The sequence below is a fragment of the Carassius gibelio genome, chromosome B21 (genome assembly GCF_023724105.1).
Source record: "Carassius gibelio isolate Cgi1373 ecotype wild population from Czech Republic chromosome B21, carGib1.2-hapl.c, whole genome shotgun sequence".
Taxonomy (NCBI): Eukaryota; Metazoa; Chordata; class Actinopteri; order Cypriniformes; family Cyprinidae; genus Carassius; species Carassius gibelio.
Genome location: NC_068416.1, coordinates 24,215,888 through 24,287,976, shown reverse-complemented (window position 1 = coordinate 24,287,976; position 72,089 = coordinate 24,215,888). Strand labels below are relative to the sequence as shown.

The following is a 72,089-nucleotide window of genomic DNA, read 5'->3' as shown; positions in this document are numbered from 1 at the left end:
CATCCGGATTGCTCATGCGGAAAGTGTAACACAGGCGTTACAATCGCAACTTCTTTGTGTTACTCCTTTCAAGCTGAATCTCACAAAATTGGTCAGCTCCCGACAGCATCAGGTGTTTTATTTATGGGGAGTAGAATTGTTTATTTCAATGAATGTAATAGATTATATATCATAATAGTTAGGCTATAATATTATAAATCAGGTTGGTTTGTATTGCTGACTAGTATTGCACGGTGGACCGATACTTCAAGAGTATCGCGATTCTCAGAAATTAAAAATGTCACGATTCCTAAATTTATTAGTATCGATACTTCAAATAATGACGCGTTCCAGATTAGTAAGAGACGTATTTCATGTTGGTGTGTGCAACGCACGCTTCCAGTGCCTCCCTATGGACGTCTGTGTTTTTTCTCCTTATACACGCATTCTTATACATTCAACAAATCACATGCTCGGTTAAATCTTGAGTAACTTTGACAGGATGAAACAGTTCACAGAGCTGTTCACGAGCTGTGCATGCGCTGCTAATAGCGCCGAGCTCGCGCGCTGCTGGTGAGGGAGGAACTTCAGTGAACAAGAAATATGAGTCTAGTAGCAACGTATCTTCCGTGATGTCCCAGATGCACGGGTCGGGGTCGGTAATTTTTTTTTACTTTATTTGCAGGCTGGGGCGGGCCAAATAATTTCATAAAAGCGGGACCTGCGGGTTGAAAAAAAAAAAAAACACAACCCGTGCATCACTAGGCTTTATGTGCGAGCACAAGTGATACTGTGGCCGCCGGTCCACGACTGGTAGAAAAAGATGACGCTCACTAAAGATTACACTTATTAAAGCTCACTGGCTGAGTTTTCTCCTCTGAAAGAAAAGGTTGCACAACTGACAGAATAAGTTACAATATCTGAGATATCGCTGCTAAATTTTATTTTATTATTTTTTTTAATGGAATGCCATTGCATAAATTGATATTATTTATCTTTTGACATTTAATCTTCTGAGTTCAGAAACATTGTTTAATATAATCGCTGTTCATATTTTTATATAAGTTCATAAGTTCAGAATAAGATAAATGTATTTCTCTCGTTTCTTATGATAGCTGAGATAATGCTGCTAAATTTATTCTTTACCTTGAATGTCATTGATCTATTTTTTTTTTTTTAATTTTGATATTTTATATTTTGTTCAAATGTTTAATATATCTGCTGTTCATATGTTCATTTATTAGTGTGTTATGTGATTAGAATGTTGTCCCGGTTTTAAAATAAAGCACATCAATGATATTTGAGTGTATTTTCCCTTTTCAGGAAAAGTATCAAAAAAGTATCGAAATCGCAATTCTTGACTAGGTATCGGTATCGAAACAATAATTTTGGTATCGTGACAACACTATTGCTGACGTAATATGTAAATTATATGCGACTTGCACTTGCTGTCCCATTTTATACAGAAATTGTTCATTTTAAAAAATCTAATTATATTGTTAGTTCTAATTATATTGTTAACACAAGTTCATTTAGAACTTTTTTTTACTTATAAACTCCTTGAGAATTTAAAGTTAGTTTAATAGTATTTAAATTCAAGTTTAAAAAAAGGTTTTAATTGCTTAAATTATTTTTATTAATTAATATATTATCATGTTTATTCTTGTAAAAAATATGTGTTTATTCTTTAGTTTCTCTCTCTCTCTCTCTCTAACAGCATTAGCTCAATGAAATACTTCTTCCTTCCGTTAGAATGAATGTTTTCCTGCCTTGCTAAATGTTGGTCTCATAATCAATAAGTTGTATTCGCCTCAATCTGATTCAGTAAAGTCAAACAGCATACATTGAAGCTGCATCACTTTGTTTGGCATGTGATATAGGGAAAAAAAGTTTACACAAAATAGCTTAAGCCACTTTGAAACTCCTGTTATTTTATTTTAATTATTATTATTATTTTATATGCTATGTTATGAACATAACATTTCAAACATACTGAAATACTTTATTCACAGAGTGAAGGCGGAGCGTGTTTCTGGTATCAGTGCGCGTGAAGCGGAAGTTGTTGCTGCTCACAGACTCTGCTGCGAGTGAGAGAGACGTATCAACCGACGAAATGAAGAGGACCGCGCAAACTCAAGCATGGCACATCTGCCAAAAATCAACCTGCAGCAATGCTCGTTGATCGACTCGCCAAGCTTTACTCTTAAAGCTGAGTGGATGGTTAGATGCATAATGGGCTAGTCTTTCCAGCATTAAGGTAATAACAGTACTGTTTTTTTTAAATCATCTTGTTGCATATGGAAGTAAAATAATGACTTATGTCTTTGAAACAAAAAAGCATGCTGAATAGTACTATCTGAAAAAATAATGCATTGAATTAACAGTACTTGCATTTTAATGCCTTGTATTTCCAGGGCTTGCATATTTAGGTCCTGAAATTTAATATAGTTGTTTAAGCTGTGAATAATTCAATTAAAAATATTTCACAAACTTTTTCATAATTGAAAAATCAATAATTCATATTCACGTTCCAAAATATTTCACACACTTTTTCATAATTGAAAAATCGGTCCCACTTTATATTAGGTGGCCTTAACTACTATGTACTTACATAAAAAATAAGTACAATGTACTTATTGTGTTCATATTGTATTGTAAAACACTTTTGCTGCTATTGAGGTGGGATAGGGGTAAGGTTAGGGAGAGGGTTGGAGGTATGGGTAAGTTTAAGGGTGGGTTAAGGTGTAAAGTATGGGTCAACAGTGTAATTATAAATGTAATTACAGAAATTAAATACAGATGTAATTACATGTAGTTTTTTTTAAAAATATAAGTACAATGTAAAAACATGTATGTACACAAGTACATTGTACTAAATTATTAATTAAAATGTAAGTACATAGTAGTTAAGGCCACTTAATATAAAGTGGGTCTGAAAAATCAATAATTCATATTCACGTTCCAGAATTCACTTCCAAAATATTAAATCAGTTAAAAATAAGATGTATAATATTCGACAGACACATTTTGGCCCATTTTATTTCACTTTCCAAATTCGCTTCCACAAATTCAGTGGTAAAAATTCGGCAGATAATTCGCCCTTTCACACCCGGGAGCTGCTGGAATAGCAGTAAAGGGAAGGGAAGTCGTGGCCTAATGGTTAGAGGGTTGGACTCCCAATCGAAGGGTTGTGAGTTCTAGTCTCGGGCCGGACGGAATCGGGGGTGGGGGTAGTGCATGAACAGTTCTCTCTCCACCTTCAATACCACGACTTAGGTGCCCTTGAGCAAGGCATCGAACCCCCAACTGCTCCCCGGGCGCCGCAGCATAAATGGCTGCCCACTGCTCCGGGTGTGTGCTCACAGTGTGTGTGTGTGTGTGTGTTCACTGCTCTGTGTGTGTGCATTTCGGATGGGTTAAATGCAGAGCACAAATTCTGAGTATGGGTCACCATACTTGGCTGAATGTCACTTCACTTAATTAATTTTAACGTAAAGCACAGAGGCATGATCTTCATCTGCTGTCAGTCGCTCACCAGCAGGTGGTGGAAGCGGCTGTTAAATAAGGCCAAAGCAACAGGTGATCTGCAGAAATTAAGCAAACGCTAAGAAGTAGTTTGATTATCGTGGCATGTGGAAAAGCTGATTGTGCGTATGTTTATTTTAAAATCTTTGCGGTTACCAAGTAAGCAGCATTCAAAGGAGATTATAATGGTGTTTTACCCAACCCTGAATTACAGAACTAACATTAAATCTAAGGAAGACATATTGCTTTCGGTTGTTTAGTTTCCGCAACTTTGTGTCATGGCTTGTGCCTCTGCTGTAATACTGGGGATCCCCTCATGTCACACTCCAGGATTCCCCAATGACGAGTAACGCTCCTAAATCAATTAATACTTTGATATAAGACCTCAGATCTCAGAATACATTTTATTGATGATTATGCAAACTATATACAGGCAAGCAAATGGGGTCAAAAAGAATCCAATGCACTGCATTTTCTTTATAATTGATTTCCATTACCACTGATCTATAAAGTCGACAGTCCCACAAAGATATCAATACCATGATTAATTTGAACAATATGCAACCAATTTATATTAACATAAAAAAATGAGTTAAAAACAATCTAGGTATATTAATTCTGAAAATTTAAACTGAAGAAATTATTGACGTGCTACCACACAGCACTGCCTTATTACAGCACAGCGACGCACAAACCATGACACAAAGTTACGGAAACTAAACAACCAAAAGCAATATATGTCTTCCTTAGATGTAATATTAGTTCTGTACTTCAGTATTGAGTAAAACACCATTATATTCTCCTTTGAATGCTGCTTACTTGGTAACAGCAAAGATGTTGAAGCGTACGCACAATCAGCTTTTCCACATGGCCAGATAATCAAAACTTCTGCTTAACGCTTGCTTAAAGGTCATGTTGCAGGCTAACCACCACTTTCGATTAATGGGTACATAAATCACTAAAGATATGTATATCATTTTTAAAATGTCTCAAAAATGGTCTTAAAGACCAGTTTTTTAAGTTTTTGGTATTAACGTTTTTTTTACGCAACTCGGTGATGACATCACATTGGGGAGAAGTGGAGGAAAAGTAGCCTCAGCCTAGTATGATGCCTCATTCCAGGCAACCTGTAACCCGTGTTTTTCCAACCTTAAACCCGTGAAAGTGCACTCGAACGTCAGTCAAACCCATGACTTCCCACCAGTGAACTCGTACTAGATCGATACTCTGAGTTCCGAGGTCACACAGCACGCTAAACAATGATGGTACTGCCTAAGGACACAGTGTTTATGCGTACACGTTGAAAAAATGATTTTAGGTCAATGTAACGTTGCAATAAGTTAAATAATCTAGCTACAATTCCTTGCGCTCAGAAAGTTTGGCGTAACTTACCTAGAACGGTACAAAGTCGTTAGTCATGGTATGAAAGAGTGATTACGAGCTTAAAAACCTACCTGGAACGCAGCATCAGAACTAACTTATAGCGACTGACTGGGATGAGGAAGAGGTGGCAAGAGCCAACATGTATGATGGCCAGCAGCCGTGTAATTTTGAACCAGCCAGACGTGAGAGGGCAAATGAGGAATTGCCAAGAACTGATGTCCGTCAAAGCTTATTAAATGCATGGTCCGAGGAGAATGAGTGGAGAGTTGGTGAAGTGTCCTGGTGAGTTGCTATCATTTAGCATCGCAGCAATGAGCACTGGAGCTAGTCTACGAGCAGCAGTGTATAACAATAACAACACATATATTTTTTACCATTTAATTTATATTTTATTTTATTTGTCATTGAATAGCACAGAGTGAAAAATCAACATTTTCTTTATATCTAGTGGCAGTGATCATGACGTTAGTTCAGATAAGTACCGGTAACCTTTGTCATAGTGTCGTAGAACTGGTAAACTTTGTCTTTGTCTTCTAGAAATAGAAGGCATCATGGGCATTTCTAAGCGTTTATCTCATCCTCTGGTGAAAATGTTGTTGCAAACGTAGCTGTGTGTCTGTCGCTGTGTTTGGCAGGTGCTTGTGTGGGCAGTGCCATCCCATGGAAACTGCGTTGGAAAGCTTGTGCTGTAGGGAAGTGAGTGCGTTTTGGTCGCTGTTGCTCAATATCTATCTGTCTGTCTGTCTGTTTATCTATCTATATTTATGTATTTATCTATATATCTATAATCTGCGCTATCTGAATACTCTCGTCTACTACTCGTCTCTCTAGTTACTCTCAATGCTCTCAAGGCGGCTTTGGTAAATTCTCTCCCCAACGTGACGTGATGCAATGCATTGTGGGGGAAAGGAGACCGCTTTAAGATAGTACCTACTTTTTCGTATTATATTCCGTTTTGTGATACCCAACAACATAAAATACAATGGATAACAGTTTAAATGTTTATTACCAACAAGCAAATTGCACAAATTCGTTAAAAAATAAACCCTGCAAGACGGCCTTTAATTTTCTGCAGATCAGCTTTTGTAACTGTATTACTTAATCCACCTGTTGCTTTGGCCTTATTTAACAGCCGCTTCCACCACCTGCTGGTGAGCGACTGACAGCAGATGAAGATCATGCCTCTGTGCTCTACTGCTATTCCTGCAGCTCCCGGATGTGAAAGGGCGAATTATCTGCTGAATTTTAACCACTGAATTTGTAGAAGCGAATTTGGAAAGTGAAATTATATGGACCGAAATTTGCCTGTCGAATATTATACATCGTATTTTTTAACCGATTTAATATTTTGGAAGTGAATTCTGGAACGTGAATATGAATTATTGATTTTTTAATTATGAAAAGGTGCATGAAATATTTTGAATTGAAATATTCACAGCTTAAATGAACAATTATATAAAATTTCAGGACCTAACAATGCAAGCCCTGGAAATTCAAAGCATTAAAATGCAATTACTGTTAATGCAATGCATGTTTTTTCAGTTAGTGCTATTCGGCATGCTTTCTTTGTTTCAAAGACATAAGTCATTGTTTTACTTCCATAGTTGCCGTTATAAATTTGACTGCTAAATGAATGATAAAGAACTATATTAAAACTTGTTTTGTAAAATTTCTTCGTCATTTGAACATTGATTTAAAAATCGGTTTAAATCATAAATCAGATTTTTTTTTCTAAAATAAAAAAACTGGGATTTTTTTTTAGGCCATATGATATTTCCCTACTTTGAAATCAAGTAAAGAAGGTTCCCTTTAAAATCACTTAAGTTGTCAATTACTTAAGCTTTTTTTTACATCGTGTGAATGTTGTTGATTATAATGAGAGAATTTGAGTTTAATCGTGAGGACGTTTTATGAATTCTTTAGAATTTCAAAGATTTAAATCGTGCTGGTTTAATTTTATTCGTTTATTGTTTTAGGCAAATTAGGCCTAAATAATGGAAAAAATATAATTTATATTTAAAATATAAATTAAAATATAGGCATAATATATTAAAATATTGACATTTTGCATATTAATCCATGTAGCCTACCCCCTAAAATAGGCTACCACTTTTAATGCTCCGATGCAAAGTAAACCACAATTTATTTTGAATAATATAACTCATAATATAATATAAATAATACTGCACACCTTTTAAATGTGTCAAATCTAAAAAATGGTGTAATATCATATAGCTTAGAAAATATAAGCACAGACTCAGGCACAGGCTTGACATTTATCCTGCTTGAATTCGTTCTTAGAAATGCACATAACTTCATAAATACCAAACTTTCATCTGTGAATATTAAATAATAAATATTCAGCGGTCAAAAAGCTACAAACGCCGCAGCGGCGGTACCCGTGGTGGTAAAAGAGGCGTTTTTGATGTCTACTTAGTGTATATATTAGGGGTGTAACGGTACGTGTATTCATACCGGACCGTCTCGGTACAGGGCTTTCGGTACGGTGCACGTGTGTACCGAAGGACCGAATGCGTGTATACAAATGACTGTGAGTACGTGTTTCTAAACAAACATATTAAGTGGTGGAAGTCTTCGCGTTCTGCGCAAATCCCACCCTGCAGCTGATTCTAAGGCCAGTGACACACTGGCTGCGTGGCGTGAATGTGGTGTTTCTGCTGCAAGGCATCACGCGAGTGTGAACATCACTACAACTAGGGAAAAAAAAAACTATTGTAATTCAAATGCCGCTCCCGTCGGCATTTAAACAGACCTTTGCTCTTAATTCCAATCGGGCCAACACAATAACGAAATCTGAGCAGGTCTAAAAACCGAAACTGTTGATGCTTTACACTTTGGAAAGTGTAAAGTCTCATATTATATATTTTTCAAATAAGAGCAGGCCTACAAGCTGGGATTGGTAATGCTGCACTGTAATCATAGTAATTTATTTATATTTTCCAATATATTATAGTATGTAATATTGGTTTGAGATGAGATTGGTTGAGAGTATTTTATTTAGTGGAGAACTTTTCAGCAGTATTTAAGTTCATATTCTTTTTTAATTTAATATAAATTTAATTAAAAAGTATTTAAAAAAAAAACAAATAAGTAATAAACAACCTGCAGTTTAACGTTTCCATTTCTTTCCCTTACTGTACCGAAAAATGAACCGAACTGTGACTTCAAAACCAAGGTACGTACCGAACCGTGATTTTTGCATACCGTTACACCCCATTATATATATATATATATATATATATATACACACACACACACACACACACACACACACACGCACATATGTGTGTGTGTGTGTGTGTGTGTGTGTGTATATATATATATATATATATATATATATATATATATATATATATATATATATATATATATATATTTATTAGGGACTTTTTTTTTCGGACTATAAGTCGCACCTGAGTATAAGTCGCATCAGTCCAAAAATACGTCATGATGAGGAAAAAAACATGTATAAGTAGCATTTATTTAGAACCAAGAAAAAATATTACCATCTACAGCCACGAGGGGGCGCTCTATGCTGCTCAGTGCCCTCTCGCGGCTGTAGACGGTAATGTTTTCTCTTGGTTCATTTCTCTTGGTTCATTTCTCTTGGGACGCAGGACCAGACAAACTATGAAAAAAAGTGCGACTTATAGTCTGGAAAATACGGTATATATATATATATATATATATATATATATATGATACAATACAAGTGTACGGTTTCCTTTTATTGCTTATTGAATAAATATTTCTTTGTTCTGTATCAATCTGTGTTTTGTTGTATTTATGAGCTGCTTATTAATGACTATTACTGTTGGGACAAGACTTTATAAAGCATGAACTGACTATTTAATAATGAGTGCAGCTATTATAAATTGTTCCCAATGCATTTACTAATGTTAACAAATTAGACATTATTCTACAATGTTATCAAATCCTTAAAGGGGGGGTGAAATGCTCGTTTTCACTCAATATCCTGTTAATCTTGAGGACCTATAGAGTAGTACTGCATCCTTCATAACTCCAAAAAGTCTTTAGTTTTATTATATTCATAAGAGAAAGATAGTCTGTACCGATTTTTCCCGGAAAAACACGACCGCCTGGAGGCGTGACGTGTGGGCGGAGCTAAAGAATCACGAGCGCGAGTAGGCTTTTGCGTTGATAGCGCTTGGAAGCTGTGACATTACCGTGAGGAAAAAAAACATCCAAAACAAACCATGGCTAACAGTCAGATTCAGCGTATATTTATGATCCAGAATCAGATCCAGAGGCTGAAATTTAACAAGAGCAGCATCAGCAACGATGTCTCTATGTGGTATGTACTGAAACTGTATATATTTGCTTAGCGGTTTTGGAAAATTACTAAGTTCCACTTTATTTCGTCTTTTATTTTTTTTGTTTTTTTTTAAGCTGTACATGTGGAAAGTGCAGTTTGTTAACAACACAGAGATATTTGAAGCAGTTTTACTCACCGCATGCGGTTCCCACACACGATCGTGACCCTTTTTCGTTGGGACTGCATTATCCTTAAGAAATAAACGATGTTCAAATCCGGCGTCAAACTGGGCCTTGTTTGTAAAACAAGCATCTTCGAAATACAGGGAACAAACAAAAACACTTGCACAACTCCGTTGATGCTCTGTAAAAATAAACTCCATCCACTGGTCCCTTAATGCTGTTTTTTTTTTGGTAATCTGTGCAGGGTTGTCTTGCCCTGGCAACCAAAAACACACTTCTTTTGTGACATTTTGCGATGCTCTCGCTCTGATCAGTGAATGTCTGTGCTCTCAGTGCTCTGCTATACGGGAGCGCGCGCTCTTCCGGCAGAAGTGCCCTTAGGACCCATATAAGGAAATTCCACTCCATCTAACGTCACACAGAGCCATACTCGAAAAAAACTTTCCGAAACTTGTGACAAACCGGAAGAGGTTTTTTTGGAACAAAAATACTCCTTCAAACGTACAACTTAATTTTTGAAACTTTGTCCATGTTTAGCATGGGAATCCAACTCTTTAACAGTGAAAAAACTCAGTATGCATGAAATAGCATTTCACCCCCCCCCCCTCCTTTAAATGATTTATAAGTGTTTTGTAATGATTTTATTGACCTATAAGCATTTGTGAAAGTTCTGCTTGCATTACAGCTTAGTCTTCATCTGTGAGCTGAACAGTTTTAATGTTACATCCATGAGATCATGTAAATTAAGATAAATGTCATGTCACAGGGTGGAATAGGTCAGTATCAAATGAGTTTGAAATTATTATTTGCAGCACAAATAAGTATTTTTAGAATTTTGTTTTTAATTCCTGAAACTGTCAGAAAAGGATACGGCCTGAGAGATTTCTTAAGCTGTAATGAAAACAGCAATGTTAGCAACAGCAACAAAAAATAACAATTTAAAATACTTTTTTTTTTTCTGGTGATTAAAGAGATGATTAAGTCTCTCTCTCTCTCTTTCTCTCTCTCTCTCTTTCTCTCTCTCATTGTGTCTGCCACTCAGCTCATGCCCATCCCCCACTCACACACACACACACACACACACTCAGTCAGCACACATACATTCCTCAAACAGAGGGACAGAGTGAGTTGAGATGTCTGACAGTTTTTAAATTTTCTTTTAATCATACAGTGTTGTAAAGTCATGAAACTATGCATATGTCCTCAGAATGATTTGATCTCTGTATGAAATTTTTTTTAAGTGTTTGGAAGCTGCAATTTAAAAATACAAGACAATTAATGATTCCCTTTTTACTGTCATTTCAAAAAATCACCACGACAAAACCGTTCAAGCTAACCAAAATCCGTTCGCAATTTAAGTTCCTCAATGTTTTTTCAACATGTAGACAAAGTTTGGTGAGTATAGTGAACATTTCCTGTGAGGAGTATGCATTAAATCAGAGCTCCATTTAAATATTCAAATCAAAATAGCCGACTTCCTGTTTGTCGTAGCTGATGACTGTGAATTAGAAAGTTGTCCGTCTTGAAAAGAACAATTTATGTACCAAGTTTGGTGTCTGTAGCTAAAACTAACCCCCCCACTTTTGACAAAAGGTGGCGCTATAGAGTGCCTCCTTCACGCCCTTTTAAAAGCTTTTGCCATTGTCTAGCTATCACTAATACTGATATGTGTTTTGAGTTTCATGTAAATCTGAGCTTGTTGTCTGCCTCAAACTCACCATAACAGAACATTCAAGTTTGACACGTTGCCATGGCAACACTATATCAGATATCAATATCCCCAAAACAGATTTACATCGGCCGTGTTTTGTCATTATTCTGATGAAGTTTTAAGTAAATTGAGTAAAAATAAGATGCTGAATTCAAAGCATTTGGAAAATGACACACTTCCTGCTGCCAGTTGGTGGCGCTATAATGTTGACTCTTAATAGTCACATATATACGATCGGTATCATACAACGAACAAACCAATGAAGTTTGATCAAACTCAGGAAATGTATGTGGATGTTATTAGACATTTCCTGTTTCTCATTTCTAGCCATAATTTCCATGCCTCGTCACGGGCAAACCGTTCGAGATATCAAAAATCCCCTCGCAATTTTTCATCCCCAATGTCTTGAGATCATGTTCACCGAGTTTCGTGGCGAACGGGTTGAGAACCTCAGAGGAGTATTTCAAATTCCAGAGCATGCTTTTTTTAAACAGCCCTGAATAGCTGACTTCCTGTTGGGCGGAGCCTATGACATAAAGTGTGAAAGTTGTTCGGCTCAATGACATCTATAAGTGTACTGAGTTTCATATAAATACATGCTAGTGTGTGTGAGCTATGGTTCAAGATTTCTGACTGTGTTCCAGGGGGCGCTGTAGAGCCCCTGTGCCACGCCCGGGTCCCAGTCTCTGTGGCGTCCTGATGGCCGCAGATTCCAATGTGTGTGCCAATTTTCAAGAGTTTTTGAGCATGTTAAGGCCCCCAAAAACCCCCGGAAGGTTTAATAAAAAATAAAAAAAATAATAATAAGAAGAATAATCCTTAGAAGAACAATAGGGCTCTTCGCCCCTTCGGGCTTGAGCCCTAATAAGAAATATAGCTGCAAGCAGCGATGTCGGGCTCAAGTCGTCAGTGCAACGCCACCCCGGTGGCATCAGGAAAACTGTGCCCAGCGGGCATAAGCATTTACAGTAACCCTCTGACAATCAAGTTTAAAGGGATGCGGCAGTTAAAGGGTTAATCCGACCAATCTAGACTTTGAAATCACATACACAGAACAATATATAGAACTTTAGTAACACCTTATTTTTATATTTATTTAAAGATGTATTACTGCTTAATAATGACTATTATTAAGGGAAAAGGCTTTATAATCATGAACTATTTACTAATGCTTAGCTAATGAGTGCAGTTATTATAAAGTGTTACCAATGCATTTACTAATGTTAACAAATTAGACATTATTTTACAGTGTTACTAAATCCTTAAATAATTTATTAGTGTTTTGTAATGATTTTAATGACCTATAAGCATTTGTGAAATAGTTTTGCTTGCATTGCAGCTTTATCTGTCAGTTGAAGAGTTTTACTGTTACATCCATGAGATTAATAAATGTCATGTCACAGGTTGTCATAGGTCAGTATCAAATAAGTTTGAAATTATTATTTGCAGCACAAATAAGGATTCTTAGGATGTTTTTAAATCCCTAAAACTGTCAGAAAAGGATAAGGCCTAAGAGATTTCTTAACCTGTAATGAAAGGAAAAAAATGCCACCATTAGCAACAACAAAAACAATAACAATTTAAAATACAGATTTTTTTTTCCTGATTATTAAAGGGATGATTAGGTCTCTCTCTCTCTCTCTCTCTCTCTCTCTCTCTCTGCCAGACAGCACCTCCCTACAGTCCACACACACTGTCAGTCACCAAAAATTCACAGTCACCAACCCCCTCACACTCCCCCTCCCTCTCCCCCTCCCTTTCCTCACACAGAGTGGCCAGAGTGAGATCATGTCAGTTGAGAAGTCTGACAGTTTTCACATTTTCTTTTATCCATACAGTGTTGTAAAGTCGTGAAACTATGCATATTTCCTCAGAATGACTTGTCTTCTATGTGTACATTTTTTTGAAGTGTTTAGAAGCTGCACTTTAAAACAATAAAAGACATTTACTGGTTCCTTTTTTACTGTTATTTCAAAAAATCACCACGACAAAACCATTTAAGCTGTTCTGTAAGATAACTGTTCTGTAAGATAAATTCTTTAAACAGTGGTAAAAGAGAATGTGGTGCTGATCCTTCAAGAGTCACTCAAAACTTATCTGTCCATAAAGCCTATTAAGAATTATACTTAATATACAGTATTTCACAATACTTCAGCATGTTATTCTAATTAAGTGAGGGTCATTTTTATCAGTAAAATACATAAAATACATATTTTTCTTTGAAAGATCTCTATAAATGATTTAAATCATACTCGTTTCTACAATAATTATTTTAAAGTAATCCTATATCTCCATCTAGTGGCCATTATTGGTACTAAGAATTGCGAGCTTGATTTATAAGTTATGATAGTTTTAATTTTATGCTGGCTCCTGGACATAATAAAGCTATGAAACTTATTGTGCTTCCTTCAAATGATGACTTCTACTTATATAAAAAAATATGAAGAGTTGGAATGAAAAATTGTAAAGATATAGTAAAATAACTATTGTATTTTTTTTATGTTACTTTAATAAATCGCTATGGCCACAACATTTAAGGTATCCTAAACCCATTCACAATTTAACATCTTCAGTATATTGGCATCATGTTGAAAAAGTTTGGTGTGAACTACTCTTCTTGGAGGAGTATGAATTCATTTACAGTCTGATTTTATCATAATTCCACAATAACATTTCTGAGTTCTGTATCAATCAGTGTTGTTGTTTGTTTATTTTTATTTTTTTATTTTTCATAGGAAGATAACTGACCCTTTACTCTCCTTTTTAACAAACCAAGGACAAGCTATTTATAGCTGTATTTATAAACTGCTTACTACTGACTATTAATATTGGGACAAGGCTTTATAAAGCATGAACTGACTATTTACTAATGAGTGCAGTTATTATAAAGTGTTACCAATGCATTTACTAATGTTAACAAATTAGACATTATTTTACAGTGTTATTAAATCCTTTAATGACTTATAAGCATTTGTGAAAGCATCTTAGTCTTGTTACATGTACTGTTACATCCATGAGATTTTAAAAATGTAGATACATGTCATGTTACAGGATGGAATAGGTCAGTATCAAATGAGTTGAAATTATTATTTGCAGCACAAATAAGTATTTTTAGAATTTTGTTTTTAATTCCTGAAACTGTCAGAAAAGGATAAGGCCTAAGAGATTTCTTAAGCTGTAATGAAAACAGCAATGTTAGCAACAACAACAAAAAATTAAAGCTGCAAGCAGCGATGAACGGGCCCTCGCACCCGGGTTCACCGCCATCGTGTTGCTTTAGTAAAAAGGTGAACGTTGAGAAATATGCATTTAATGTCCTAAATATAAGTGGAATATATCAAAGTATATCCCATATATGTGCCAATCTTACCGTTGCCAGCAGGTGGCGCTATCATTATAATGGAATATTGGCCTTCAGATGTGTTCAGGCCAGGACTCTTATCACACATGTGAAGTTTGGGGAAGATTGAACATTTTATGCTTGAGTTACAACAACTTGTGGCAAGACATCAAATTTTGTCATGGCGCCATGGAAACGCCCTTTAACAAAAACTCAAGATCTCCAAAAGTTAACATTGCACAGGTCTTTAGATTAGACTGACCACAAAATATATGTTAATCTCAAAAAAATTATAGGAGTAGTTTTTCGCAGCGTAAAACATGTCACTTCCTGTTGCCAATAGGTGGCGCTATGACTATAACTGAATGTGGGCATGTAGATCTGTTAAGGGCAGAAGTTTTATCTAACATGTGAAGTTTGGGGCAGATTGGACATTGTATGTCTGAGTTACAGCAACTTCCTTTTTCATGGCGAAACATCGAAATTTGTCACGCCGCCATGGACACGCCCTTTAACGAAATCTAAAGATCTTCACAATTTAACATCGCAAAGGGCTTAAGATTACACTGACCAGGTTTGGTGTTGATCTGAATAAATCTCTAGGAGGAGTTCGTTAAAGTACAACCCCTGAAAATGGCAAAAACAACGCCAATTTTGCAGAGAAAATTCAAAATAACCGACTTCCTGTTGGAATACGGATTTCGTACCAAGAGACTTTTTTGTAGGTATTGGTGTGTTACATGTGTATACCGTTTTTTGTACATGTACGTGAAACATAGCTCGAGGCGCACTCTGTTGAAAGTGTATAGGTGGCGCTATCGAGCCATTTTGCCACAACTGATGGAATTTTGGCCTTCAGATGTGTTCAGGCCAGGACTCTTATCACACATGTGAAGTTTGGGGAAGATCAGACATTTTATGCCTGAGTTATAACAACTTTTATTCCCATGGCGAGACATCGAACTTCGTGACGGCGCCATGGACACGCCTTTTTACGAAAACTCAAGATCTTCACAATTTAACATCGCACAGGCCTTTAGATTAGACTGACCACAAAAAAAAATTGATGTCATAAAATTTCTAGGAGTAGTTCATCGCAGTGTAAAATATGTCACTTCCTGTTGCCAATAGGTGGCGCTATGACTATAACTGAATATGGGCATGTCAATCTGTTCATGTTAGGAGACTCATCAAACATGTGAAGTATGGGGCATATTGGTCATTGTATGTCTGAGTTATAGCAACTTCCTGTTTCATGGCGAATCATCGAAATTCGCCAGGCCGCCACGGACACGCCCATTAACGAAAACTCAAAAGCTTCGCAATTTAACATCGCAAAGGCCTTCAGATTAGGCATACCAAATTTGGTGTTGATCTGAATGAATCTCTAGGAGGAGTTCGTTAAAATACAACGCATGGAAATGACAAAAATGACACAAAATTTGCTCATAATATTAGTAATAACCGACTTCCTGTTGGGTTTTGGATTTTGCTCCAAGAGACTTTTTTGTAGGTATTGGAGAGTTACATGTGTATACCGATTTTCATACATGTACATGAAACGTAGCTCGAGGCGCACACCGTTGAACGTTTATAGGTGGCGCTGTTGAGCCATTTTGCCACACCCACTTCTGAAACCCATATCAGACGTAAATTTTCGCCAGTTCTGAGGTGTGTGCAAAGTTTCATGACTTTTCGAGCATGTTTAGGCCCACAAAAATGCGATTCATTTTGGAGAAGAAGAATAATAATAATAATAATAATAATAATAATAATAATAATAATAATAAACGGAGCAATTCCAAGAGGGTCCTCACACCATCGGTGCTCGGGCCCTAATAATAATAATAATAATAATAATAATAATAATAAACGGAGCAATTCCAAGAGGGTCCTCACACCATCGGTGCTCGGGCCCTAATAACAATTTAAAATACTTTTTTTTTTCTGGTGATTAAAGAGATGATTAAGTCTCTCTCTCTCTCTCTTTCTCTCTCTCATTGTGTCTGCCACTCAGCTCATGCCCATCCCCCACTCACACACACACACACTCAGTCAGCACACATACATTCCTCAAACAGAGGGACAGAGTGAGTTGAGATGTCTGACAGTTTTTTTATTTTCTTTTAATCATACAGTGTTGTAAAGTCATGAAACTATGCATATATCCTCAGAATGATTTGATCTCTGTATGATTTTTTTTTTTAAGTGTTTGGAAGCTGCAATTTAAAAATACAAGACAATTAATGATTCCCTTTTTACTGTCATTTCAAAAAATCACCACGACAAAACCGTTCCAGCTAACCAAAATCTGTTCGCAATTTAAGTTCCTCGATGTTTTTTCTTCATGTAGACCTAGTTTGGTGTGTATAGTGTACTTCCCCTGTGAGGAGTATTCATTAATTCACAACTGTAAAATCTCAAAAATACACATTTAAATCAAAATAGCCGACTTCCTGTTGATCGTAGCTTATGACTGTGAATTAGAAAGTTGTCCGTCTTGATAAGAACAATTTATGTACCAAGTTTGGTGTCTGTAGCTAAAACTAACCCCCCCACTTTTGACAAAAGGTGGCGCTATAGAGTGCCTCATTCACGCCCTTTTAAAAGCTTTTGCCATTGTCTAGCTATCACTAGTACTGATATGTGTTTTGAGTTTCATGTAAATCTGAGCTTGTTGTCTGCCTCAAACTCACCATAACAGAACATTCAAGTTTGACACGTTGCCATGGCAACACTATATCAGATATCAATATCCCCACAACAGATTTTCATCGGCCGTGTTTTGTCATTATTCTGATGAAGTTTTAAGTAAATCGAGTAAAAATAAGATGCTGAATTCAAAGCATTTGGAAAATGACACACTTCCTGCTGCCAGTTGGTGGCGCTATAACGTTGACTCTTAATAGTCACATATATACAATCGGTATCATACAACGAACAAACCCATGAAGTTTGATCAAATTCAGGAAATGTATGTGGATGTTATTAGACATTTCCTGTTTCTCATTTCTCGCCATAAGTTCCACGCCTCGCCACGGGCAAACCGTTCGAGATATCAAAAATCCCCTCGCAATTTTTCATCCTCAATGTCTTGAGATCATGTTCACAGAGTTTCGTGGCGAACGGGTTGAAAACCTCAGAGGAGTATTTCAAATTCCAGAGCATGCTTTTTTTAAACAGCCCTGAATAGCTGATTTCCTGTTGGGCGGAGCCTATGACATAAAGTGTGAAAGTTGTTCGGCTCAATGAGATCTATAAGTGTACTGAGTTTCATATAAATACATGCAAGTGTGTGTGAGCTATGGTTCAAGATTTCTGACTGTGTTCCAGGGGGCGCTGTAGAGCCCCTGTGCCACGCCCGGGTCCCAGCCTCTGCGGCGTCCTGATGGCCGCAGATTCCAATGTGTGTGCCAATTTTCAAGAGTTTTTGAGCATGTTAAGGCCCCCAAAAACCCCCGGAAGGTTTAATAAAAAATAAAAATAATAATAATAATAACAAGAATAATCCTTAGAAGAACAATAGGGCTCTTCGCCCCTTCGGGCTTGAGCCCTAATAATCCTTAGGGGAACAATAGGGCTCTTCGCCCCTTCGGGCTTGAGCCCTAATAATAATAACAAATAATCCTAAGGAAAACAATAGGGCTCTCGCCCTCCAGGCTTGAGCCCTAATAAAAAATAATCCTAAGGAAAACAATAGGCCTCTCGCCCTTTGGGCTTGAGCCCTAATAATAATAATAAACGGAGCAATTCCAAGAGGGTCCTCACACCATCGGTGCTCGGGCCCTAATAAAAAACAAAGCAGATACAAGAGGGTCCTCGCACCTCGGTGCTCGGGCCCTAATTACAGAAATTAAATACAGATGTAATTACATGTAGTTTTTTTTATTTATTTAAGTACAATGTAAAAACGTGTGTACATAATAAGTACATTGTACTAAATTATTAATTAAAATGTAAGTACATAGTAGTTAAGGCCACTTAATATAAAGTGGGTCTGAATATTCTGTATGAAAAGAGGATTGTGTCTCACGGAACGAAGAGTATTAAGTAGGGATAAATGGAGAAAAGTAAAGCACGCTTTATTTTTATGACAACAGTGCTAAAAACCAGAAGAGAATTATACTGTAGCATTTTTAAGCCATGTGTTTCTTCAGAAACTGCAAGCCGAGGTTGTAAAAAAGGTCTGTGTTTAACATTGTTTTAACATACTCGTACAAACCTTCATTTTGAGGTAGCTATATGATCTTAAAAGCATAAGATAGAACCACAAAAACAGTCTGATTTATCTATCTATCTATCTATCTATCTATCTATCTATCTATCTATCTATCTATCTATCTGTAGCAATTCTGAATCTATATTTTAATTAATATATTTATTATATTTAATTTTGTAATATAAATATTTATTATTGGTATTATTAATTATTATTGATATAATTTAATGTTTTAAACTATTTTTGTGGTAGTAATAGCAAATTACATAGTAAATAGTCAATTATATATTTTTTGCATTTATTAATTATTTTATTACATATATTTATATATTATTTAAATAGTTATATAATTATACATTGTAAAGAAGGAAATATATTCTATATATATATATATATATATATATATATATATATATATATATTATATCATATATTTTAATTTATTTATACATTAATTACATTGTATAATATATTATATTATTTGATTAAAAAAAAACAATTAAATCTTGCTCCTTTATAGAAGCGAGAACTTGAGCTACAGCAGTAGAAAAAGAGATGGGAAGAGAATCAGATCATCCAAAAATGAAACTGATGTTATTATTTCTCACCATCATGTCGTTCCACACGCGCATGACTTTCATTCTTCTGTGGAACATTTTCATTTCCATTTCTGGATGGACTGTCCCTTTAATTACATTTTCTTGCACTTACACAAATCTTTCTGTATTTTTAGATTTTCATTAACAGGTTATTTAATGTTCATGCAGCTGTTTCCTCACTGGGACTTTGGCTGCTTTCCACAAGGTGTGTTATTTTAGGTTTCACTCTTGTTTGGGAACATTTGGTCCCCAGAATACAAAAGCTGACCTACACACACATACAGCGTGCAGCAGTGTTTCGTCCTCATATCACTCGGCTCTCTGTACCTGAGAATCCCTTCGGACTCGTTCTGACATCTCAACATGGAGACCCGTTCACACAGACCCTCTCCGGCCCAGACGCTGAACAATCTGGCAACCTGTCCGCGAGGCTCTGTGAGGGTGTAATTAAGAGACGAGTGAAGACGGATCCCAAGCCCCCTGAGCACAGAGAGTGTCTTTACTCTCTACCATCAAACACCAACACATGCTCCCCTTAAACCAAACCAGCGTAAAGCCTGAGGGTGTTTACAATCTGTCCAAAAAGAATTAATTCAGCCACAAATTTAAATAAAGACGTGTCACAGCAGGTTTATCATTTTCCATGCTCATTCAAATCCCAACAATGGCTTTTAAATGTTACAGCTGAAGACTTCCAGTTAGTTTGGTATTCTCCATGCACAAAAATCTACTTGGTTTGAAAGTGAAAGATTTGGTAATTTTTTTGTCATCCCAGTCTCCATCCACATTTATTAATCTATAAAAGAGCAGCGTTAACATTCTCTATCCTTGACAAAAATGCGGACGCGGCCATTTACAGTTTGAATGTGCAAGACTTCCACTCATTATGCTGCTCAATAAAGCAAACTGGTGTTTCTTATCATAATATTTTAATGTATTGTCTTAATCATAAGCACACTGGATTGCAGCACAACTAGTTTTAAAGTTAACTACCTATACCTATAGTGGCTAATGATTTAGATCTAGAAAATGGCGTAGCCTACTTTGGCAGAATAAGGTGGTGGATAACATCCTTTGTGTTGCACAGAGGAAAGTAAGTCTTATGGGTTTGGAATAACATGAAGGAGAGTGAAATTAGGCCATAATTTTCATTTTTGGCTTAAGTATTCCATTAAGGTTTCCTCATCTTTTACAGTCTAGTGTTTTATTTCTTCCTGATCTCATTCTCTCTCCATAACTGGGAAGCCATCAGTGACCTACATACACCCCGGGCATCAATACTGCATGTAGAAGAGTGTATCTCACACACACACACACACACACAAAGAGTTCTGTGGTTTTATATGGATCCAGCCCAGAGGAACAGTTTATTGCACTTTTAGCTCATGAGACTTAATTAAGTTTCATCAACTTTGACTCTTAAAATCCTTCAGGAGGAAAAAACGGGCACATTTACGTCCGCAGCTGTCATTAAGTTATGTGTAAAGAGCTATAGAATAAATATGGAGCAGCTCAGATCACTTGGAGAATGTCATTAAATGCTTAATATGCAATCAAATATGGAAATCAGGATAAACATCTGAGAATCAGACTCCTCATTTGGTCTTCCTATGCTCCCCATTTAATCTCTAATGCAGTCCAGGAGAGCCGGTTGAGATATTAAAGCTCTCATTCTGATTTTCCCTCCTGTAAGAGATTGAAGTGTGCATTTTCATCTAGAAACTAATCACATACTCGTCTTTCCCAGCTCCTCCCTTCCACTCGTTCTGTGTAAAAGAGACGCGGTCGCACTCAATCTTCAATCCATGCATGCTGGAGATCTCCAATTAGTTTCTTTAATGACTATTGAACACCAACATCAAGTAAATTACCGGCGAGGCATTTCTAATCTGTGCCCGAGGGCAATCCCAGCCTCTGTCCAACACGAATGAACAATGGTAAAGGTGTGCTAGAGTTCAGAGCCACGCAGAACAACCAGAACATTACAGCATTCACGGCTTTAAACGAGTGTGGAGACTCTCCATAGCAAAGAAATGAAGAAATGTGAGCAACCTTTACAAGACATGGCATGATGTTATATAGAGGCTAATTAGCTGTGGTTCAGTGTGAGACAGAAAAAAAGCAATCACTGGTTTTTGTTCATGTTCTTAAGACATTTCGCGTAATCATTTAAACCGAAGTTACATTTCGGAAAGTTTCACATATAGTTCAGACATGGGTTTGTTGATTTGCTGACAATCGCCTCTGATTATGAGTGTGATTCTGCCGCAGATAAACACGTGCTCATCATGATGTTTGTTTGCGATTCACCAATAAAACTGAACTGTTGTTTCGAACTTTTTAATGACTGGACATTAAGAAAACATTAGCGAAAGAGTTGCGAAACTTACTCCCGCACAATATCTTAAAATAACACTCAACAAGCACCAAATGCGAGTAAAAATGGACTTTGGTGAGCAAATAAAATGGAGTTACTGGACGGATGAAAAATTTACCGTCAGCAGTAAAGCAGCAAACCAAGCGTTTTTCTTTTTCATTGCCATAACTACAGAGCACCATGTGCTGACACATTTGCGGCGCCAAAACAGAAATATAAGCAAGTAAATTGGGATGAGACTGGATATTTTTGTGACTGAGAAACTCACTAGTGACTGCGGGAGACATGATGACCTGTGCTGTTTGTTGCAAATATGCAAGCTCAATAAAAACAAAATCATTTCTTTGTCTGAAACAATATATTCCTAAAATATTACACTGATTTATTGTAACGCAACAAAATGTAAAACATTGGGGATGTTAAGATTTGAGTTTAAAGTCTATTATGCTTAAAAAGGCTGCATTTATTTGACAAAAAATACTGTGATATTGTGACATATTATTATAATTCAAAATAACTGTTTTCTGTTTGAATATAGAGTAAAAGGAAATGTATTTCTGTGATGCAAAGCTGAATTTTCAGCATCATTACTCTTCAGTGTCACATGATCTTTCAGAAATCATTTTAATATACTGATTTGCTGCTCAAGAAACATTTTTATTATTATTAATAGTGAAAACAGTTCCGCTTATATTTTTAGAAATTATATTACATTATAAATGTCAATTGAATGCATTAATAAATAATTCAAAGTAGGCTTCACATGTGGTTTCCATTTGGAAAGGAAGAAAGAAAGGAAACTGAAAAGATAATGAATATGGAATGGAGGAAACTGGTGGAAAGAGTAACGGTGAAAGATGGGGAGGAAAAATTGGGAGATGGGAACAGCTAAAAATAGAGCGAGAAAAAAGGAACAGAGTGCGGTGAATGTAGGCCAAAGATTGACAAGTGGAAACGAGAAAGACAAAGAAGATTCCATATTCCAGAATATAAATCCAGATTCTAGATCTCATCCTAAACTCACGATAACATTGCTTTGGCATTTTCACCTGACGCAATAGGCTTGTAGTGTTGAGAAACACAGATGCATCATTTCTCACCGATGTCTCGGCCTGCATCCGTCGAGTTTGACGAGAGAAAGTTGGGCAAAAAATAGATATGGAACATTCTGGATCATTACGAATATGCATGAGGGCCACATGACATCAGGACGTGGGTGTCGGCATACAGCCGTCAGTGACTGGCCCTTTTTCATCCATAAATAACGGATCTCTCTGACTGCGTGTGTGTACATCTGAGTGTTTTCCCAGCACTGTCAAGGTTCACATTACAGGGATCCTGACAAGGTGAACGGCCTCATTAAGATCTCGTCAGATGTGTTAAACTCCCCCAAGCCTCTTCTAATCAGCAAGGTCGAGTGCACTACGCTTAGACTGTTTAATGCCTGCTAATGATTGACAGCTCTGGAGGCCAATCATGAGCAGGAACATCAACATGAAGCGCACGAGCTCCAGCGGTGTATGCTGTAATATTTATCATCTGCTAAATCATAAATACAACTAGATTCTGGTGGAAATGTGGGTGGTGTTTGTCAACGCGAAAACTTGCCGCCACAGTGAGTGTTGTGGATGAGTCAAAAGAGTGGGCCTCAAACTTCCTGTGACATCCTGGGGAAAATCTGAAGAAAAGTCTTTTACGAGAAATTCTAGGAAGGTTCATAAAAGAGCAAAATGTTCTATAATATTTCTTATTTAATGAATAAAAAGACTTCAGGCTTTATCTGTGATGATTTAAGACAAGTTTGGCGTTAACTAAGAATTCTAATTCCAATCTTAAGGAAAAGAATTCATCAGTGTATGAATGAGATCGTATGAATTCACCATAACAGAAAAAAAGCTGTCATTCATGTCTGTAGCAGGATTAGTTATGCACCAAAGTTTAGGATTGGTGGTTTGTTCAAATAACTAACCGTAGATGAGCGATAGCAAAGGTGATGCTTGCGCTGGGAGTCAGGAGGAGCCTGTAGGAAACCATTCCAATGATCAACACTCTCTGACAGGCTGAGAATCCCTAAAGCTCAGCATAAATCTTTCCGAAGTTCAAAGCAAACCAACTTTTAGTTGAGTTATTATCCACACCTCCGTGTTTCACTGGTTTTGACAAGAATATCAGGTCTCGTAAAGAAGCGTAAATGTCAGAGCGCTGCCCGTCTGTCGGCCGGAGGACACTTAATCACACGGTAAGGCTGAGAATTACACAAGAATGGATTGAGCCACCAAATCACACATCATCTCCACACCTGCCTTTCCTGTTGCATGATGGGTAGCAATACATATCCCCACCACTTTATCCCATAGCTGATTTTGTGATACCCAGTGCTGGGAAACTACTTTAAAACTGTAGTTTGTATGTATGTAGCCAAGAATGGTGTCCCATACTCTGAACTAATGGGCCTAATGGATTGTATATAACTGAACTGAAAACAATGTTGAACAGCAGGGTTTAACGTGAAAAGACACAAAGACACTTCTGTGTAGAATCAGCAAATTATTTCTTTTTGAACTGGTTAGTTTACATATAGTCTAAACATCCGATCCAATATAACAAATATAAAAGAACTTTCCAGTAATACAAATGCCATAGAGAGGACTTTTTGGAAGATGCAATGAATTATTTATAGAATTTTTTTTTTAAAGAAATGTATATTAATAATTCATTATTAAAGGTGTGTGCAAAAATGCTATTTTGGGAGAAGGGATTACGTTTATTATTTAAAAAAATGACTAACTAGCTTTAATATTATTGATTAGTATTAGTATTTTTGATTAATAATTAATAATAGTTTATTGAAAAATTAAACTGTGTGCTATGAAAATCAGAGGACATTTTAGAAGGAATTTAAATAATATAATATTAGTAATTCATATTTACAATTAGTTATCATCAGAATTAGTAATTAGAAAACTAATATTAATAATGAATCATTAGAATTAATCATTCGCTTTAATAATTATGATTGATTAATAATAATTATTAATGCAGTGTGCTACGAACGCCAGTCATGTGACATTTAAATATAAAAAAATTATAATCAAAATAATCAGTATCAATTAAATTTGTTCATAATTGATAATTAGTGATTATTATTTTAGTAAAAAAGCATTTTTTAAGAAAAATAATTATTATTATATTAATTGCTAATTAGCAGTGTGCTGATTTTAGTAGTGAGATGTTTTAGAATGCATTTAATTATTCAAGGTTAAATAATATAAAAAATTATAATTAATAATTAGATTAAATAATTAATAATAGTTGTTAAATGTGTTGTTGCTGTACATTAAAAACATTTGCTATTATTAAAACAGTCAAGCTACTGAAAAATGTAAAGTCAGTAGCATTGCAGCGTTTATCTGGTTTTTCCTCAAACCCAGTCAGTCTGGTCTGAACTCTGCACAGCCTTCTGGATCTAATCAGGCCTGGCCTTTGTTTGTTATACAGATTTTGCCCTGTGTGTGGATGTTTGTATATTGACCTCCATATTGATCTGTTAATTGTGAGTGATAAGCTCTGGGATAAGTGTGTGTGTGTGTGTGTGTATGTGTGCGTTCTTGTTTTTGTGACATATCAGGACACAACTTTGTATAATGACATGGATATGACACAGGTATTACAAGGAGAGGGTGACTTATGAGGACATAACCCATGTTCGAATTTTTCAAAACGCTTATAAATCATACAGAATTAGTTTTTTTGAGAAAGTAAAAATGCACAAAGTTTCCTGTGAGGGTTAGGGTTAGGGGTAGGGTTGGTGAAGGGCGATAGAATATACAGTTTGTACAGTATAAAAACCATTACGCCTATGGGATGTCCCCATTTTTCACAAAAACAAACATGTGTGTGTCTGTGTGTGTGTGCGCGCGCTAGATGAGTGCTGAGATTAGCTTTAATAGGCAGGACTGATCTTCTCTAAAAGGTCAGGACTCAAAACACTGCTCACACTTGATGCAATTAATCACTTTTTCCGTTCTCTTCCACGAGTGAGGGAACATTTGTCCTCTCACACAATGATTCTTCTGTTCCTCATTCTGTCCAGTTCTTCCGAAACCGATTTTTTTCCCCTGTTGCGGCCCATTTAAAATGCAGATGTTAACACTAACTAGGTCACCCCATCTCATGATGTCTGTCAAACCATAATTAGAGATATTTTTAAATCTGAGGAAGTAAATTAAGCCCCTGACAGACAGCGCTGAATCCGTAATGGATCTCTATAGGGAAATGCTTCTCACTTGTACAGAAACGTTTGATCTCTAGCACTGATGTAACCACATCAGAATAGAGAGGGACCAAATATAATCATTTAAAGTGATAGATCACTCAATCATCATTTATTCATCCTCATGTCATTCCAAACCAGTATGACTTTCATTCCTCTTTGGAACACACAATAAAAAAAGGAATATGTTGAAATCAGTTTTGTTCATTCATAAAATGAAAGTCAGTGGAATCCAGTATTGTTTTGGACTTTCACTGACTTTCGCTGCTTGGACAAAAACAGCTGAAGCTTTCTTTAAAATGCCCTCTTTCGTGTTCCACAGAAGAAGGAAGTCAGTACGGATTTGGAGCATTTCTAAATGCATATCGGTTCTTGCATCATCCCTGATCTCTAGATGAACACCTCTGCTTTTCCCTCAATGCCTCAGACTCACAGACCTCTCAGATTATATTATTCTGTATTTTCAACCAGATTCATGCCAAAAAATAATAAATAAATAAAAATCCTATTGATCCCAATGATTTCTGAAGGATCGTGTGATACTGAAGTAATGATGCTGAAAATTCACCTTTCATCACAGGAATAAATTGCATTTTAAAATATACTGAGATAGAAAAAGTTATTTGAAACTGAAATAATATTTTACAATATTACTGTTGAACTGATTTTTTTGATCAAATAAATGGAGCCTTGGTGGGGAGAAGGGATTTTAAAAAACTTTTTAAAAAATTATCTTCCCAACCCTTTTAAATGGTAGCACAAATATCAGAAATATTAAGATCATGTTTAAAATCTATAGACTAGAAGCAGGTCATATGTCAGTTATTAGGGTAAAACTGACTTTGGGGCCCAAAAGTACACATTTTTGTGCAAGGAAGCTCACAATAAACAACACTGACTGTCATGTCAACAGCTAAATCTACGGTGGCAGCCCTTGTGAACTCTAATGCAGAGGCATCCTATAAAAATCATGCACAATTAGACAAGCTTGCCTATGAAAACAGCAAACACCATGTAAGCTCAAGATTTTGAAGCAGATTTCCTCTCTTTTTGCCTCTGGCTAAACAGAAAATTAATGTTCAGACCTCTTTGAGAAGCAGCAGAGTGACACAGTTTGTGGGTGGCTATGTTTGTCTTTATCTGTGCGACCAATTCAGGATGGCATCAAAACACCCAAGTTACATAATGTCTGGCGGCTACAGTCCAAGCAAATCACAGAGAGTCTGAATAAGAATGAGAGAGAGGAGCAGAAAGCCTATAAACACTATGTGAAACAGAGCATGTAACATACATGCATGCATGCACACACACACACACACTCAACTTAACAATGTTATATAAAGCATTCACTGCCATACATAGACATGTGAGCGAAGATAGAGCAAGCATTGGTGCCGCCTTTATGTCATTTCATTAAAGCATCCTATATGCAGTTTCTCAGCTTGATCAATGCTCAGGACACGGCGTGCAAAAACACACACGCATAAAGATATTTTACGAGTGCTAATGTTCATAAACCAGCCGGCTGAGATGAAACCAATTAGGCTGTGCTCCCATGAGAAACATTCCCAGTGTGGAGATCGCCACATACACGCGGAGAGTCATAGAGTATAAATTTAAAAGCACCCAGACAAGTTCTGTTCCCTGTATCAGGACAGAATAAACTGCAGCGAAGCAGAAGGATCTGAGGTTTTCTGTATACGGAGTTCATATTGACATTTCTGCAGGGAAAAATCAGTTTTATTAAATCTTTCACAGAGAGAGATCATTACAGATTTTCTGTAGCATGGTGAGACATCAGTAAAATAGTAAAAGCATCTTGGTTAGTCCCATTTATACGATAAAAAGTGCTCCAAAGTCATGCTTTCCAGAATTATAACTGCTGTAAATGTTAAATGGCGTGAATAAAACTGCACAAGGGTGTTTTAATAAATAAGGTAATGATGTCTAGTCAAACCCAACCCTTCTGTGACATGAGGTTGCATTCACACTCCATGAATTGCTGATGAATTTCAGCTGGCCTTTAAAAGCAGAAACCAGATCCCTGTGCACCTCCGTGCAAATATAAAAGTGATTAAAGGCATAGTTCATCCAAAAATGAAAATTGCTGAACATTTACTCACCCTCAGGCCATCCAAGATGTAGCTTGTGTCTTCGTCAGAACAGATTTGGAGAAATTAATTATTTCTTCACTTGCTCCCCATTGGTTCATCTGCAGTGAATGGGTGCCGTCAGAACGAAAGTCCAAACAGCTGATAAAAACATCACAATAATCCATAAGTAATTCACATCACTCAGTCCATCAATTATCATCTTGTAAAAAGAAGTGAAAAGCTGTGTGTTTGTGAGAAAGAAATACACGTTTTTTTATAAATCAGATTGCTTTTCCAAGTTAAAAAGTCAACTTGTCTGAATCGGGAGAGAAATATGCACAGATTAAGCACCGTTAACATGCAAAAAAAATAAAAAAATAAAAATAAAAAACATTTTGGTGGATTTTTATGTGAGTGGACAACAGGGGATGGGGTTTTTTCACTGGAAGAAGCATTATAATTAATTATGGCCAGAAGTGATGGCTTAAAAACATGCAACTTTTTATTTTACAGGACAATAACTGATGGACTGGAGTGATGTGGATTACTTGTGGATTATTGTGATGTTTTTATCAGCTGTTTGGACTCTCGTTCTGACGGCACCCATTCACTGCAGAGGATCCACTGGTGAACAAATGATGCATGGCTTAATTTCTCCAAATCTGAAGAAGACTAAAACTCATCTAGATTTTGGATGTCCTGAGGGCGAGGACATTTTCAGCAAATCGTTTTTAGGAGAACCAATTCTTTAAACCTTCACACTGAATCACTGATAATTCATGTGAAAGGTCTATAAACCGCACTGGATATATTTGACCAGAGTTTATTAATGCAATATAAGGACAGTGATTTCCTTGGCTCCTAGTCTCAGTCTGGAAAGGCTCATCTTATGGTCAGAGGGATATCATAAAACATTTCTGTGGACAAACTAATCATCATATTGATGTTCAGCATAAAATCTTTAATGTAGCATACAAACCAGAGATCCATGAGCAGAATTGTATATTGTTTCTGTAAAATAATAATTGGTACTTATTACTTTTGGACAGTCTTTATACAGTATGTGTGTGTGTGTGTGTGTGTGTGTGTGTTTATATATATATATATATATATATATATATATATATATATATATATATATATATATATATATATATATGCGTGTGATAGGGATAAATGGCTTTGATATATTTAATAAGGGTCTCCTTATAATAAGGGTAGCTCTTATAATACTCCATAACACAGTATGATATCTGCTATTGCATATTGCTTTCCCGATCTGGGCTCAGATCTACTACACAGATCTTATCCTGAAGACAGCAGACATAAAGAGAAACTCATAACAGAGACACTTTTAATATATATCCCACTGTATGACTTCACAAACAAAACTGCAAACTGGACTAGTACTCAGAAACTTTTACAAGTTTGCATTTTCATTAATTCATTCAAAAATGATTTGTATTAGCCATTTTTGTTTTTTTCATTTTATACATTATGCTTCTGATGACTAAACTGCATTATAATATGACTTCAGGATACACCACAGGAGATCATACAGTAGCTCCAAGTCTTCTACAGTTAACAAGGCCATTATTTCTCATGCGACGTTCAATGTAGCCATCTGACTTCTCACCCTAAAGTTATGGATACATTGAGAATCAATGAAATGATAATTTTCTCATTGCACAACCAGTATCAATAGACCAGGCAACCTGACGTGTTGCTCGGCAACAGAACCTGTTATAAATGTATTAATTAATCAAATAAATATACTGCCAACTGTTTGAATGGTGATGTCACCCAACATTTTGGCAAACCGGCTCAGACAAACAAAGCGGATAACCAGGCTTGTCTAATTGAAAACATTTTCTATTACAAAGTAGGAATTAAAACTTCCTTTGCAAACAGAGCCAATAGTTTTGTAATGCATCTCTAAGAAAGCATCCACTGAAGATTAATGAAAAAAGCTAAATTGCATATACAAAATAAGCTGCACTACATACATTTACATGTGATTGTGTTTTGTCATAACATAAACATATCAAAACATGCTTTACTTTCTGCAAATCGTTGTTGGTCACAAAGATTTATTTAATAAGACAGAGATGTTAGAAAAGCACCTGCTATGATTTTATTCATAAGCACTGGCACAAATTTCTAAACCAAACTGAATCATTAATGCTTCTACTGAATCGTAATATGTAGCCTTCTCATAATTATATTAAATCCTGTGCTGCTGATATGAATCATGTTAATATTTAATCATATTTTTAAACACCTTACTATATTATCTAGATGGTTGCTAGTCTGTATGTTTTAAGCACATTACTCGTCGATTCTGCAGTGAAATAAAGGCATATAAATTTGCCATAATAGCTTCCACACACCAATCAATAATGCACAGGACTGGAATAATGATGCTATTGATCATATAAATCTTGCAAACTGACCACAAACTTTCTACACACACAGAGAGAGTAGACCTAATATATATTTGGATACTTAAAATGTCTGAGTGTTATTGGAAAGATGATAAAAGATCAATTTAAGTGGCATCTTGACAAATGACGCAGCTTCTTTTCGGGAATTACTTAAATTTTCTTCATTTTTGCTCAATGACTTGTAACTTTAGTTTTAAGAGGAACAGTACAGAATATCTTACAATCTAAACTTCTTTGTGTTAAATGTTTTGCTTGAAAAGTGTTATGTGCTTACTTTCTTCAAGATAAATGACACTTAACCTTATGCAATTAAGTCAATATATAATTTACAGTAAGTGTGGCTTAAGTCACATTTAATAATCTCACAAAATTTTAGAGGTGATTATACAGTACATATGCCATGCTCACCTATAGGCTGCATTTATTTAATCAAAAATACAGTAAAACTGAATATTGTGAATTATTATTACAATTTATAACAACAAAAAGCACCATAAAACTCCCAAGTCTTATTTGGTCAAAATGATATTTCTTTCTTTTATGCCAAAAATCATTAGGATATTTAGTAAAGATCATTTTCCCTTAGAGATATTTTGTACATTTCCAACCGTAAACATATCAAAACTTTTGAGACAGCTTTAAAGGCTATTTTCTAAATATAAAAAAAAAAAACAATTTCCACCATCAGATTACAGATTTTAAAATAGTTGCATCTCGGCCAAATATTGTTCTATCCTGACAAGCTTATTAATTCGGCTTTCAGATGATGCATGATTCAAAACAACCCTTATGCTTTAGTGGTCAAGAGTCAGATTTTTGTGGAAACCGTGATACAGAATTACTAGATTTTCTTTATATACCATCTGACGCCGTATGCAGATAAGATGTCCTTACAAGTGTATTAAGACTGTTTTGACGCAGCAAGGCTCGACCAATTAGCTCAGTCGCGCTCTTCCTCTTCTTGCTCATCCCCGTTGAATTTCCCACGCGCGCCGTATGTCACATCCGGTTTCAGCACCTAGGACAGCTCGCGCTCGCGCTCAACAGTCTCTCCGCCTCACACAACCAGATACACACAAAGTTTTGGGCTAACCAGACCTCCCTGCGTGACGCTAGACATCCAGAGCCGCTCATTTAACGGGAACGGGAGTCGCAGGGACGCTCTGCGCGCGAGATGCCCAGAGACGGCTGCGCGAGACCGAGTGCTGTTTCTCTGTCATTCTGTTGCTGAGAAGAGAGAGAGAGAGAGAGAAAGAGAGACAGCGAGAGACCGGGGACAGAGGAGAGAGCACCGAAGAGCGGGTCTTAACGAGGCACCGGACCGGATCTGCATGCGAGAGCGAGACCGAGCGAGCGGAGGCGCGAGATGCAGCGCGTGAACAAGCTCTTGAGTCTCATCGTGCTGGTGCTGATGGGCACGGAACTCACGCAAGTAGGTCTATCGCCATCTTTACCTCCCACTCTCTCTTTCTCTCTCTCTCTCTCAAACACACACACACAGCGCGCGCGCGCGCACACACACACACACACACACACACACACACACACACACACACACATACACATCTAACACAGATCCGACTGCGGTGAATTAGCCGAATTAATGGGCAGAAGAGATTAACGAATGGGATTACAAACCCAGAGATATGAAGATTCAATGCTTATACTCAGTGACAGCTCACAGCAAACAATCAACGCACGACCAAGTTGCAGGAAAAGCGAGTTATTTACATATTTGCACCTCGTGTATTAGAGCAAACATTTATGTTACTGTGTATTCAGCCCTCGTGTACTGTTTAATCTGACTTTGCATTCTTTGTTTGGGGTCCCAGGGACTCCAATTCTGTAAGAGTAAAAATCATAACAGCTTTGTGAAAATCCTAACCATTTATTAAGTACACGTTAATATTACTACTTAAATGTATAATTACACTGTAGCAAGGACACCTTCAAATAAAGTGCAACCTAAGCTTTTTATATGTTCTTCTAATGGAATCAACCTCCGTCCAGCAGATATTATCCTAAAGACGACATGCACTTCACAGAAATGTGACCAAATGCTTCTGTTTGGGTCATTTTGAGCATTGAAAATATATATTTGCAGAGAAACACAAAACAGATCTAGCAGAAGTGTATTTTATGTTGCATTTCATTGCACGTATTCATGTTTCTGAGTCCTAAATTATGTTTTAAGTTTGTTATAACAAACTCACATGTATATTATATATCAAGCTGATATAAGTACGTTTTTAAGCTATTGAAGGCCTTGGGAGAACCCAAACAGAACTTGAGAAGTGCTAAGTAATATTAATGCACTTCAGGTTTTGTAGAGCTGTAATTGCACATTGCTATTATTAGCACTACTAATTACATGAAACAGAGTAATTTGAAAAAGTGCACATTAGGGCCTAATTATGATTATTTCACAAAAAGAGAGGGAAAGAAAATTGAAATTTCTCAAATTGGGGCTGGCAAGTCACCACCTGTCATAATGGTTTCTATATACCTTGAGACATATGACATATTTAATTATGCATGAATGAAAATATGATACAGATGTATAGTGTTTAATGGGTTAAACTGTACCTCTATGTTTATTTTAATTGTTCAGCCAATGCAAAACTCAAGTGACACACACACACACACACACACAAACACTGTGATAAATAAACATGCCAAAACAATAAAACCTATAAATGCCCCTTACTTTCATTCATGTCATATTAAATATGGCATCTCCCCCAAAGGTTTACGTCCCTGGTGAAATGGACAGTAATATGGTAAAGTGTTACAAAAAGAAACTAGAGCTCTGCACTAGAGAATTGAAGAGCATTTGGCTGCTCTTACTAACATTACCCAGAGCGCAGTGTTCTTGGCTCCTACATATGCAAACAGGGCTCTTCACGCTTCAGTTATTCCTTTAACCAGCATCTCACTGTAGCATGTATTTTCATATTGATCAGAAAGGATGAGCATGTGAACCATACAGCCTGTGTAAATGTTGCATTAGGCTCGCTGCGGGGCAGCATGCTTACTCGGCGTGTGCGCGCAAGTAAATCTCAAACTGACTCTGCCAAACCCATCAATTACCGCCACGTGGCTCTGTTCATCTTCTCATCTCTGAGATTTACAGCCCATTGAATCGCTGACAATTTGGCATTTTCCTCAGCTTTAGCCAGTTTGAGAAGAAGACCTCGCAACATATACACAAACACATCAAATGTATTCAAGTATTGGATGAAAGACATGTCATATACAATCATTTCATATCCAAAATCACAACTGTCCCATAAATACACAAGAACAAAAACAGCAAAACGCCATTCTGTGATAAGGCTCAGTGTTAAATTAAACACATGAAGTACCTTAGGAGCACAGGTGTGAGCAAACACAACAAAGTCATATGCTCGTCTCTCACAAATGCAGTGATCTAGTTTCAAACTCAGGAAATTGTCATTGTTTGGTAATTGTGCTGTGGAAACTGAGTTGGCCTTCAATTTGTGTGTTTAGGAGGAGCTGAGATGAGTCACACAGCCCATTTTCTGTTCTGAGCATGGCCTACATGCTTTATTACTGGATTCAACACTACATGTTTAGAAACCTAAGAGTTTTATGGATTAATGTCGAAGGAGAGTCTTCTTGAGTTCCTCAAAGAGCTTTTTATCTTTTAGCTCTTTAGAAAACCAGTCTTGTAGTGGTGCTTTAATGGATCAAGAACCAAAGCACTTACCTCAAATATGTATGATGTGACTTCAATATCTTCCAAAGAACACTCTTAAAAATAAAGGTTCTTTATTGGCATCTACGGTTCCTTGAAGAACCTTCAGAAAGAAAATGTTTCTGACAACAGAACTGTTCACTGAAAGATCAATTGGGGGGAAAAAATGGTTCTTCTTAAAAATAAAGGTTCTTTATTGCCATTGATTGTTCAATGAATAACATTTTACTTCCATGGAACCTTTCCATTGCAAAAAAAAAAAAAAAAACACCTTTCATTAAAATGTCCTTCATAGCTAAAAAAAGAAAAAAAAAGAAGGTTATTTTAAGAACTGATTACTGAAAGGTTCTTTGGGGAACCAAAAAATGGTTCTTCTGTGGCATCACAACAAAAAGAAAACCCGTTTGGAACCTTTTTTTTAAGAACTCAAGAAAACTACACATAAAATCACATTGATGGTTCCATGAAGAACCTTAAACATCCATGGAACCTTTACAGTCCACAAAGGGTTCACAACAGGGGAAAAATGTTCTCTAGATTTTTAAAACGCTCCTCACACTAAGAAAAAAAAGGTTATTTTAAGAACTGATCACTGAAAAGTTATTTGGGGAACCAAAGATGGTTCTTCTATGGTATCACTGCAAAATCACGCCTTTGGAATTTTTATTTTTAAGAGTGTATCAATTGTTTTTTTCTTATCAAGTTGAGAAAAAAAATATATTAAAATTCTTTATTTTAAAGAGTGTACAGACCACATCTCAACACCACCTTCAAAAAAACAACATTCATTACCCTAAATGCAAACAAATACAGTACATGTACCATGGTTCCGAAAACACTACTTACTGAACACCATCCACAAACATCTCCTAAAATGTAAATACTCATCACAGAACACCCCTAAACACACACAAAGCACTGCTTAAAACTGCTTACAGCAGCTGAACCTAAACTCAAAAGCTCAATAAGTACACCTACACAACCCACAAAACATCTCCTTAATGGAAATAGCACTCACTGAACACCACTAAGAAAAAAAAGCCCATAACACCACCCACAGAACAGCTGATGGATCTCATACTACAGATTCCCATCATTTCACCCACTCATTATCAACTAGTTTCCAACCTGAACCCGTTTGACAGAATAAGGTCTAAACTGATCTCATTTGAAAATCAGTAACATTATTTAGGTCAGAATGCAAGCTGGAACAAAATATTTCCCCTGACCAAGTTATGCACCAACCATTGATTGGATTCAAATTGATCCATGCAGCAGTTTTTCTAAAGGGCTTAATAGACCTAAAATGATTTGAGTTTGTTTTACAGGAACTTTCAGATAGATAGTGAGGATAGAGATGAGAATCTGATCTTCCTAGTCAGGAGCATCATGCACCACTTAAAGTCCTAGGAAGACGTAAGACCAAAGAATTTCTAATAAATGTCTAATAAATGAGTAGCTCTTTATTTGTATATTAGATATGTCTCACCCAAATGTCCTGTTTTCAATAGAAAAATCACAACTAAACTTGACAGCCAGGGATCATCATGAATTTTTCTGTAGTGAAAATGGTCTTGTGACATGAAGCCATAATGACAGAATGTACTTTTCAGAATGACATAAGTGCAACATTATTTTTTAAACTTCTAGTAATATTTATTTGTATTTGCATTTATATATATATATATATATATATATATATATATATATATATATATATATATATATATATATATATATATATATATATAATTTTAATACATAATTAAAAAATAGTTTAATTGGAATTCATTTAAAATAATCTTTTGTATAACACTTAGCTAATAATTCTGACAGGGCACATGCACATTTAGTTTCATGGCATGATGCTTCTGTTCCCAGCGGTGCTTATGCTGTCTTTTCAATTTGTGTTAATGTCCTAATCGTATTTCAGTATGTAGCCCAAGTCCAAATGTAGAATCCATTCAAACTTCCATTAACGAGAGAGAGAGAGAGAGAGAGAGAGAGAGAATGGGGATAATGTCTCCTTCTTCACCAGCTATAGAATGAATGAGATTAGTTTTTGATTACCACGGTACAGATACACATCTTCTATGGTCTTATCACCTTCATGGAGATAAAGGTCATCACTACGCTCTCATAAAAGAGAATAATCTAGCCTGTGGATGAGAAGAATTATCATATTAGTAATGGCTCTGCCTTTAATCGATTGTGTCTGGTTTTGACTATGAAAGGGAGATAAAAGGAAAGTGTGTGTCTGCGTTTAAAAGGAAACACAAGCTGTTGTTTATATGATGGCATTTCACCAGCAGTGACACTCATTGTTTCTCTCTAGTAACCCAGAAATCACATGCACACACGTTTTTTTGAAATCACCAATCGATAGCAAGACCGATCTATCATCAGCATGCTCTAAATCTTTATATTTGTGTTGTCCATCATATCATTTTGTAGCATCTGAACTGTGAAAGGGCAAGTGTGTGTGTTTACTGCTTTGTAAAGAAAGAGACAGACAGCAGGAGGATACAGAGACACACTGACGGTCCCTTCTGTGTTAAGGGCAATGAATGAAACGAAAAGGTGTGTTGTTACTTTTTAATAATCAGAAATAATTAAGGATATTATAGAGACTATAGGGCAGGCTGTTTTAATCTTTGCCACTAAGAAACTACCTTAATCCAGAAACCTTAGCGAGGGAGAAAATATTAGCAAAAATATATTAAAAATAAAGATTAGCAAACATCAATACATTTAATACATCAGTAAACAGCCTAAACAGCAAAGCAGCCAAAAGACAATATACGAACAACCATTCAGAACAGCCAAGAAACTGCATAGCAAAATATTAACAATAACTAAAGTACACTTAGCAACCAAATTTTTACAAATTACACTCATAACATCTATTCAGACCACCCTAGCAACACTATCATTCACTAAGATTACTTTAGGAGCCTAGCAACATTCCGGGAACTACCCAAAACACCCTAGCAATCAAATTGCTACACACAAACAACTATTTAAAACACCCTAGCAGCTGCGAAGCAACACACAATCACTAAAAACATTTTTAGCAGCATAGCAATGCCCTGGCAACCACCCAAAACACCCTAGTAAACAAATACCACTAATAACCACAAATAACACTAGAGCAACACAAACATCACAAAGTATGCTTTAGAATCATATCAACAGCCCTGGTTACCAATTAGAACATCTTAGCAAATGTACACTTAAATAGCATAGCAACAACCCATAACACCCTAGCAATCCAACTGCAACACACAAACATATTTTCAAACCACTCTAGCAATTGCAAAAAATAAATAAAATAAATAAAAATACAAATTACTAAGCATACTTTAATAGGATAGCAACACCCAGGCAAACACCAAAAACACATTATCAACCATCTGCAACACACAAACAACTATTCAAAACACCTTAAAGCAACATAAGCAACATAAAATCACTAAACACACTTTAGTAGCATTATACCACCCTGGCAACCACCCAAAACACCCTTGAAACTGGCCTGTGAAATTTCCACAGCCGAGCACGACTCATTTTCTTCAAGGAAATGTAAAATCTACCATCTGTTCACACACGAACACACATCGCTCTCCTTCCCCTTACCAAGATATAAAACAGTATTTCCCCAATCACAAAATAAACCTCTATGTTCTGAAGTTTCTGAAGCAGATATTCTGTAAACTAGCAGTGAAAACAGCAGGAGGAACAGACTGCTTGGAGAGGCAGAGGAGGAGGTGCAGGGGTAGGGGAGAGTAAGTGTTCAAACAGCAGGGCTCCGTTCCAAACACCTCTGCAGTATCACGGGCACCACCACGCAGACCATTTCAAGTTGTGCAGGAGAAAACTTTGAGCTTTACTTCTTCCTCCTCTTCCTATCCACACTGCAGAACCATTGGGGAGGTCTTCAGCACAGACGATTGATAAATCACTCATATCGCATTGGACTGTTTTTTTACGCTCAGCCTCAAGCTGAAGGCTTTACAGACCATTACAGATGAGTTACTGCTGCCACAGTCTCCTTCTGTCCACCAGCTCAGATGGTTTCTGCTGGTTCATTCTGAGCCAATCATCATCCAGCACTCCTGATCTCCAGGATATTATCGTTTTGCTGGGGGCTGCAGAAATCGCACAGCCTACACATGAATTATTAAAAGATGATAAAAAGCAGAAAGAACAGTGTTAAAGGGAATCCCAGCTCAAGATTACGGTTTTGCTGCTCTCACATTGATGACAGTAAAATTGATCGCTGTTGCAGCTATAAAAAATGTATATTAGATGTTTACTGCATATCTTGTTTTAGAATTAATAGCAATATTGACCAATACGGACCAATACTTTTGTAAAACTAAAGCTGTTCACCTACAAATAAAAAAAAAAGATGTATTTGCCCTCATGTAGTTTGTTGGACACAAAAGCAGAAAGTGAATGTCAACGCATGCTGTCAAGTTAAAAAATGACCAAAAATAAATAAATAAAAAACATACCAGTACCAGAAAATAAAAAAATAATTTTTTTTTTTTGAGTTTATATGTCACAGTTCTGACTCTATAACATTCAACTGCAAGTTATTAACTCATAATTGTATGAATAGAATCATTTTCTCTCAGTATTGGACTTTTTATCACACAATTGCAAGTTTACATTTCACAATTTTCTCAGAATTGCATGATATGAACTTACTATTCTGACTTTTTTTCTCAGAATTATGAGATTGAACTCACAATTGTGTGTTATATAGTAAGAATTGCAGGATATAAACTTGTAACTGCAAGCGCAAAACTCAGAATTGTGGGATAAAAACTTGCAGTTGCGATAAATAAAGTAAGATCTGCAAAATATAAAGTAGAATATAAGTTATGAGACCCAATAATGAGAATAAAAGATTGTTTTTATGTCTAATAATTGTGTATCAGAGTCAAAATAGCTAGATATAAACTCATAGTTCTGAGAAAATGAGTCAGAATGGCTAGATAATGTGCAAATGACTTTTTTTTATTTACCTTAATTTCTCTCCAACTCCATATGACTGACTTTCTCCTTTTGAACACAAAAGTAAATGTTTAGCAGAATATTCATGCTGCTCATTTCCAATGAAAATAAATGTTAGCAGATGCTGTCGAGGTTCCAAAATGACAGAGTAACAACATGATGACAGTGTTTAACAATCCCTTTAAGGTTTAGCTTTAACCTCATTGGATGAGGTTGTATGTTGATTAGTTTTTTTCATTTTCAATTAGTTGTCTTAACTCCATGAAACAACTCATATAGAAAACTTTTCATTTTTATTCTAGTGTTAATGTGTATAGAGAAATAGCGGATAAACTCAGTGAAGTCCCTGGTGTTGCATAAATTAATCAGAATAGACATTTGGCATTAAGTTTAATTGTTTGATTCATTAGCCAAAAACTTTTATTGAAAAGTATTATTTAGCACAGCTTTTTAATTAATAGATCGTCAGCTTTTTATCAAAAGCCAGAAAGTAATCTAGGTTTGAAAGAAGAATTTAATTAACACAGTCGAGTTCAGAGAGTTTAGAGAGAACTAACGAGACCAAATGTTACATCAAAAATCAAAAAGAACGTCCCAAGGCCACTAATTTGTAAATAAGTGTCTATTTGCCGGTTACAAGTCTGAGGACGTGACACAAGGTCAGCCAAACACCGAGAGCGTTCTAAAAGTATGTACTGCACTATTTTCATGCAAAACACAGTCCTACCACGTGCACTGATATGCTACTCATTAATCTCTGAAATAAAAACAAGCCAGTGTGTTTCAAGTTGTATTGTTCATTGGCAAACATGCTGAGGGATCTCAAGGCCAAACAAATTCAAGCCCAGAGTGATTTGTGCTGAAGTAACCTTATTTCTATGGCTCTATCTTTCATTCACTCCGTCTCTCTTTTATGTCTCTCTCCATCTCCTCTCACATAAAAATGCGACCAAAGTGCAGGATGGTAACCATGTTCCCTATAGGGATGACATGTTCGAAAGATGTTTTATAGGATCAATTTGCCTAAAAATGAAAAAATTCATAATTTACTCACCCTCATGTTGGTCCAACCTCTGATTTCTTCCATCGAGCACCAAAGGAGACGTTTAGCAGAATGACAAAGCTGCTCATTTTCATTCAGTAAAAGTTAAACTGTGAAAATGAAGGAAATACATTAAAGGAATATACCACAATTGTGAATTTGCTGAAAAGGTACTCACCCTCAGGCAATCCACGATGTAAATAAGTTTGTGTCTTCAATAAATTAGGATAAATGTAGCATTGCATTACTTGCTCACCAGTGGATCCTCTGCAGTGAATGGGTGCCGTCAGAATGAGAATCCAAACAGCTGATAAAACAACAAGCCACAAGTAATCCACACCACTCAGTGAGCAAGTGATGTAATGCTAAAGAACTCCATATCTGTGCTCATGAAGAAACAAACTTATCTACAACTTGCCCTGAGGGTAAGTTCTTATTTTGGGTGAACTATTCCTTTACAAAAGTATACTTCAAGTCGTGCATTAAATTTCAAGTCACATCATAGCTCTGCGAGAAGAACAGTCTGAAATTTCAGTCTTAACATTTCAAACTTCACTGACAGCTGTGGTCACCATTCACTTGCACTGTAAGGAAAAGAACACCTTGGACATTCCGTTATAAATAACTATTTTTGTGTTCTTTGGGAAACCATACAGAAAAACATACAGATTTAAGGACAGGAGGATGAGTAAATGATGGCAGTTCTAGTCCTTTAATGCCAGTACAGAAAGATCGGATCATTGTGGATCCACAAGCAAACCAAAAAAGTGTGCATGGGTTTGTATGTAATAGACAGTGACAGGCCCGGAAAGAATATCTGCCCTAGATTCAGTGTTTTAGATGTTTTCTGTCTGATGTTTTATTAAAGTGAGGTTGGATATGCTGACAGAGACACAACTGGATGCCTGACACTCCCCGAATATCTCTCAGCCCGTTTCTCTCTCACTCAAAGGTCAGTCTACGTAAAGTGACACACCTATGACACCCCCCCCCCCCCCCCCCCCTGTTTACTTTGGAATTGTAAACTTTTATAGGGTTTTTGTCTGTTCTTTAAATTCAGCTTCTATTCTCTTTTAAGGGGGAACACACACTCGCTGCATATATACAGTGTGTATATATATATATATATATATATATATATATATATATATATATATATATATATATATAAACTTGATTTCCCTGTTCAGCAAAACTTTTCATATTTTAAACTCAAGTTTTAAAAAGGCAGGATACCATTATGACAACTTACGCCATTTAGTATGACAAAATGCAAGTGCAGGGGACAAAGTTAAACGTACAAACTGAACTGTATCTATTTTTCCCTGGGCAATAACAGTATAATTATTTAAAACTTTTATGTAGCCTGAACTTAGAGAAAAATTGTCCTGAGAAATATTCACTGGGAAGAAGTGTGACACGTAGTCCCGGTTTCCCCAGATTATTTATATTATATGGTTATTTTTGGGATCACGATTCATGCACCTCTAACCATGACGTGTTTTTCACCTCTTACTGTGTCACGACTACTCACTGACATGTCTAGGTCTGTGAATAATAGGTGTTAAACGAGTGATGCATGAGACTGCACTACTCGTTCTGTCATAGTGCCAGATAGAGGTCGGGTGTAATAGCATGACAGTACCGCCGATCACAGCACGGGGGCGCTCGAGTCATTCTAATGCTGACTGAATTAATGCACTTATGGCACTGAATGTGTAAGATGCATGCAGGGCGGGCCCTTTCCGGGACCCTCTTATATATATATAATCCATCTGCACATGTGCATATCAGATATTTACATATGTTTAAGGTTGCAATAAAGAGATTCCAAGCAAATATGCCACTTATGTTTCCATTTATTTCACAGGCGCTTCTCTTGACACATCTTGTGAGTTCTTTAATGGTAGCTACTATTTCTGGAAAAAAAAACACTGATTAAAAGTGACTTATGACAGGGTGCTTGTTAAAATAACACTTTAGCTGTGTGTATTTAAAGTCAAAACAACGTTTCAGTAACAACAAGTGACATTACAAGTCAGAAAACACCAAGTCGCGTTCGCCTGAAGCTGTAACCATAGCAACAGAATCCCGCTTGCGTTTTTTCTTTTTTTACATTCAGAATAGAACAGAAAACTATAGAACTGTCCTTTTAACCTCATTTTAGATTTTCAAATTACATTTTTAAACACACACACACACACAAAACCGCAAAAATGTTGTTTAAAACGTCTTCTTAAACGGTTACCCGTTTGGCACCAAAGAGAAAACTTTGCGCGAAAAGAACCTCAGGAGAATTTGCTGAAAAAAAAATAAAATAAAATAAAAATAATAATTAATATATATATATATATATATATATATATATATATATATATATATATATATATATATATATATACACTGACCGAAAATTTGGTGATGATCTCAACAGAGCAACAGCAGTAAAGGGCCCGCGGGAGAAATGGGCTCATTATTCAGTCGCATTGACCCGGACTGGGGCGTGACATTGGGATGCTCGGTTTACAACCGTTCCGGTCGCGTGGCTATGAAAATATCGGGCTATTAACGCGATCCGTTGCCAACTGCAAATCCCCGGTGGCGTGTCTCGTGAGCAGAGAGGCGCTTGACGCGTTCACGCGCTCCCTTATATAGGAACGTGTGGCGCCGCCTCCTTTCTCATCCACGGAGAGCAGTCGGTGTGTGCAGTTGTAATCTATCCTGAGTAATTCACTTGCGTGGGGAGGCGGACCAATAAGGGCGTGAACGCACACAAAAAAGGCACGGATAACGGAAAAGACACCAGACGAGAGCAGCGCGCGGAGACGAGGGTCACAGCCGCTCAGTTTTGATCACTTTAACAACATCGGACTCCATTCAGTCACTGGCAATCAAGATGAGCACAGTGAAACAGTCCGAACCGGGACCGTCAGAGGAGATGATGCGGATGATGGTGATGCACGAGGCGCTCACGGGCAGCGATGCTCGCCGTTACGGTTCCCCGGTGGCTTGTGTAGAATGAGAGTTTGGGTCAGTGCGCAGAGATGTCGGTGCCTTTGCTGAAGATCGGTGTGGTGCTCAGCACCATGGCAATGATCACCAACTGGATGTCCCAGACACTGCCATCACTAGTGGGGCTCAACACCACCAAACTGACCGCGGCGCAGGGCGGTTATCCTGACCGGAGTATAGGAGTAAGTCTCGGGTTATTTCCCCGCAAAATTCAAACGAAAAGTTCAGATATTAAGCCTTTAATATGTAAATTAATTTCCGCTGTTGCAGCATGCCACAACTCCCGTTTTCCACATTTAAAAGCGATTTTATATACAAATATTCGATCTTTTGCATTCTGTTCCATTAATTCTTTAAACATTTCCAATGCAGGACGGTGTGTACACGCCTCCTTGCAATTTCTCCGTTTAAAAAAGTGGCGTTCTCGGACCTGCTGATTGTGATGTCATGGAATTTCGAACGCTGAGCGCATTAATATTACAATTCACAATGTTTTCTCGTTCTGACTAGTTCTTTTTTATATCTAAAACACAATTGCTGCAATAAGGCAGTAGATATCCGGATCATTTTTTGTGTGATTTTATTTGAATGAGCATGAAAAGCCCACTGAAATAAACAAAGGCATGAAGCGTTTTAACACGACTTGAGTCCCTAAAGTTCTTTCGAACGCAAGAACGTGTTTTGAGCACATTTTAACTTATGTTAAAAAATGAAACAAATAAGCTACATCAGTAAACACACTGTAGATGTAACGCAGTTGTGTAGCTCTTTCGTGGTTCAGTCTTTTATCACTTTCAGGGAAAATGAATATAAACAAAAATCTGTGGGGTTTACAACGGGCCAGATTAAAAATGGAACATAACACGAAAGGCTGCAAAGCAGGCGGAATCAAAGTCTTGTGTAGTGTTGTAATGCTCCACTGGTGTGGAGACTGTGGAGATTTTGGATTCTCCAGACCTGCATCAGTGGATGTTCATCAGTCCTCCATCTGTCCCTCACTCTCATCAACTCCAGACAGACTGTGATTGGATCTGTAACTCAACAGTAGTTCAATAATGACACAGCTGAGCAGGACAGATCGCCTCTCTCAAACAGCTGTCAGTCAAATAGACTACAAAACTGTGCGAGTGAATGAGGCTGATGTAAAGCTGCTGCGTTTTGATTGGTGGGTGGGGATGTGGGCGTGGTCTGACGTGGCACGGGCAGATGGGATTTTGAGTAATTTTGTGTCATGTGATTGTAATGACAATAAGTCTGGGATTATAAATGAAAATATGAAGTTTAGATATAATATATTTTTCATTGCAGGTTTTACCTGCTAACCCAGAGGAGTCCTGGCAGGTGTACAGCTCGGCTCAGGACAGCGAGGGCAGGTGTGTGTGTACGGTCGTCGCACCTCAGCAGACCATGTGCTCAAGGGATGCCCGCACCAAACAACTCCGCCAGTTACTGGAAAAGGTGACCTCCTGACCCATAATGCTCTATTGCTTTGCCCTTGGGCATCATGTTACCTATCTGAAGTTGACACAGAATCCATGACAACCAGAGCTTTCCTCCAGAGATCAAAGAGACCTAGAGGCATAAGCCTTACAACAACATTATTCGCATACAAACACTGCGAGTTAATGAGCTCCTCTGGAACACTGCTGGCGCAAAGGCAACAGCCTTTCCTCAGAAAGACAATGATGCAACTCCTCGGACACATCAAATCATTAGAAGACGTGGTATAGCTGCAGAACTCGCTAGTTTGGTTTGCCGAAGGTCACTAGATTTGTTATATATTGATGTTTAGAGTTGATAAATTTAAACGTTTCTTCAAAAACTTATCATTTTAAGATTGGTGGAAGTTCAAGAAAAAGTTATTTTTTGGTAAAAAAGGATTAACAAGTTAAATATCAAATTATTAAAATATAAAATGTAATATCTTGTTAAATATGTAGTTATATTAATCATCGCATGTTGTCATAAAAATAATAAAAATAATTTTTGGAAATGAAAGAATATTTAAAAAATTAAAACACTGCAGTTTTGTTAAAGAGGATAACAAACTGAAGATATATAATACATTCATTATCATTTTATATTTATTTAATATATTTGTTTTCAAAGTATATACATAACATATAACAAATAAATTTAATAAATAAAAAATTCTAAACAAAAAAAATAAACTCAATATTTTGTGTATATATATATGTATATATATACTCTTCTTATTCTGTGTGTATTTTAAGGTGCAAAACATGACGCAATCAATCCAAGTATTGGACCAGCGGACCCAGAGGGACCTGCAGTACGTTGTAAAGATGGAAGATCAGCTCCGTGGCCTGGAGACCAAATTCAGACAGGTGGAGGAGAACCACAAACAAAACATCGCCAAGCAATACAAGGTGAACACACAATTAAATGCAAGCAGTGCACATATTTCACATGAATGCACACATCGTTCCACACTTTCATACACAAACACTCCAGATTGCATGCACACTTATAAATACTTGTGTGATTTTTGCCAAATGTGCAGACCTGTCTGATTCGATCCAAACAATTAGTGAACTTTTATTAGTTTTGTATTTTTACGTTTGAGAACAGAAGAATGCAAAACTAAATATGCATTATTAAATTAAAAATAATAATAAGAAGAACAAAAATAAACTAAAATAGAAATAAACATTACATATTAATTATAAATAATGGATCTGCACATTTCGCTTTTTCTATTATGTACCAATCAAAGAATCCCATGACACACTATACGACCTGACACATGCATGGACTGTAATTTTGTTTGCACTTTGTAACACAAGCGTGAGTGTGCGAGTGCATGAGATGTGCGTGTGTGTTTGTGAGAGCACGTGAATGTGTTAGCTAGGTTAGTGAGTTAGCTCCCTGTGCTGAGTGTGTTGTTTCTTGCTTGCAGGGCTAACTATAAAGACATGATAGGAGAGCCAGAGGCCAGAAGAGGCAGGTCTAACCCACGATTGGCTGAAGTGGGCGTCAGTCACGCTGTTTATGTCACGATTCTCATATTCTATTCGACATTAGCTGTAAGAAACACTTCTCCCCCCTCCCTTATCCAACCACCAATTAGATCTCCTCCTGCATGCTACTCTAAAGAATTGTTACCTATTATTACGTTTCATTGCTATATTGCTATTATTATTACTACCATTATTATTCTCATCTTTGCTAGTATTGCTTAAGTTTTTTATTATTATTATTACTCTTATTATTTGTCACTATGAGTCTTTGGTTTTTGAAGTAATATGCGTTTTTGGAAGTCAAAAATTTAATCTTAACATCACATTGTTGTATGTGAGTTGTAATTTCAGCATGTGTCCCTTTCTGCTGTTGCATTCTAAACGACAACTAATAAAGTCTTTTCCCAATTGTTTACCGTGTTCAGAGCATTTGATTTCGTCGATAAATGTTTGTAGATATATGATTTTTGTACGAATACGAGTAGTTTTACTGCATCTTGGCCTCTGGTCTCTCACTGGCTCTACAAGCATACACACACACAAACATAACCTGCTAAAAATAAACTTTTTATTGGTTTATTGAAGAACTTCAGCAAAAAAATCCTCTTATTAAATATCTTTTCTCAGGGTTCTTGATGTGCTATATGCTAATTTAAGTATGTATTACAATTATGCTCTTGATATTAGCATCATTTGTTAACAAAAGTATATTTTTTTAAGAATCAGTAAATGCACAAAGTGGCCAAAAGTATGTGGACACATTAAATTTAAAAGATTTTCCACTACAACGTCACTTAAAGATGTATAAAATCAAGACTATAACTCAAAACACTATATTTACCTTGTGAAAAATAATTACACAATATAATATCTTTTATATACTTAAGTACAGACTGACACTTACAGTAAGTGCATATTATTTACAATTAAACTGTTTTAGTTTACATTTATATTAAATTAATTTAGAGTGATTTTAGGACTTAAGTTTATTGTACTGCTGAATGTGCAGACAGGCATTTATGGTAAATTAAAATCATATCATTATTTACGGGTCCTTTGTAATGATTATATTGCGATTTAATAAATTTACACAAATAAATATCTCTAAACGTAACATTGCATAACACACTGTAGTTAAAATTATAATCAAGTACTTTACGTGCACTTTAGTATGTTAGTTAACACACTGAATTAAGTGTATTTCTTCAAAGTAAGACAATTTGACATTATAACAATTTAACAAAGTGTACCACATCTGCCTCAAAGTAAAACATCTGAAAGCATTATCTGCAAGTACAGTGTTTTAAAAATATAATTTTAAAATATTAAGTACTATACAAGTGCACATTCAATACAACTAATACTATTCTATACGAAAAATACACTTCTTTTGGACAAGGGTAAACAAGCATTTAAATTAGAAGAGAGCATTTTTGCACTTAGCAAAGTAAAAAAAAAAAAAAAAATTATAATAATATATATAAAGGTTAATCCAGTCGTTTGGTGGGGAAAAACTGGACTGACCTGCACATAACCCAGACCTGAACATAGAAGACCTTTGTAACCTTTTTCGATCATCCAACATTGATTCCTGAGCTGACTGATGCTCAGGAGCAGATCTCTGCATCCTTGTTCCAGCATCCAGAAAAACTTTTCCAGAACTGTAGCAACTGTAATAGAGGCAAAACAAAGATGAAATGCTCATTAACACCATAATCAATAGTTATAAAGATGACAATAACGTTTAGCATCCAAACCGATGCAAAATAACTTTTTCTTTATTATAAGCTCACTGCAGTTTTGTTGTCCGCTTGTGCTCTTTATAGTCAGGTGAATTATAAAATAAGCCATTATCAATATAATTGTGGTGTGGCCTCTGCCGTTCTTTTAAATTGAGAACGATATCTTTATCGCTATAGTTTTATCCTTGATGTGAACAGGTCTCAACTCATCATAAATGCCAATGATTTAGAAAATTTTAAGCAGATTGGTGTGGTGTTTAGATGTCCACATACTTTGAGGCAGATGTGGTTTCTATAAGAATTCCAATGGCTGTAAAACCCCTTTGAAACTTTTATTTTAAGAGTGTCCAGATGAACAAACACACTATACACAACAGTATTCGACACCTAGATTGTTCAAATTAAAAGCAAGGGTTCAGACAGGTTATAGAACGCACAGTAGGCAAGACTTTCCAACATTTCAACGTTACATACTTACAGGCCATAAAGGCAAAAATGGCGGAGCTGCGTCCGCTGATTCCCGTACTGGAGGAGTACAAAGCGGATGCGCGGCTGGTTCAGCAGTTTAAGGAGGAGGTGCAGAACTTGACGTCCAGCCTCGGCCTCCTCCAGCAGGAGATGGGAGCCTATGACTATGACGACCTGCACTCCCGCGTGATTAGTCTTGAGGAGCGGCTACGTGCGTGCATGCAGAAGCTTGGTAAGACACACAACAAATACATGTTTATCTTTCTCAAAAAAGTTTACCCAAGACATGATAGTGGCTCAACACTGTTTGAATTTCAGGTACAGTATAAAATAAACTCAATTTGTGGCACAATGTTGATCATCCCAAAATTTGTTGAATGTTGAAAAATTACTGTTTCAATATTACAGCCACAAGATGTAAACCATAGGCATTCTTTTTTGTGTAGATTCCAATTTTACCACTTTAGCATGAAAAAAATAAGTTTGATATTTTATGATATTTGATATTTGTTAAACATAACCATACATTTGATGTGCAGTGAAATGCTTTTTCGACTTTCTGCACAAATAAAATGAAATAATAATAAAAAACATAAAATTACATAAATTAACATATATTAGAAAAATATTAGGATTTACAACACCATGTAGTTAAAAAAAAACTTTTAAAAAAGTAAAAAAAATTGTAAACCTTTACAGCTAAAACAATACACATTTTAACAGGACAAATTTTATAAAATAATCATCTCACTGTAAATACTCCAGAAATCAAAGTTGGCCTGTTAACTTCCATTGTACGTGTGTTGTTATCACATATAATTGTCAAATTATTTTTGTGCCAATTAAAAGTATGCCACATGTTTGAACCAACGTTGTAGAATTAATTTAAGAAAAGCTATCATTTTAGAATTAAAACAAGCAGTATTTACTTAATTTATGAATCATTTTTTTTATTTGAGGACATTGCCAAGAGAAGATGATGACTTTGTCTGATTTAGCTGCTCACAGACTAAACATGAGTCACAAATATACCGACTCAAGTGTGCCAGTAGACGCTGGACTTTCTAACACAAGTCAAAATGTCATGGGTATGAGCCGCCATGTGTCACAATCAACTGACCATTAATCAAGAGTGTGATGGTAATCAATTAATAATTAACGCTTTTAAAAAATAAAGGTTCTTAGCAGCATCTCAGGTTCAAAGAACTTTCTGATCAAGAATTATTTTGGCCAGTTCCAAATTTTCTGTGTGGTTATTTGGAAATTGAACAAAGTTTTTATCACTATATAGGTTCTTATGGTCATAAACACATAAAAAGAAACATCTTTATTGGCATCCATGGATTCATTAATAACCTTTAATATCCATAGAACCTTTCTATTTCAGGTTTTATATAGTGGAAAGAGTTCTTGGAAATGGAACTGTTCATTGAAAGGAAAATGGTTTTTCTATGACATTATTGCAAAAAAAGAAAAAAAAACCTTCTCTAGGTTACGCATGTAACCATGATTCCGCAAGGGAATGAGACGCTGTGTCAAAAAAACGCTATAAGGAACGCGTTTAGTGTGAGCGACTCTGAATATCGTGTGCAATCTGTCCAATGGAAGAGCATAGCACACTAGCAAATGGTCTGATTTTCTCCACAGGGCAGCTCTGTGGACGTAGGTGTACAGCACTTGAACTGGACACATACAGTTTATCTTCTCTTGGTCAGGCTCCCGAAAGGGAAGAGGGCAGAAGGCCTGGAGCACTACAGGTTGTGGTGTGACAGAGGGAAACTTAGGGACATATCCAGCTCGAGGGTATATGAACGCTTTGGCCATGGCAGATGAAAAGCCAAGATAAGTAGGGGCCACTGAGAGGGCCTGAAGATCTCTGACTCTCCTCAGAGAGGTGATAGCCAACAGAAAGGTAGTTTTGAGGGTTAGATGTCTGTCTCATATGTCTTGTATTGGCTCAAATGGAGCTTTACAAAGGGCCTCTAACACCACGACCATGTCCCACGGGGGAATACGGGACCATACTGGAGGTCTCAGCCTCAGCGCACCACGGAGGAAACCGAGAGGGACATGGTAGGCCGCATTGGCCGCCACATAATGAAAAAAATGGAGTGGGTCAACCCTGCAGAGAGCCTGGCTTGCAGAAGCTCCAGAACTGTAGCAACTTGGCAGTTAGCTGGGTCAAGCTGATGGTCTCTGCACCATGAGGTGAAGAGTTTGCACCTCAGGGCGTACAGTTTCCTCGTTGAGGGAGCTCTGCATTGGAGGATGGTCTCAACTTCCTCGGTTGAGCGACCAGATGCTATGAGCTGTGGCCCTTCAGGGGCCACACCCACAGCTTCCACAACTCCGGGCGAGGGTGAATTATCGTGCCCTGCGCCTGTGAGAGTAGGTCTGTCCTGATCTGTATCTCCCACAGAGAGCTGTTGAGGAGCGGGACCAGATCTGCGAACCATACTCAGCCCGGCCAGAACGGGGCTACTAACAACAGACGGACCCCGTCCCGGCGTACTCTCGCCAGAACTCCTGGGAGCAGAGCATTAGGGGGAAATGCGTACAGACGAAGCCTCTCCATATCTGCTTCACCACCTAGGGGTGACGATTCCATTCCCCGGGCCTCGGCCCCTGCCTCAACAATATGTCTGCTCCCATATTTAATTTCCCAGGAATATACACTGCTCTAAGTGAGAGGAGTTTGCCCTGGGACCACACAAGGATCTGGTGCGCCAGCTTGTACAAGGGGCGGGAACAAAGACCTCCCTGGTGGTTGATCTAAGAGACCACTGATGTGTTGTCGGTGCGCACCAACACATGGTGACCTCTCAGGTCTGGGAGGAAGTGGTTTAGTGCACGTTAAATGGCTAGCATCTCTAGATAATTGATATGCCATGTCAGATGGCGACCTTCCACAGACCACGGCCAGGGTGGCCACTTGTGACCGCACCCCAACCAGTGAAGGACGCATCCATTGCTAGTGTTACATGGTGACAAGGAGCTCCCAGCACCGGGCCATGACTCAAGCACCAAGGTTTCTTCCACATCTAATGCACGTAGGCATCGCCACGTGACCTTGATCAGTCGAAGTGGATTTCCCCTCGAGGAAAAACCCTTGGTCTTTAGTCACCACTGTAGGGGTCTCATGTACAGCAGGCCAAGAGTTGGATGTTGAACGCAGCTGCCATCAGACCCAACAATCTCTGAAATTGTTTGACAGTGAGTGACCTTCTTTGACTCTCTCGACTGACATGAGAATCGATTCTATACGAGCAGGGGACAAACGTGCCTGCATCATGGTCGAATTTTACACTATGCCTAGATCGGTGATTCTCGGTACACTCTTCTTGGTGTTCAGTCTCAAACTCAGCTCCCCCATGTGTGCGAAAACGATATCTCGATGTCGAACCGCCATCTGCTCTGACTGAGCTAAAATCTACCAATCGTCGATATAATTCAGAATGCGGATGCCCTGCATTCGCAGAGGAACCAGAGCTGCATCTACACATTTCGTGAACGTGCGGGGTGAGAGTGCAAGGCCGAAGGGAAGTACTCAATATTGGTAAGCTTCACCCCCGAAAGCAAACCTCAGAAATAAAAGTGTTGTGGAAGAAAGTGTTGTGGAAGTATGCATCTTTGACATATATTGTGACAAACCAGTCCTCGGATCTGGACCAGCTATCTGCACCGGGGGACATACTTGGAGCTTATACTGGTACAGACAACAGTAAATAAGACTCACAAGACAAACTGAAGACATTCACACACAGAGCGCTTCCTGAAAGACGCGAAGCTGACGCTGGCTGTGTGGCACATGTCTGTATAGCTTCCTGGTCGCTTACGTCACCCCGCTCGTGACGTCACACTCTTCCAATGGACAGATTACACACGATATTCAGAGTCGCTCTCGCTAAACGCGCTCCCCATAGCATTTTTTTACGCAGCTCGAGTTCCTGAATACTAACCTTTGTTTTTAAATGTGAACTAAAGAATGATTTAAAAAGATTGGGTACTAATTAAGACATTTATAACAAGAGAAATGAAGTCAAAATCAGAATCTAATCTCACCTGTCTCTGATTCACTCTAATCTGATTTCTCAAACACGTTTTCTGCCATTTCTTAATGATGAAGAACAATTTCAAACAAGATCTCTTTAAATTGACTGTTTCCTCTTGATGAAACGGAGAGCAACACAAGACTTCTGCTACTTCTACTAAGATCAAATGTTCTGAGCTGCTCTCCACATTAATTTTACAGCTCTGTACTCTTTACTGCATGTCGACTATTCTTTCATTTGGGTCTGTTTTTATTTTAGCAGAAACATCTGAGATGTAGCTGATACTTAAATTAAGCATTACTCAGAACTTAGTTCAAGTCTCTTGAGCTATAAAAGAGTAAAAATATGCATTCACCATCACAGCCTCCATTTCCCAGCATCTACAGTATGCACACCAGTATCTTTTCTCTGGTGTGTATCATCTTTCTTTCTCCTTCACGCCGAGTTTCTGGAAGAGAAATCTGGGCCAGTTTCACTGTACGATCAATACGACTTTAAAACAACTGATTGATCTCTCCTTTCTCACACACACACTTGAACTTCATCTTCTGATGAATATGAAACATTTACAGGAAAACCCTATGAATTTCACATATTCCCATACACATTTCATCCCACATGTGACATGAATGAGTCTGTGCTTTGTGGAGGAAAGATGTATTACTATTACTGTTCAAATCCATCAGATTTACAGCAAAAACCACATTTTCATCAGAAACATAAAAATGTAGTTCACTGTTTCACTTGTTCAAACATAAATTGTCAAATGCCATTTTGATTTAAATTCATGTTTTGTTTTTCCTGTATGGTGGACAAACAATTGCCACTCAAAGATTACTAGTAAATGTCACAAATAATGAAAAAGAAACAGCAAGTAAAATCAAATTAAACGTGAAATAGAAGTAGAACGACTGAAATCCTATTCTCTATTCTATTCTCTATCTATTCTAATAATCTGTAATGTAGTGACTACATCCAAAAAACAATAACTTTTTACAGTGTATATTAACAATAATGAATCAGTGATCTCATACGTTGCTTCATTACATTGTGTGAGAGGGTTGTGTGTTTTTTGCAGATGTGTGTCTGCAGTGTGAGAGAATCAGGGCTTTAGTCTAAAGATAGTAGCGTAATAATTTAGTCCTGTATCTCCCCCCAGACAACTGATTACAGCAGCTCAGTGTGTTAATCTCAATCGTGTGTGTGTGTGTATTGAATGGGCAAGGCAGAGTAGGAAAACACACACACACACACACACACACTCTCACCACACAACATCAAAAGCAATAATTTGTTTATCTTATGATTTATCTATGTATTATATTCTCTCTCCCTGTCAAACACATGAAAAACATTTGTATGTTTTCCTCTATTATTAATGAAGACTTTCTCTCTCTTCATCATGAAAACTCATAATGAAGCTCAGTGTGACTCAATTAAAGTCATTTAATCATAACCTTCACACCAAGATATAAGATTACCACAGTAATTATGACTGAATCAGACTCATCATAGCATTACAGCATTAAATCTCTAAACTCATTAAACTTGAGTGTGTGACAATATGCTTCTCGTGAGAAAGCGTTTGTGTGAGTGAGTGCAATTATATATGTGTGTGTGTAATTAAATGTGTGTGTTGTGCATCCTGCAGCGTGTGGTAAGCTGACCGGCATTAGTGATGCAATCACTATTAAAACATCCGGGTCTCGGTTCGGATCCTGGATGACAGACCCCCTCGCTCCTGAAGGAGACACAAGGGTGAGTGTAAACGCAAAAACATATACATATTCAATAAATTTAATTATCTGTAGATTCCATCAGAGAAATGATACCATTCAAAAGTTTTGGGGAAATGAAACGTCACATCAAATGAAGACTTTTGCTCACCAAGGCTGCATTTATTTGACAAAAAATATGGTAAAATCACTAATATTGTGAAATATTATTACAAATGATCATAGCTGTGTTCTTTTTAAATATATTGTAAAATGACATTTATTCCTGTGATCAAAGCTGTATTTTCAGCATCGTTACATTTCTTCTTATTATTAATGTTTAAGACAGTCGTACATCTTGATATTTTTGTGGAATTCTTTTTTTTTTTTGTGGATTCTTTAAAGAATCCAAATAAAATAAAACAACAGCATTTATTAAAATAGAAATCTTTTGGAATATTATAAATGTCACGTTTAATCCATTTAATGTGCATTCCTTGCATTTCTTAGTATTTGTACAACAGAATTCCTTCTGTAGGACAAACAGGATTCATTTCTGAGATTCATTAACATGCAGGTGGTGGAGGATAGCTGCTTATTTTATGCCGGCAGTAAAAACCCACAAGCACATAGCTGCCGGCAACCGCTTTATAACTATGTTGCTTTATAACCATAAGAAAAACAAACCTCAAGGCTGAGCCATCATACACAAATTCTGAAGTACACAGAGAAAAGTTAAAACACACAATGAAGTTCTTTACCCTCATGCCCTTTCAGAAAACACGTACATCATCTAAATATTAAGTCCATCATCAGGATCTGTGAGTCCACTGAAACAAGAATCAGTTCACAATAAACATTTGTTTGCGAGTTTACTTTTACACTGTTTATCGTTTGGAAACATTTGTTAATCACTTGGGAACAAAAGAATAAAAAAACAAGCAGTTCATAATAACTATTCATTTGCTAGTTTTCTTTTACGTTGTTTATCATTCCAACAACTTTTCCAGAGAGTTTTGAATCACTTGGAATAATAATAAAAATAAATTCAGTTCTCATTTGCGAGTTTACTTTTAAAGCGGTTTATTATTCAATCAACATTTATGAACAGTTGTGAATCACTTGGAACCAAAAGAATAAATAATAACAATAATTAAAAAAACTATCTGAGAGAACTATTTGTTTTCAAGTTTACTTTTACACTATCATTCAAACAACATTTCCAAACAGTGTGTGAGTCCACTGGAACAAAAGAAACAAACAAGAACAAGTTGGCAATAATTGGTTTGTGAGTTTACGTTGACACTGTTGATCAATTAAAACACATCACAAATCACTTGGGAAAAGATCCAGTTCAAAACAGCAATTCGTTTTCAAGTTGGACATCCATGGAGCTGAAGTCAGGTCACTAACACTCGTGACGAGGGGACAATAAGTGAGGCCAAATAATTTTCCACTCGTCCAGATGTGAAGTGCTCCAGCGGGGCTCGTAATGAAGGCTGCCGAGGGGCTTGTGATAACGGGTGGAGGTTAAGAAACAGCAGACTGTGGAGGATGAATAAGGGCAGCTGGGAATGAGTGCGAGACGTTCAGCCCGTGTGAATAAGCCGATTCTTTGCCTAATCGTTTCTCAGACATTTGTGAGAGTGTGAAGAAGGTTTGTGGTGATGTATGGCATAGCAGAAGTGTGCTATGACATGTGACTTATTTATCAGTCAGATTGCATGCCATTGTGGTTAAAGATCTGGGCCGGTTACAAAACGTTATAGTATCGGACCCAAAACACACATTCACCTCAAAATACACAATTACGAACCCAAAAAGCCATTACAGTGATGCCTTGCGCAAGCTAGTCCCTTCAATCACCATAAACGCAGCAGAGCAATTATAAATCAGGCTGGTGAACACACAGTATAACATTCATTCACACCCACAGACCCGGTTTTAGTGCGTCCCCCTCCCTCTTATTCTGTTTTTCTCACTTTGGGTTGGAGGCTCTTGTTCTCAAAGAATGATGAGACCGTAGGCTATATGTGTGAGACAGACAGAGCGTGGAGAGAACGTGTGTGTGTGTGTGTGGGAGTGAACAATAAGCAATATCTCACAGCGAGCGAGTTTTTGGCTCTTCAAAGATAAAAGCTTTGGCAGCTGTTGCTCTCAGAGATAGCAAGGAGAGATGGAGCAGCATTCAAGCTCTGCACGAGCATTAAGTTAAAGCTGAACAAATACCCTGTGACCGACCAGAATATGGTCAAATATTAATGCTGTGTTCTATATTCTGATCATATTCCTATTTCCAACTTCTGACCATAAAGGTATTTTTTTGTGGCCTGAAGATGATGCATAAAATAGCAATGCTACAAGAAGGTTTACAAAGCGACAAAAAATGTCCCCTGGCATCCAAATTGCTCAGGATTAGATTCTTTAGTCCTTTCTATTTATTAAAAGCAATGTTATTGTAGTTAATTAAAACTAAAAACTAAAATTAAAACCATTAAAAAACATCTTTTTACTTATAAAATAATAACTAAATGAAATAAAATAAAATATATTTAAAAAAGATTTCAGCTAGTTGCTAGTAGATCTCATTTTTATTTAGTTTAACTTGATGCACTGAACTAATAAATAAAAAAATAAAAATAACAAAAACTATTGGCAAACTAAAAAAAAAGAAAAGAAAAAAAGAAAAACACATGACCAAATTACTAAAACTATTTCTAAACTTAAAATGAAAAATATACAAATCAAACCTGATTTAATAGCAGCTCAATACTAAAATAACACTGCATCAAAGAATTTACAGAAAAAAATTATCACAAAGGATGCTTAAAATTCAGCTTGACATCACAGGAATAAATTACATTTATATATTTAAATAGAAAACACTTATTTTAAATTAAAAGAATATTTCACAATATTACTGTTTTTTTTTTTATGTGAGCATAAGAAACTTCTTCAAACCACATTTAAACAACAACCCAGTTTTACATGAAAAGCTGACCAGATCCTGGCTCAAAAAAACATCAGCTTGGAGGGAAAATTGTTTTTTTCATGGTGTTATTTTGGTGTTGCGCAAAGGATGATCTCCCTCGGCTGATTCTTGGCACTTCCTTCTACTTTTGGGGATTTTATAGTTGCCACTTCTGCCCAGGACTCACTCACTGAGAGTATTGCCACACTGCTCTGTGTAAAGCTGCTTTGGAACAGTTTATATTGTGAAGAATGCTGTTAAAACACAACAAAATCTAATCAAATGTTATTGCTGCAGCCTTACAGTGAACAACTGTGGGTTTCAAAAGAGATAAAGGTTGTGCAGTATGTTCAAACATGCAGAAAGGGAGGGTTTGTATGTTGATATATACAGTAGATGTTGTTTACTGCCTCGTGCCTCCTATGGAGAGCACACAGACGTCCTGCTGGGCTGCGAGCCTCTGGAATATTCCATAAGCGTGACTGCTCTACCTTTCCATTCGCTCACCAAGAGACAGAAGCTCCAGCCATGCTGGGAAATCTCCACGGAGAGTCACTTTTATCCGGAATTATCTGGAATTATCCCCATAGGGTTCATAATGCCTGGCACACAGCAACTTCCTGGCTGTCAGTTTTCACTGCCTGCGTTCTGCCACAGTCAGGAGGGGATGGACACCTTCAGTCTGGAATTTAATTAAGACCTCGCTGAACACGTCCTGCTGTGCTGGCAAATTCATGCCAGAACAAAAAAAATCGAATGCAAGCACAGACAAAATAAAGAACAACTTGACCTACTTCCATTGATCGTTGAAAGGATGAGTCTGTGGTTTAACCTTCTGTACTCAATGTCAAGCCTGAATCACCAACCATCGATATATCCATCCATCCATCTACCTATTCACCCAACTTTCTATCCATCCATCCAACCAACTATTAATCCGTCCATCCATCCATCCATGCATCCATCTACCCATTCACCCAACTATCTATCCATCCATCCAACCAACTATTAATCCATCCATCCATCCATCTACCCATTCACCTAACTATCTATCCATCCATCCAACCAACTATTAATCCGTCCATCCATCCATCCATCCATGCATCCATCCATCTACCCATTCACCCATCTATCCATCCAATCAACTATTAATCCGTCCATCCATCCATCCATGCATCCATCTACCCATTCACCCAACTATCTATCCGTCCATCCAACAAACTATTAATCCGTCCGTCCATCCATCCATCCATCCATCCACCCAACTATCTATCCATCCATCCAACCAACTATTAATCCGTCCATCCATCCATCCATCAATCCGTCTCTCTGTCTGTCCAGTTATCCGCTTATCTATTCATCCATCTGTCCATCAATCCCTCCATTCATCAATCTGTCCGTTCTTCCTTCCATCCATTCAGCCAACATTCAAGATTCAAAATAAATCTGAATTTCAACTGAAGCTCCTGTTAGCTACCTCTCATTTAAAAATGGTGCACAACCCTGATGAACATCTTAAAAAGATTGCGTTCAGTATAGATTCTGACAAACATCTGCTGCATGTTGCGCAAACATCCGACAGGGAATGTTTCGGCAGACATACTCTAGTTGAGCAAAAGCTAAAAACGACATCCTCCAGATGAAAACTAATGCACATCTGCTCAACTTACTCTACAGCTACAGGGATGTGTCTCATTAACTCAGTTCCTTGTATTGTTAAGTCATTTATATTAATCACTTACTCTCTCACTTTTGTTCAGGTGTGGTACATGGACGGCTATCATAACAACCGTTTTGTGCGGGAATATAAGTCTATGGCGGACTTCATGACGTCGGATAACTTCACGTCTCACCGCCTGCCGCACCCTTGGTCCGGGACGGGTCAGGTGGTCTACAACGGCTCCATCTATTTCAACAAGTTCCAGAGCAACATGATCATCAAGTTTGACTTCAAGACGTCCACCATAAGTAAATCTCAGCGTCTGGACAACGCGGGCTACAGTAACACCTACCACTATGCCTGGGGTGGACACTCCGACATCGACCTCATGGTGGACGAGGGCGGGCTCTGGGCCGTCTACGCCACCAATCAGAATGCGGGGAACATAGTCATCAGCAAGCTCCACCCCTTGACCCTGCATATAATCCAGAGCTGGACGACCAATCACCCGAGACGCAGCGCCGGGGAGTCATTTATGATTTGTGGGACGCTCTACGTGACCAACGGCTACTCGGGAGGGACGAAAGTCTACTACGCCTACCACACCAACTCCTCAACGTATGAGTACATTGATATCGTTCTGCAGAACAAGTACTCGCACATCTCCATGCTGGACTACAACCCACGAGATCGCGCGCTGTACGCCTGGAATAACGGACATCAGGTCCTATACAACGTTACGCTTTTCCACGTCATCCGCTCGGAGCAACTGTAACCTTGGAGGATTTGAGTGGGAGTATCTGAAGACAATCTTTAGCAATGTTCTTCGACGGATTGTTATAAAAAAAATGCTATGCTGAATGAAAACTAAACCTGAACAATAGACATGTGAATGGAAAATAGAACACAAAATCATGAACAGATGCCAAAAATATAAAAAATAAATAAACAATGCCACGCCTTTCTTTTTTTTTTACTAAAGGACTTTACTTTCTAGGGCACTGTATGATCAGATGTTTTCCAGTAGCACTAAAAAGACATTTCTTCATGCTTTTCTGCGCACTGAAATGTAGGGAACGTTGGGATTAGTCACGAACTAGTAGCCCACACTCAACCTCATAAACTGAGCGTGTGCAGGAAAACCGATGGTGCTTCACTTGGCAAACTAACACGGACGGTTTACCAGTCTGTGCAATATCCTAAGTCCAACCTGTGTGCTTTGCAAAGCTCATTTCTTTAGGAAAAACGAAAAAAATGTGATTGGGTGAAGGCGTTGACTGTTGAAAGCTCGTTCAAAGGATTCTCGTGAGATTTTACTTGAACTTACCTGCGATTAAGTTGCTGTGATGCGGACCATATCATGGTATTTTATAATGACCTACATGTATGTAGCACCTGAGAACAGACCAAAGCGTGCTATTAAAGTCGACATGAAATCACACATTCCCTTACACATATGCATAATTACCATAACTTGCTCCACCTCTGAAACGACCTTCACTTTTGGATCCAGAAAATGTATCCATCATTCTGGTCATATTTACCAGTGCAATCAATTCCCAATGAATAAAATCAAGTCTCTCGTACAGCGTTTTTCTTGTTGAATATCCTAATAACACAGAAACATATTTTCATTTTGACTTTAAATCTTCTCTGGTGAGTTTATCACCCTTCAGGCTACTGATACACACATTGTTGTGCTTGTAAATGGATGTCAGCTGCATCTGTATCATGATTGCTACGATACACCAACTCTGTGTAACAGATGTGCCAGTTTTACTAGCAGATGGTTCAGGTACAATCTTACTCCGATATAGTCTCCGTGCTGGTGAATTCTTGTAAAATGATCCTTTAGTTTTGCATGAGCAGTTTTTACGTGCGCAGGTGTGCTCAAAGCAATGTTTACCTGTGTGATGCTGTACATGACTGATTTGGGATCAGGAGGGGGGGAGGTTGGGGTTGGTTATAGTCTCTTAAAAAAAAAAAAGATGCTTGTTTCTATCTGGTTTGTTTCGAGTGGATTGTTCCTTAACGCCCATGCTTGATTTTTGTAGATTTACAGTTTGATGTTTTTTGTAATTTACAGTAGTACAGTCTGCTTGGGTGATGCTTCAGTGTCTTTGTTTTAGTTCGTTGGCGTTAGAAATCCACATTTCTGTCATGAAAAAGATTTATATCAGAATGTAAAATGTCTCATTTGGACGACATCTAAAATATGAATATGAATCATTGAGCAGTCTAATATATAATGTACTCATTTTATCAAGGCTCATACTGTCTTATGAAGCTAATTAGCTAAAGCTATTTCCAGCTGTCATTCTTTTTGTGCTTAGCTGGATGTGTGTTGTACCTACAATACGATGATTCTTATCAATAAAAGAGGATTTATGTCCTGATGTCATCATTTGGTATTAATCTCTGAGTTTGTTTCATTGGGAGGTCAAGGTTTCATCCCAAATGTTGAAAGAAGTAGCACAAAAACTGGCTTCGGGATGCTGGTTTTTGTTGTAATCTAACCAACAAGACTACATTAATTAACTAGATGTTAGTTAGACGAGCTTCATTAGCTGTTATACATGTGGAGGATAGGAAAGTTCATGAACAGATTCTGCATAAAACTGCTAAAAGGTTTTCATGGCATCCAGTTACGTAACATGACTGATCAAAGATTATTGCTTTCCTATTTTTAAGCCATGTGTGAAAAATATTCTAATGATTATTACTGTTATTATACAGTACAAACTACAGTCAAAGCCCAGCAGGCACAAAACATTTGTACAAAGTTGCATTTTAGTTGCAAAAATAAATTTAATAAAAAAATATATATATATTATAAAAATGTTGTAGCATCCACTAGCATCCAATTATATTAAAATGATATTCTTTGCAGACACTTTCTGACCCAAATGTAGTGGTAGTACACAAATCACTTTACTGCCATCTACTAGGACGGGGGCTAATAATGACACAATATTAAACTTGCTAAGCTAGTTTTATAAGGGTAAAAGGGCAGGAGTGCACACTGTTTTGACTTTTTTACTGTATTTCTATGTTTAATATCATTGATGTTTTGTGGAGTGGAATGGAAGGAGCAGATACTAACACTAAAGAAAGAGTAATGATTTTAGCAGAGACATATTGAAAATATGTTTAAATATTGATTTAAACTTTTATTGAAAACAACACTGCTATTCCATCCCAAATGAAGATGGTATACACACACAAACACAAACACGCGCACACACACACACAAACACAATGTGCGCGCGCACACACACACACCTATATATATAAGTGCTGTCAAACAATTAATTGTGATTAACTGCATCCAAAATAAAGGTTTTTGTTTACATATGTGTGTGCGCTGTGAATATTCATTATGTATATATAAAGACATACACATACAGCATATATATTGGAAATATCTATTAACATGTATATATTTATATTATAATATAAATTATATCATACATATTTAATACATAAACGTAACATTTATCTTAAATATATACATTTATGTGTGTGTATTTATATATACATAATAAATATACAAAGTACACACACATTTTATGCAAGCAAAGTCTTATTTGGGATGTGACTAATTGTGATTAATCGTTTGACAGCACTAGTTTATATATATATATATATATATATATATATATATATATGTGTGTGTGTGTGTGTGTGTGTGTGTGTGTGTCTACTGTATGTATGTATTAACATATATTATTTAAGTTCAATTAGAATATTATCATTTATAATACTAAATACTAAATACATATATAATACTAAAACATAAAATAAAAGATATTGTTATTTTAAATATATAATTTTAACATTTTATCCTGAAATAAAAATGTATGTATATATTTAGACCATCCAAATAATTCTTAGTGGAGAAATACCTGCCATAGTTTTCTTACTGCTTCACCACTAAGAAATACCTGGAGCCAATGAGTATCCAAAGCAGTTTTATATTGATTTAAAAAAAACACACACACACACACACAGGAACCGTTTCATCAAAACATTCAGAGGAAGCGTTTCACCTTCTAAGTTAATAATAATGGAACTGAAATGAACAGATCCAGCTGCACATGAATATAAGAGACCGGAGGCAGTGACCCCTCGTGTCCTGATAAAAATATGATGGGATTTAAGCAAAAAGCATTAGACGTGTCGAATGAGAAACTATCATCCCTCTATCTCTCTGGAAACGGCCCTGAAAAGTCAAACGCTTCCTTCTGAATCTCTTTCTCTCTCTCTTTCTCCATTTAGATAGTGTTCTTATCTCTCTCATGTGTGTTTTTACAGTCTCTCTCAGTAAAGTTCAGCGATAAATCTTCAGTCTGCTAATTCCTCCCTTCCCCCTTCTCTCATCCTTGCTGTTTCTCCTGCCCTCCTTAAACTAGCTTTCTTTTCTCTCTTTCTCGCTGCAAGCTGCCCGTCCTGTGATTCTCTCCTCTCCCCCTTCTCTTTCTCTCTCATTTGATGTTTCAATCGATGAATTAATGATTGTTTCTATTCTGAGCCGCTAGGTCTGGGAGAAACGGAGGCACTGAACAAAATACGGAGTGAAATAACAGAGTCTCTCTGTGTGAAACAATGCGCCGTCATTTGGACTGAATCAATCTACATCCTAAACAGGGCAGAGATTCTTCTCTCCAGCTCAGCTCTTCTCCTCACATCTGTCATCTTCCACCTCTTCATCAATCACTCTTTCTCTGATCTTTTTCTCTCTCTGCCAGCCAGTTACACCATGGATGCTCCACTTGTGGCCAAAAATGCACCGCCAGTCATTTTTATACAGTCACACACCACTGTGTGGAAAAACTCAACAGTTGTCACTTAGCGGAGAGCGGCACAAAACGTGACCATGTTTAAGATCTGTCATGCAAAAGTTCAGATAGATTATCATACAAAAACTGTAACACTGTCATTATTTCAATCTAAAAATCACCCTGAAATTCGAAGTAGGTCTGGGTCCTTGAAAAGTCAAATACATGACACGGACCAAATTTCAATCTGCATATCATCCAACCTATGAAGTGTGTTAGATTAACATTAGCATGTCCCAAATCATACTACTCTGAAAAAAAGAATGAAAATTGGCACCAGATGGTACAAAATGTGAAAATTGCTAGTCAATTTCACCATTAATGATAAAGAAACAGCTCATTATACATTGAATAATCCATGAAATTATGTAGTAAAAAGACTTAGTATTAATTTATACAAGTAAATACATATGTTATATAAATTTTACTTTTTAATTACAATCTTGTTGTTGTTGTTGTTTTTACTGTGACATTTCATAATGTTGCATAAATGCTGGAAATTAAACCAAAAAGCAATTTAGATGAAATTATGTCGAAATACCAATTTTTAAGTTAATTAAATATATTACAGATTAATGTGCTTCATCTTCATTACTTTATCTTTTGAGAAATGTTTACAAAAAACTAAAATCTAAGTATACAAAAAAAAATGATATACATGAAATACAGTAAATGATTAAAATACATCACATCATAATGCATGTCTGATGCATGTCATGAATTGTTTATAAGCAGCTTCCCAGTAATATAAAAGAAAAAAAACTAAATCAAGTAAATGCTAAATTATTTAAATATTATACAAAATTAAAAGCTGAAAAGTACACAGTGTCAATATTCAGCTCAAGCCAGTTCAGTTCAATAAGCGTCTGTGTTGCAAAATTAATCAGATTCTGAAATTAATTTGATTCATCTATAAAGCTGCTCCACAGAAGTGTCATGTTCAGTTAAATTCACTTCGAGGTTTGTTTTGTTCTCATCCCACAGCGTCATTGCCATCAAATTAATATTATTCCTGAGTATAGTTGTTTTTAAAGCCCAAATAAGCACAAAAAAGCAAAAAACAGGCTACAGTGGCAAGGAACCCTAAACTCCATCAGGTGACAGAAATGGAGATGAGAAAATTGGCAATCTGGTTGGCTAAACAATCAAACACTTCTCTGTGTTGCCACTTATTTCATACTTCTAAGAACAGTACATACTTTTCCTATGAAGAATTCTGTAAATTGGGATTCAAGGCTCACACATGTGCAGGTTGCCAGATTTGAGAGTGTGATGTCAGGCAGATTAATCTGGGCATTATGATTTTTGCCAGACTGCTGCCTGAGTAACACCTGCTCTCCTCATTATTCAAGCGTTCTCCAGAACGAGTCTCTGCTCTCACGCACCTGTTGAGCGGGATTTCTGGCTCCAATCACACAGCAGATGAGAGAGAGAGCTGCTGAAATGAGCTGATGTGTATGCCACATCTGGATAAAAGCCATGGCCTGAGATGACACACACACACACACACACACACGTCAGACATTAAGATTAACCTTTACATTTAAAACAGAGGTGTTCAATAAGGAGTGAATTACAACAGTCAAGTAAAATTAGTCAAATTAACTTCTCAAACCTGTATCTAGACTTTTGTGACCCGTTGTATTCCTTGGTGCTATAAATAAGTAAAAAATAATAAAATTATTTAAAAATATAATAAAATAATGCAACGTGTACACACATACACTCACACTGTTGTTCAAAAGAGTAACTCAAGACTTTTTAAAGTAAAATAATACTTTTATTCAGCAAGGATGTAAAAAAATATGTAAAATATTGTAAAAAGATGATAAAGATGTGTATAATTTTAGAAAAGCTTTCCATTTCAGGTACATATTGAATTTTAATTCAATAATTAATTCTGAAATAAAATTTTGTATGGTTTACAAAAAAATATAAATCAGAATTACTGTTTTCAACATTAATAATATTAAGAAATGTTTCTGGAGCACCAAATCTGCATATTAACATGATTTAATGGAGTAATGATACTGAAAATTCTGTAGTTAATTCCATTTTAAAATGCATGAAAATAGAAAACAGTTATTTAAAAATTTGTCATAATATTTTACATTATTACTGTTTTCATTTTCACAATATTACAGTTTCTTCAGCAAAAAACGTACAAAATCATGGGAAAAAATGCATTGTATAACCCTGAGCAATAATACAATAATAACTGAAATAAATTATTAATTGTACCACTCTGAGAATTTATATACTTTAGTCTAATTAAATTCATATTTAAAAACCTATTGTGGGAGTAAAAGTATTTGAATCTTTCATAACGGCAGTTTAATTGTTACAAATTTGGTCTTTATCAAATAAAATTGTATCTTTCAATCTTCTTACTATGTGTCTGTATATTTCCCATCTGTCCTTTTCTTATTGATGGTGTATTTCATCTAAAATCTCATCACTTCACCAAGGGATTGCTCTGCATCTAAACACACACACACACACACTCAAGTCTCTTTCTCCCTCTTAATGTGACAGACGCATCCATCGGCAGCTATGAATAATCAATGAACTCCATCTGTTCATGTGAGACCTGAGGAAGAGAATCAACTCTCACACACCTAATGTCTACACTTCTCTGTACAGATGTGTGTTTGTGTGTGTGTGTGTGTGAGAGAGAGAGAGAGAGAGAGAGAGAGGCTGTAGGCCACATCCTTGTCAAAGCAACTCTATTAGTCATAAAGACAAGCTGACAACATTAATTGATGAGAATATGATCAAATTTCCATTTCCTGCAAATGAGCTTATTAATCTACAGAGGAAGCAAACATTTACTCCTTATTTTCATATGCAAAATGTCTTGTGTGATGATGTTTGTGTGTAAATGGACCACCTTGGTTATTTGAAGTCTCTCTCTGTGTGTGTGTGTGTGTGTGTGTGTGTGTGGTGCCCTGGGGTGATGCAATGGCCAGTGAGTTTCAAATGGAAATCAGTTTCCACTTTCAACAACTTACAGTATGTTCTTTGAGACTGTTGCAGGCTATGTGGTGCATGCATGTGTGCTGGGTGCAACGCACGCAACCATGATTCCACGGCCAAAACATAGAGTGAAAAAAAATATATGTCAAACCCACATCTGATTTACCACACCCTTATGTACAAATGTATTTCTTAATTAAATTAAACTAAACAAATAATATTTAATAATAAATAATATAAAATAAAAATACACATTCTTAAATGGCTACAACAGGCCTGTTCACACATGATCTCTTTATGACACTTTACCGGTTATTTTCCAGGGAAGTCTGTCTGTGTGAAAGGGGCTAATGATAACAGGGACACGTCAGAACACCCTTCAGCTGAAGCTGCTGGACACAGATGGTTCATTATGACTCTTGAGCATCACTGTCTGACAACAACCCCAAATCATCCGTCCTCGTCTTTTAATGGACCTGCCCATGAGTCACCAGATCCTCCTGTCCACATCAGAGGATCTGCACCTCACACCAGATCCTACATGGATGTCAACAGCTGCAAAAATCTGATTAAAAAAAAGCATCTTCTGATTCATTATTTAGATATATATTGAAATATATAAATTCCTATGCATCATACACATTATTTGAGCATAACGTTATGATTAATCCGAGCCGGTTTACTAAATAAATCAACAAATAACGTACAAACGCAATAAACAGATAATTAAATCAAATAAACAACTTATAAATAAATAAACTACATTTATAAAAAAAACAACTAACATACACTTAAACTAACTAAAAAACTAAACAACTAAATAAAAATCAAACTATAAAAATTAGCAACCGACTAACAACTAAAAGTACTAAAATAATGTAACAACTAACAGACTAAATAAGCAAATAAATGAATAACTCAAACAATTACTAGAAAATACTTAAATAAATCAACAACCAACAGACTAAAACAATTAACTAAATAAAATAAAATAAAGAGCCAACTAAACACCTAAAAGAACCAAACAACTAAATAAATAAATGAATAAAGGGAGGGGGTGCTGACTATCAACTAACTAAATAGCTAAAATAAATAAATAAGACTAACTAAGAGTAAAACATCTAACTAAATAACTAACTAAAACAACTAAATAAATAAAAAACAACTGACTAACAAACATCTATAGTGTAACTAACTAGCTAACTAAATGACTGATAGATAAACTTGAGATAACAAATAAATGATTCAATAAATAAACGATAATCAATCAATCAAACCAATCTATCAAACATTTCTGTATTATACAGATAAATAAACTTTTGAATGTTTTATATACGTATATAGTATTTTATAAATATATAGTTTTGTATAATATAGTATTTTATAAATAAACATTATCATTCTTTTCCAGCTACCGTCTTCTGAAAATATTTGCTCACATGCCATTGATTAGAACATACTTTGCCAATTGTGTATTAAATTAAATGATAATGAATTCATGTCTTTCACATCATGTTCAAATATGCACACAAAACCAGCCATGAGTGAATCACTTAGTTTCACTTTCATCTGTTTGTATACTGATTTCGGCTAATATTGTATTTTTTACAAGCTCTCATTGTCTTTCTGCAGTGGAAAGAGATTCCAGCTTTCACAGGTGCACTGAAACAGTGAAATACACATAACTTGAATAACACATAACTAGTCTTTTATAAATCATAACTCATTTTCTTTAACTGCACGAATCAGTGTGAATGGAATTAAAAGGAGTTTCAGAAATGCAGGTTGGAGCTCATTGGTTAGAGCCCTCTCCTCCCTCCATCTCTATCCAGCAATGTCTATTTATTCCACCATGACCTTTGACTTCTGTCTTCACCGTTCCGGAGGAACTGCTGATGTCCTTCAGCTCTCTGCAGGAGGTCAGGCCTGTCCCATAATGCACTGCAGCACTGCCAAATTGTTAGCATGCAGTGGTCTGGCTGGCTGTCTGGACAGGTTTCTTAAACAGAGCCAGAGCAGGAAATCCAAAACTATGAGCCAAATATAAATAAATAAAACACCTATTCATCTTGTGGCTCTGGTTATGGATGAATGTCTATCTATTAAAACAAATTATAATACAGCATCAGTTTCTCATTCTTTGACTTTTTCAACTTCTGTCTTCACCTAGTATGTTATTTTGAACGGCCCATGTAGTTTATATTTTCTTGCCTTTATTCCTTTACCCATGATCCTCCTGTACTGACCTTTCTTGCTATTGTGAGGGCAGATTTAATGTTATACAACATGTATTTCTGTAAACCATGACAGGTTGACAAGAACAAAAAACAAGCTTTGTTTATCGATTGGAAATATTTTTGTCGCTACTGTATTTGAATGTACATCATGTGAACACAAAAGAAAACTGAAATCACTAGAAATATCTGGACATCTGGTGATTTAGTGAACCCTGAACCTGTTTGTACATGTTGCTGGATCAACAGGAGAGATTTTAAATTATGCACAAGACTGCAATTGATTAATATATCAAAGTGTTTCACCTCCAACCTCAAGTCTGCAAATGGACAACTTCAGTTCACGAAATGTTTCACTGAGAGATACTGTAGAAGGATGACATTTCCATTCTCTGTTTGAAGCATTAACACATATTGCACAGAACGAGTGAAGCTGTAATAACGGTGCTTGAAGGAGAAGAGTAGTCTTTACAAGAACAAAAGAGCAGGACAGACAGTCTTACTATCCGGAGGTCTTTTCACAGCTGTAACAAGGACATATAAAATCCCAGGCTTCTCGTTCTCTCTCAGATGGATTTTTAATAAGCGGTGGAGCTGTAAGTGTGTGACACAACTGCTGATGGTCACGCAGAGGTTCACAGGCACAATCTGGGAAACTGAGGGAAGACAGCTGAAGCCAAGTGAATGCATCTCAAAAGCACCTCCTGTGAGCACTTGTGATCAGATTCATAAAGTGAACATCCCCCAAAAACATTTAGACACTTAAAAACACTTAAGTTTACAGGAATGTCTTTGCATTAAATAAAATCAGTGTGGTATGTTTCCCAGCAGATGCAGAATTAAAAAAAAAATGTTTATAAATAAATAATGTCATAGGAATGTTCTTTTAATTTTTTTGTTTCCCAGAATGTTGCATGGAAGTACTTTTTAGTTTTTTTTTTTATACTGAGAATGCAATATACAGAACGTTCCCTAAAGGTTATTTTTAGTTTTTATTTTTACAACCATAAAATAGCTTTAAAAAAGTTCCCTAAATGTTATCTTTAGTAAACATTCTTAAATTCTAGAAATAAATTACTAGTTCAGTAAATAAAGTTTGTATTGCAGAAAAAAAGTTTTTTTTTATGTTCTGAGAACGTTCTCGGAACCAAAAAACTAACATTCCAAGAACATTCAGGGAAGTTTTTCAAATTAATTAATTATTATTTTTTTTTTTAATATATTATAGAGTTTCCGGAAAATTGTTAGCTGGGTTTAAAGAAAGTTAGCACAAGAAAAACACTCACAAAAAGTTTATTAGATTTGAAATAAAAAGAAATAAATATATTGCAAAAAAGGAGAAGAAGTGACTTTATAAAATGGCTAAAAATGACCAAATCACCAGTTGATTCACTGCTTCACTATTTAGTATCTAATGCACTGACACTCGACATTTTTAAGTGTCCAACTCTAAAAGTCATGTCCTTTTTAGCAGCTAAATCACTCTTTCCAGAGCAGCGGTCAGCTGAAGGCCATTCTGTTCATTTTCAGAGCTGCATTTTATTTTGCTTTTACGATATTCAGTCATAAACAACCCAGAAACAATGCAGGGCTTTCATACGCAGGCTTATAAAGCAGGTAATTCATTATTTTGCACAAAGAACAACCTTCACTGAGTGTTAATTAAAAACCCTGCCTACATACAGTACATATGCATTCACTTCCTGTCTCTCTCTCTCTCTCTCACACACACGCTCCCACACACACACACAAACAGAAAGAATATAAATGTCCTCCTCCGATAATACTTCCGGTCCATCCAACTCTCAGGGTGTTATGCTCCAATACACCTCTAAATCTTCCTCTCTTTCCACTTCTGTCTCTTTCTCTTGCTTATGTCAGTGAATTGTGTTGCAGGTGAAGATGATCAGACAGGTTAGAGGAGTAGAGCTTTTTTACTAAGTTAATTAACACTACATTTATTCATAGCATGCAATAATGGCAACTGACAACATAAATTAAAATAAAACAAACTGTTTACTCAATTTCCGATCTGTATTGTACATGGTTTAAATAATTTCTCTGGCGAAATCCCTTTGAATCACTCACTCAGTTGTCTTTCTTACTCACTTTCCACAAAGCATTATGGGAAATGTATTCTGAAAGCTGAACAGTGTAGTATCAAGGCACATTAAATATAAAACATTTCTGTTATTATTATTCAACACTATTATTAAACATTCATTTGACCTTTATTCTAATTACTAATAAAAGTCAATGTTAAATAATAACTAATATTCTAATATTAAGGGCTCTATTTTAACAATCTAAATGCAAAGTGTAAAGTGCACGGCGCAGGTGCACTCAGGGCGTTTCCAAATCCACTTTTGCTATTTTAAAGGGGGGGGGGGGGGGGTGAAATGCTCGTTTTCACTCAATATCCTGTTAATCTTGAGTACCTATAGAGTAGTACTGCATCCTTCATAACTCCAAAAAGTCTTTAGTTTTATTATATTCATAAGAGAAAGATAGTCTGTACCGATTTTTCCCGGAAAAACACGACCGGCTGGAGGCGTGACGTGTGGGCGGAGCTAAAGAATCACGAACACCAGTAGGATTTTGTGTTGAGCGCGTCTGGAAGCTGTGACACAGATCCAGAGGCTGAAATTTAACAAGAGCAGCATCAGCAAAGGCGTCTCTGTGTGGTATGTACTGAAACTGTATATATTTGCTTAGCGGTTTTGGAAGACGAAACTAAGTTCCACTTTATGTCGTCTTTTTTTTTATTTTTTAAGCTGTACATGTGGAAAGTGCAGTTTGATGACAACATCGCATGTTGTTTACTTGATGTGCTTACGCGCTGATAGCTAAGTTAACAACACAGACATATTTGAAGCAGTTTTACTCACCGCCTGCGGTTCCAACACACGATCGTGACCCTTTTTCGTTGGGACTGCATTATCCTTAAGAAAAAAACGATACGCAAACCCGGCGTCAAACTGGGCCTTGTGAACAAGCATCTTCGAAATGCAGGGAACAAACGCAAACACTTGCACAACTCCGTTGATGCTCTGTCAAAATAAACTGCATCCACTGGTCCTTTAATGCAGTTTTTTTTTTTGGTAATCTGTGCAGGGTTGTCTTGCCCTGGCAACCAAAAACACACTTCTTTTGTGACATTTCGCGTCGCTCTCGCTCTGATCAGTGAAGTCTGTTGTGCTCTCAGTGCTCTGCTATACGGGAGCGCGCGCTCTTCC

At 36.7% G+C, this 72,089-nt stretch overlaps 1 protein-coding gene and 1 long non-coding RNA gene across 5 annotated transcripts; one reads left to right on the top strand and one right to left on the bottom strand.

The window, feature by feature from the left end:
- The first annotated feature begins 31,411 nt into the window (after positions 1-31,411).
- On the top strand, positions 31,412-61,206 carry LOC127986056 (noelin). Of its 4 annotated transcripts, none has more exons than XM_052588253.1 (7): positions 31,412-31,854; positions 44,525-44,674; positions 45,451-45,606; positions 48,420-48,639; positions 49,367-49,495; positions 54,111-54,217; positions 58,906-61,206. In XM_052588253.1, the coding sequence occupies exons 1-7, from the start codon at positions 31,789-31,791 to the stop codon at positions 59,578-59,580; spliced, it is 1,503 nt and encodes a 500-aa protein (XP_052444213.1). In that variant the 5' UTR covers positions 31,412-31,788; the 3' UTR covers positions 59,581-61,206. The 4 variants fall into 4 exon arrangements, with proteins under 4 accessions (XP_052444213.1, XP_052444215.1, XP_052444212.1 ...); XM_052588252.1 differs by lacking the exon at positions 31,412-31,854 and adding an exon at positions 42,875-43,398; XM_052588255.1 differs by lacking the exon at positions 49,367-49,495 and having other exon boundaries at positions 31,414-31,854.
- LOC127986067 (uncharacterized) lies at positions 36,792-40,342 on the bottom strand. The gene is made up of 3 exons (XR_008160761.1): positions 40,217-40,342; positions 39,174-39,210; positions 36,792-38,306 (listed from the first exon to the last, which is right to left on the bottom strand). It is a non-coding gene; the product is annotated as an uncharacterized LOC127986067 (long non-coding RNA).
- Positions 61,207-72,089: the final 10,883 nt, after the last annotated feature.

Bases quoted from the DNA above. Each gene is read 5' to 3' on its own strand.
- LOC127986056 (XM_052588252.1), top strand. From the start codon at position 43,249: ATGTCGGTGCCTTTGCTGAAGATCGGTGTGGTGCTCAGCACCATGGCA. The intron at 45,607-48,419 runs GTGAACACACAA...ACATACTTACAG, and splicing joins ACATCGCCAAGCAATACAAG to GCCATAAAGGCAAAAATGGC. The intron at 54,218-58,905 runs GTGAGTGTAAAC...ACTTTTGTTCAG, and splicing joins CTCCTGAAGGAGACACAAGG to GTGTGGTACATGGACGGCTA.